At 44.1% G+C, this 72,089-nt stretch overlaps 1 pseudogene; it reads right to left on the bottom strand.

Annotated features, from left to right (window-relative positions):
• Positions 1-32,481: 32,481 nt before the first annotated feature.
• LOC123076304 (uncharacterized) lies at positions 32,482-47,481 on the bottom strand (annotated as a pseudogene).
• Between the last annotated feature and the right edge of the window lie 24,608 nt (positions 47,482-72,089).

Raw genomic sequence — 72,089 nt, 5'->3', positions numbered from 1 at the left:
AGGTTTCATTCATTACTAGTTTCAGCAAAGTGCTCATGTCATAGCCACTGAATACATCACGAGTGCTACATACACTGCAAATAAAGAGACAATCATCCTAGCTACAGAGCACATCGATTTTGCCCATTATCTTCACAAGCTCTTTCATCTCCTCATTGCTGTCAAGGCCGTTCAGGAGCTGTTGCTTGGCCATGATCAGAGGAACTGCATCTTTAACCTTCTGCTCTGCATCTTCCTCTTCTGCCGTTCCTTCAGTTACTTGTCCAACACCCCAACCTGCTGGTATTGGGATTCCTCAGCTAACCAAATAATCAGCGTAGTTGCACTCTCCCACATCAGCAACTTCCCAGAAATACAAATCACACGAATCTTCCCTTTTCTGGACGAATCAAATTGGAAGATCATCAACCAAACTATTAAAAAAATCAGCAACTGAAAGCAGCAAAACAACACTTAAACATATTATTACCCCATGATTCGGGCATTTGTAGAAGACTCGGCCAGGGTTGAGGATTCTGGTTGAGACGCGACGGATGACTCTGCGTGATTTGCAGCAGTGGCACCACACCAACGACAGCGGGTTGCGATGAGCAACCGGCTGCGATGCGCGTGCCGGCGGGGGTGTGATGAGACCCACAGGCGATGGTACGGGTGGCGACTTGGCGCATATTTGGTTGTTGCCTGCTGAAGAGCAGGTGGACGAGCAGCCAGCGGACATGGTTGCTGCGGCCAGAGCTTCTGATGCTAGGCAGAGTAAGTAGAGAAGAGGAGAAGCGAACGTTGGATATGTCAGTTTCATTACTTGCAGAGTAGCATAGCACCATATATAGTCATAGTCTAGGTTTGGATTCGAACCAGCTACAGGAGCACGTCTCTCTTTTTTCTAAAACTCAGCAACGTCTCTTTGCTGATACACTAGCTTGTTCTGTACGCCTTCTCAAGTCTTTGATTCCTCCACCTGACATCTGGGACCCACCGGAAGGGTCTCCGTATTTCGCGAAAAAAACGTGCCCCCCGCTGACAGGTCGGACCCACCAGCTATCTTCGCACGCAAGGAAGTGCCTCCTTATTACGCACAAAAAATGAATACTCCCCCTGCCTGCTGGAACCCAACATCGTGGGAGGCTGACTTGTGGGCCTACCAAGTTGACGGGGATGGAGGGCTTTGTCAACTTAGTCAGTATGAACAATTCTAGCTCTAGTTACCGTACGATGTTCATCCAACGGCAGTAGTGCTTCTTCAACCTCTGGTCTTCTTGCTCCAGCCGCCCAAACCAGCGCCAGTCGTGCCGCGTGCTCTTGCCTCCCGTGGCCGGCTGTGATGTCGCGGAGGCCTCACCGCCCCCTACTACTCCCACCGCTCGCCAGGCCATCCCTCTACTCACCCACACCCCCTGTTATTCTGCAGCGACGGCAGCCTCACACCGCAGCCGAACCAGTGAACCCTCGTACTCCTCTCCGCCTGGGCATCCACGCCGCATCTTCCCCGGCTCCGCATCGTCCCCTTCCTAGGCCTCGCCGTCGTCCACCGCCTTGGTGCTCTTGGTGCGGCGTGGTCAGTGTGGTCAACGACCGACTTCTATCAGAAGAGTACTGTACGTGGAGAGGCTGACAGCTGGGTCCACGGCCACAGCCCAGTCTTTTTGTGATTTGCCAAGTAAGTCGCTTTCTCAGGCCTGTTGGGCTACAAATCTTTCAAGACGAGGAGAGCTTCATTCGGCTGGCCGAGAAAATGGCCTATCAGTAATGAGAAATGGGCTGTACATTTTTAAAACACATCAAACCGGCAATTAGTTTCAAATTTCTTTTTTTCATTTCGAGATTTTAAATTGCATTAATTTTTATGCGTGGACAATTTGTTGGATTTTATATTGATATACATTTATTTTTAAAATCAGTTTGAATGTGACTCGAAATTTCGGGATTAAAAACAGTTCGGACCGCACCGAAATATGCAAAATTTCGTATAATTTTTTAACCGTGGCCACAATATGGGCTGTAATGCTAACAAAAAGAATATGGGCTCCAAAAAAAACCTTAGGAATTAGTAAATGGGCTGTAAATTATTAGAAATAATGGCAGATGGGTTGTATGCTGTTTTCCACAGATTTGAGGCTTTCCTAAAAAAAAGGTTGACGCACAAGCAGTGACTGTTGGATGTCCATCCAACGGCCGTCGTGCTTCTTCAATCTCTGCTCTTCCTGCTCCAGCCGCTCAAACAAGCGCCGGCGGGACTGCCTGCTCCCCCCTCCCCGTGGCCGGCTGTGCTGCCGCGCAGGCCTCACCGCCCCACCATACTCCCGTCGCTGGCCTAGCCATCCCTCTACTCACCCACACCTGCTGTTATTCTCCGGCGATGGCAGACAAACCAGTAAACCCTCGTACAGTCGTACTCCCCTCCGCGTGGTAAACAACTGCCGAGTCTTCCCTGCCTCCGTGTCATTCCCTTCCAAGGCCTCGCCGTCGTCCATCGCCCTGGTGCTCTCGGCGCGGCGTGGTCAAGGAACGCCTTCCATCGTAAGAGTACTGTACGTGGAGAGGCTGACAGCTGGGTCCACGGCAGCCGCAAGGAAGTGCCTCCTTATTACGCGGAAAATAATTATTCCTCCACCTGACAGCAGGGACCCACCGGACGGGCCACCGTATTTGGTGAAAAAAACGTTTTCCCCCTGACTGCTGGGACCCACCGGACGGGCCAACGTAGTTCGCGAAAAAACGTTCCCCCCGCTGTCAGCTCGGACCCACCGGAGGTGCCTCCTTATTACGCACAAAAAAATGAATACTCCCATTGCTAGTTGGGACCCACCTTGGTGGGAGGCTGACTTGTGGGCCTACTAAGTTGACGGGGACGGAGTGCTTTGTCAACTTAGTCAATATGAACGTTTCTAGCTCCAGTGACCGTACGATGTCCATCCAACGGCTGTAGTGCTTCTTCAACCTCTGGTCTTGTTGCTCCAGCCGCCCAAAGCAGCGCCGGTCGTGTCGCATGCTCCTGCCTCCCGTGGCCGGCTGTGCTGCCGCGGGGGCCTCACCGCCCCTACTATTCCCACCGCTGGCCAGGCCCTGCGGCGATGGCAGCCTCACACCGCAGCCGAACCAGTGAACCCTCGTACTCCTCTCCGCGCGGGCTTCCACTGCTGCGTCTTCCCCGGCTCCGCGTCGTCCCCTTCCTAGGCCTCGCCATCGTCCACCGCCCAGGCGTTCTCGGTGCAGCGTGGTCAACGCGGTCAATGAACGACTTCCATCGAAAGAGTACTGTACGTGGAGAGGCTGACAGCTGGGTCCACGGCAGCCGCAAGGAAGTGCCTCCTTATTACGCGGAAAATAATTATTCCTCCACCTGACAGGAGGGACCCACCGGATAGGCCACCGTATTTGGTGAAAAAACGTTTCCCCCCTGACTGCTGGGACCCACCGGACGGGCCAACGTAGTTCGCGAAAAAAACGTTCCCCCCGCTGTCAGCTCGGACCCACCGGAGGTGCCTCCTTATTACGCACAAAAAATGAATACTCCCATTGATAGTTGGGACCCACCTTGGTGGGAGGCTGACTTGTGGGCCTACTAAGTTGACGGGGACGGAGTGCTTTGTCAACTTAGTCAATATGAACGATTTTAGCTCCAGTGACTGTACGATGTCCATCCAACGGCCGTAGTGCTTCTTCAACCTCTGGTCTTGTTGCTCCAGCCGCCCAAAGCAGCGCCGGTCGTGTCGCATGCTCCTACCTCCCGTGGCCAGCTGTGCTGCCGCGGAGGCCTCACCGCCCCCTACTATTCCCACCGCTGGCCAGGCCCTGCGGCGATGGCAGCCTCACACTGCAGCCGAACCAGTGAACCCTCGTACTCCTCTCCGTGCGGGCTTCCACTGTTGCGTCTTCCCCGGCTCCGCGTCGTCCCCTTCCTAGGCCTCGCCATCGTCCACCGCCCAGGCGTTCTCAGCGCGGCGTGGTCAACGTGGTCAAGGAACGACTTCCATCGAAAGAGTACTGTACGTGGAGAGGCTGACAGCTGGGTCCACGGCAGCCGCAAGGAAGTGCCTCCTTATTACGCGCAAAATAATTATTCCTCCACCTGACAGCAGGGACCCACCGGACGTGCAACTGTATTTCACAAAAAAACATTTCCCCCTGACTGCTGGGACCTACCAGCTACATCTTCGCACGCAAGGAAGTGCGTCAGGGCAAAAAAACGAGTCAGGGACCCACCAGCTACATCTTCGCAGGCAAGGAAGTGCCTGACAGTCGGGACCCACCTGGTCGAAGCATACGTAGCGCTGTCATTCTGGTCGCGAACATGTACGTACATACTGGTCGATGTAGAGGCGCACGTGTCGTAGTAGAGGCGCGCACGTAGCATGTACACGTACGTACAGCGGCCAGTGTGCAAGAAAGAAAATACGGCCACGTACGTACATGCGGGCAGGGTCTCGAACGCCTACTCGCGCAAACGTACGGCCAAGGCTCGTGTACATGGTTGGGTCGGACGGAGAAACAACGTCGTCGACGTGTTGATGGGGAGCCAACCGACTGGGTCGGAACGGAATGCGTCGTCGTGTTCATCGGGAGGGCTTGGACGGAACAACCGATGGAAACGAGGCCTGGCGTACCGCAGAACAGAGGAAACGGCCTTGTGTTCGACCGGCCATGTTCAAAACAGGATCCTGTTCATCGGGAAGGATCTGGCGTACCGCAAAACGGAGGAAATGGACCTCCTACGATCGAAACAGGGGTCCTGTTGATCGGGAGGGGTGTGGCGTACCGCAAAACGGAGGAAACAGACTTGTGTTGGAGCGCTACGGTCGAAACGGGGGTCCTGTTCATCGGGAGGGGTGTGGCGTACCGCAAAACGAGACTCCACGGGATACTGTTCATCTCCACCGTCGACCCCCTCCAGCCTCCACGGGCTACTGTTCATCCACCGTCGACCTCCTCCAGCCTCCACCTGCGACTGTTCATCCACGGGCTCCTGTTCATCCAGCCTCCACCGCGCGCTACTCCACCGGCTACTGTTCAACCAGCCCTCTCCACGGGCTCCTGTTCAACCACCCCTCCATGGGCTACTGTTCATCCTGCCCTCCACCGTCTACTGTTCATCCTACCCTCCACGGGGTGGTCCTGTTCATCCTGCCCTCCATGGAGTCCTGTTCATCCAGCCCCAACCGGCTCGAACGATCGGGGTCCTGTTCATCCAGAGGCAACGCCACGGGGTCCTGTTCATCCACCCCCACCGGGAACTGTTCATCCAAACCCCCCAGCAACAATCACTGTTCATCCAGAGGCAGCATCGATCGACTTCAGTTAGCAGCAGTAGCGAAGGAATTGCTCGATCGGGCTCAGTTAGCAGCCATCGATCGATCGCTCAGGTTCAGTAACGCGTAGCCTGCAGTGCAATCGCTCGGGTTCAGTTAGAGCCCAACGCCTCACTCGGGTTCAGTTAGAGCCCAACGCCTCGCACACACGCGCGTACGTACGAGAGAAACGCGCATCGCTCGGCCCCCGACCACCCACCGTAACCGGGGACTCCTCGATATTTTTCGCGCCCTCGCTTCTACCACGGTTTTTTCCGTCATGGATGGCCCAAAGGATTTCATGCAACTGCGTCTCCGGCCCGCCCAGGACGAAAAGCCCATTTTCTGTGATGATTTTTTGTCATAGAAGTAGGACCCCACCACATCTATGATTATACCGGGTTTTGTCACAATTATCGTCATAGAAGTGTCATAAGTATGACAGAACAGATTTTCATTCGGCCCAAAATGTGACGGATGTGTCTTTTTTTTGTAGTGACCTCCGCGATCTGCACACGTTCAGCTCGGTGATGTCCCTTGAACTCTTGATCTAGCTGAGTGCCGAGGGAGAGTTTCGTCAGCACGACGGCATGATGACGGTGATGATGAAGTTACCGATGCAGGGCTTCGCCTAAGCACTACAACGATATGACCGAGGTGGAAATCTATGGAGGGGGGCACCGCACACGGCTAAACAATCAACTTGTGTGTCTATGGGGTGCCCCCCTCCCCCGTATATAAAGGAGTGGAGGAGGGGGGCGGCCGGCCTCATGGTGCGCCCCCAAGGGGGGAATCCTACTCCTACTAGGAGTAGGTTCCCCCCTTTCCTAGTCCTAATAGGAGGGGGAAGGAAGGGGAAGAAGAGAAGAAGGAAAGGGGGGCCGTCCCCCTCCCAATTCGGATTGGGCTTGGGGGGCGCCCCACCTCTTGGCCGCCTCTCCTCTCTTCCACTAAAGCCCATGTAGGCCCATTAAGCCCCTAGGGGGTTCCGATAACCTCCCGGTACTCCGGAAAATGCCCGAACTCATCCGAAACCTTTCCGGTGTCCAAACATAACCTTCCAATATATCAATCTTCATGTCTCGACCATTTCGAGACTTACCGTCATGTCCGAGATCACATCCGGGACTTCGATCAACCTTCGGTACAGCAAAACACATAAACTCGTAATACCGATCGTCACCAAACGTTAAGCATGCGGACCCTACGGGTTCGAGAACTATGTAGACATGACCGAGACTCATCTCCAGTCAAGAACCAATAGTGGAACCTGGATGGTCATATTGGTTCCCAAATATTCTACGAAGATCTTTATCGGTCAAACCGCATAACAACATACGTTGTTCCCTTTGTCATCGGTATGTTACTTGCCCGAGATTCAATCGTTGGTATCTCAATACCTAGTTCAATCTCGTTACCGGAAAGTCTCTTTACTCGTTCCATAATGCATTATCTCGTAACTAACTCATTAGTCACATTGCTCGCAAGCTTATAGTGATGTGCATTACCGAGAGGGCCCAGAGATACCTCTCCGACAATCGGAGTGACAAATCCTACTCTCGATCTATGCCAACTCAACAAATACCATTGGAGACACCTGTAGAGCATCTTTATAATCACCCAGTTACGTTGTGACGTTTGATAGCACACTAAGTGTTCCTCCGGCATTCGGGAGTTGCATAATCTCATATTCATAGGAACATGTATAAGTCATGAAGAAAGCAATAGCAACAAACTAAATAATCATCGTGCTAAGCTAACGGATGGGTCTTGTCAATCACATAATTCTGTAACCCATGGAGTCTTGGTGCTGATCATGTTTTGCTCGTGAGAGAGGTTTAGTTAACGGTCTGCAACATTCAGATCCGTATGTATCTTGAAAATCTCTATGTCTCCCTCCTTGACTTGATCGCGGATGGAATTGAAGCGTATCTTGATGTGCTTGGTTCTCTTGTGAAATCTGGATTCCTTTGCCAAGGAAATTGCACCAGTATTGTCACAAAAGATTTTTCATTGGACCCTATGCACTAGGTATGACACCTAGATCGGATATGAACTCCTTCATCCAGACTCCTTCATTTGCTGCTTCCGAAGCAGCTATGTACTCCGCTTCACACGTAGATCCCGCCACGACGCTTTGCTTAGAACTGCACCAACTGACAGCTCCACCGTTCAATATAAATATGTATCCGGTTTGTGACTTAGAGTCATCCGGATCAGTGACAAAGCTTGCATCGACGTAACCATTTACGACGAGCTCTTTGTCACCTCCATAAACGAGAAACATATCCTTAGTCCTTTTCAGGTATTGCAGGATGTTCTTGACCGCTGTCCAGTGATCCACTCCTAGATTACTTTGGTACCTCCCTGCTAAACTAATAGCAAGGCACACATCAGGTCTGGTACACAGCATTGCATACATGATAGAACCTATGGCTAAAGCATAGGGAATGACTTCCATTTTCTCTCTATCTTCTGTAGTGGTCGGGCATTGAGTCTAACTCAACTTCACACCTTGTAACACAGGCAAGAACCTTTTCTTTGCTTGATCCATTTTGAACTTCTTCAAAACTTTATCAAGGTATGTGCTTTGTGAAAGTCCAATTAAACGTCTTGATCTATATCTATAGATCTTGATGCCCAATATATAAGCAGCTTCACCGAGGTCTTTCATTGAAAAATTCTTGTTCAAGTATCCTTTTATGCTATCCAGAAATTCTATATCATTTCCAATCAACAATATGTCATCCACATATAATATTAGAGATGCTACAGAGCTCCCACTCACTTTCTTGTAAATACAGGCTTCTCCAAAAGTCTGTAACAAACCATATGCTTTGATCACACTATCAAAACGTTTTTTCCAACTCCGAGTTGCTTGCACCAGTCCATAAATGGATCGCTGGAGCTTGCACACTTTGTTAGCATCCTTTGGATCGATAAAACCTTTGGGTTGCATCATATACAACTCTTCTTCCAGAAATCCATTCAGTAATGCAGTTTTTACATCCATTTGCCAAATTTCATAATCATAAAATGCGGCAATTGCTAACATGATTCGGACGGACTTAAGCATCACTACGGGTGAGAAGGTCTCATCATAGTCAACTCCTTGAACTTGTCAAAAACCTTTCGCAACAAGTCGAGCTTTGTAGATAGTAACATTACCGTCAGCGTCAGTCTTCTTCTTGAAGATCCATTTATTCTCTATGGCTTGCCGATCATCGGGCAAGTCAACCAAAGTCCACACTTTGTTCAAATAAATGGATCCCATCTCAGATTTCATGGCCTCAAGCTATTTCGCGGAATCTGGGCTCATCATCGCTTCCTCATAGTTCGTAGGTTCGTCATGGTCAAGTAACATGACTTCCAGAACAGGATTACCATACCACTCTGGTGCGGATCTTACTCTGGTTAACCTACGAGGTTTGGTAGTAACTTGATCTGAAGTTACATGATCATCGTCATTAGCTTCCCCACTAATTGGTGTAGGAGTCACAGGAATTGATTTCTGTGATGAACTACTTCCAATAAGGGAGCAGGTTCAGTTACCTCATCAAGTTCTACTTTCCTCCCACTCACTTCTTTCAGAGAAACTCGTTCTCTAGAAAGGATCCATTCTTAGCAACGAATATCTTGCCTTCGGATCTGTGATAGAAGGTGTACCCAACAGTCTCTTTTGGGTATCCTATGAAGACACATTTCTTCGATTTGGGTTCGAGCTTATCAGGTTGAAGCTTTTTCACATAAGCATCGCAGCCCCAAACTTTAAGAAACGAAACCTTGTGTTTCTTGCCAAACCACAGTTCATAAGGTGTCGTCTCAACGGATTTAGATGGTGCCCTATTTAACGTGAATGCAGCCATCTCTAAAGCATAACCCCAAAACGATAGTGGTAAATCAGTAAGAGACATCATAGATCGCACCATATCTAATAAAGTGCGGTTACGACATTCGGATACACCATTACACTGTGGTGTTCCGGGTGGCGTGAGTTGCGAAACTATTCCGCATTGTTTCAAATGAAGACCAAACTCGTAACTCAAATATTCTCCTCCACGATCAGATCGCGGAAACTTTATTTTCTTGTTACGATGATTTTCCACTTCACTCTGAAAGTCTTTGAACTTTTCAAATGTTTCAGACTTATGTTTCATCAAGTAGATATACCCATATCTACTCAAATCATCTGTGAAGGTCAGAAAATAACGATACCCGCCGCGAGCCTCAACATTCATTGGACCGCATACATCAGTATGTATTATTTCCAATAAATCTGTTGCTCGCTCCATTGTTCCGGAGAACGGAGTTTTTGTCATCTTGCCCATGAGGCATGGTTCGCAAGTACCAAGTGATTCATAATCAAGTGATTCCAAAAGTCCATTAGTATGGAGTTTCTTCATGCGCTTTACACCAATATGACCCAAACGGCAGTGCCACAAATAAGTTGCACTATCATTATCAAGTTTGCATCTTTTGGCTTCAATATTATGAATATGTGTATCACTACTATCGAGATTAAACAAAAATAGACCACTCTTCAAGGGTGCATGACCATAAAAGATATTATTCATATAAATAGAACAGCCATTATTCTCAGACTTAAATGAATAACCGTCTCGCATCAAACAAGATCCAAATATAATGTTCATGCTTAACGTTGACACCAAATAACAATTATTTAGGTCTAAAACCTATCCCGAAGGTAGATGTAGAGGTAGCGTGGCGACGGCGATCACATCGACTTTGGAACCATTTCCCACGCGCATCGTCACCTCGTCCTTAGCCAATCTTCGCTTAATCCGTAGTCCCTGTTTCGAGTTGCAAATATTAGCAACAAAACCAGTATCAAATACCCCAGGTACTACTGCGAGCATTAATAAAGTGGAATTTGTCCATGTTATACAAGTAAATTAAGGTGATTGTTTATCATACGGGTAAGGTTGGACGAAGGGTGGTAGGAACAAATGCTCCGCCTAGAGCATGTGTTTGTGAGATGGAGTCTTAGTGTGTGTGTGTGTGTGTGTGGGTGGGTGCGTGCGTGCGTGCGTGCATGCATGTGTGTGTGTGACGCGGGGTCCTCGGTGGTGGATGTAATTTAAGTGTGCGTGGCTTCATCATAGAGAGGTGATGTGTATGGCAGAGGTCACCAACGAGGGGGTGCGAGAGAGAAAAGGCCCGTAGAGAGGGAAGAGAAGGCGTGTGCGCGTGAGAGGAGTCCACATCGAGAGAACGTGTTTGTTCGAGAGACACCGAAGAAGACTACTATATATCGATGGTGCATGTAGGCGGGAATGAAACGAAGGGATGTTCTTATTGGTTTCGGGGATATAGGGGAAGAGTGAGAGAGGGGGGTAGCTAGAAGGAGATTGTTAAGTGTGAGTGTGTGTTTTACCCATCCAGGTGGAAGTTATGTGCACACAAGAAGAGAACGATTCGATGTGGCATTAGGGTTGAGGGTAATTAACTACGTATGGAGACATAGGAGACCTTGGACGTGCATGTGCGAGAGGTATACATGTATACGTGGGATGTGTGTGTGTGCACGCGCATGATCGAGATAAAAAAAAGAAGACATAAGTCATAAGATCAACGACATGGGAGAGACGGATTGGTATGACAATATGCATGCATGTGAGAGTGCATGGAAGAAGGCCCGATAATTGATCATGTGTTTTTGTCTTTAAGAGATAGTGGCGTGGGCTGAAGCATGCATCTATGGCGAGCAGAGGGAGCGAGACACAACGATTGTGCAAAACAGATCAACCTATAAATGCATGTATGGAGAGACATATATAGTGTGGGTTATAGGAAGCAAGAGTGCGTGCGCGAAAGAAATGTTGAGGAGAAACTACAGATAGATACAAAGATAGAGATGCATGTTGGGGAACGTAGTAATTTCAAAAAAAATTCCTACGCAGACGCAAGATCATGGTGATGCATAGCAACGAGAGGGGAGAGTGTTGTCCACGTACCCTCGCAGACCGACAGCGGAAGCGTTATCACAACGCGGTTGATGTAGTCGTACGTCTTCATGATCCGACCGATCAAGTACCAAACGCACGGCACCTCCGAGTTCTACACACGTTCAGCTCGATGACGTCCCTCGAACTCCGATCCAGCCGAGTGTTGAGGGAGAGTTTCGTCAGCACGACGGCGTGGTGACGATGATGATGTTCCACCGACGCAGGGCTTCGCCTAAGCTCCGCAACGGTATTCTCGAGGTGTAATATGGTGGAGGGGGGCACCACACACGGCTAAGAGATCTCAAGGATCAATTGTTGTGTCTCTGGGGTGCCCCCTGCCCCCGTGTATAAAGGAGCAAGGGGGAGGCAGCCGGCCAAGGGGAGAGGCGCGCCATAGGGGGGAGTCCTAGTCCCGGTGGGAGTAGGACTCCTCCTTTCCTTGTGGGAGTAGGAGAAGGGAAGGGGAAGGAGAAAGAAGGAAGGGTGCGCCCCCCTTCCCTAGTCCAATTCGGACCAGACCATGGGGAGGGGTGCGGCCACCTTTAGAGGCCTTCCTCTCCTTTCCCGTATGGCCCATTAAGGCCCAATACGAATTCACGTAACTCTCCGGTACTCCGAAAAATACCCGAATAACTCGGAACCTTTCCGAAGTCCGAATATAGTCGTCCAATATATCGATTTTTACGTCTCGACCATTTCGAGACTCCTCGTCATATCCCCGATCTCATCCGGGACTCTGAACTCCTTTGGTACATCAAAACTCAATAAAACTATCATCGTAACATTAAGCGTGCAGACCCTACGGGTTCGAGAACTATGTAGACATGACCGAGACACGTCTCCGGTCAATAACCAATAGCGGGACCTGGATGCCCATATTGGCTCCCACATATTCTACGAAGATCTTTATCGGTCAGACCGCATAACAACATACGTTGTTCCCTTTGTCACCGGTATGTTACTTGCCCGAGATTTGATCGTCGGTATCTCGATACCTAGTTCAATCTCGTTACCGGCAAGTCTCTTTACTCGTTCCGTAACACATCATCCCGCAACTAACTCATTAGTCACAATGCTTGCAAGGCTTATAGTGATGTGCATTACCGAGTGGGCCCAGAGATACCTCACCGACAATTGGAGTGACAAATCCTAATCTCGAAATACGCCAACCCAACAAGTACCTTTGGAGACACCTGTAGAGCACCTTTATAATCACCCATTTACGTTGTGACGTTTGGTAGCACACAAAGTGTTCCTCCGGTAAACGGGAGTTGCATAATCTCATAGTCATAGGAACATGTATAAGTCATGAAGAAAGCAATAGCAACATACTAAACGATCGGGTGCTAGGCTAACGAAATGGGTCAAGTCAATCACGTCATTCTCCTAATGAGGTGATCCCGTTAATCAAATGACAACTCATATCTATGGCTAGGAAACATAACCATCTTTGATTAACGAGCTAGTCAAGTAGAGGCATACTAGTGACACTCTGTTTGTCTATGTATTCACACATGTATTATGTTTCCGGTTAATACAATTCTAGCATGAATAATAAACATTTATCATGATATAAGGAAATAAATAATAACTTTATTATTGTCTCTAGGGCATATTTCCTTCAGTCTCCCACTTGCACTAGAGTCAATAATCTAGTTCACATCGCCATGTGATTTAACATGAATAGTTCACATCACCATGTGATTAACACCCATAGTTCACATCGTCATGTGACCATCACCCAAAGGGTTTACTAGAGTCAGTAATCTAGTTCACATCGCTATGTGATTAACACCCAAAGAGTACTAAGGTGTGATCATGTTCTGCTTGTGAGATAATTTTAGTTAACGGGTCTATCACATTCAGATCCGTAAGTATTTTGCAAATTTCTATGTCTACAATGCTCTGCATGGAGCTACTCTAGCTAATTGCTCCCACTTTCAATATGTATCTAGACCGAGACTTAGAGTCATCTAGATTAGTGTCAAAACTTGCATCGACGTAACCTTTTACGACGAGCCTTTTGTCACTTCCATAATCGAGAAACATATCCTTATTCCAGTAAGGATAATTTTGACCGCTGTCTAGTGATCTACTCCTAGATCACTATTGTCCTCGTTTGCCAAAATCAGTGTAGGGTATACAATAGATCTGGTACACAGCATGGCATACTTTATAGAACCTATGGCCGAGGCATAGGGAATGACTTTCATTCTTTTTCTATCTTCTGCCGTGCTCGGGTTTTGAGTCTTACTCAATTTCACACCTTTTAACACAGGCAAGAAACCCTTTCTTTGACTGTTCCATTTTGAACCACTTCAAAATTTTGTTAAGGTATGTACTCATTGAAAAAACTTATCAAGCGTCTTGATCTATCTCTATAGATCTTGATGCTCAATATGTAAGCAGCTTCACCGAGGTCTTTCTTTGAAAAACTCCTTTATGCTTTGCAGAATAATTCTACATTATTTCCGATCAACAATATGTCACTTACATATACTTATCAGAAATGCTGTAGTGATCCCACTCACTTTCTTGTAAATACAGGCTTCACCGCAAGTCTGTATAAAACTATATCCTTTGATCAACTTATCAAAGCGTATATTCCTACTCCGAGATGCTTGCACCAGTCCATAGAGGGATCGCTGGAGCTTGCATATTTTGTTAGCACCTTTAGGATTGACAAAACCTTCTGGTTGCATCATATACAACTCTTCTTTAATAAATCCATTAAGGAATGTAGTTTTGTTTATCCATTTGCCAGATTTCATAAAATGCGACAATTGCTAACATGGTTCGGACAGACTTAAGCATCGCTGCGAGTGAGAAAATCTCATCGTAGTCAACACCTTGAACTTTGTCAAAAACCTTTTTCCGACAAGTCTAGCTTTGTAGATAGTAACACTACTATCAGCGTCCGTCTTCCTCTGGGCTCACCATCGCTTCTTCATAGTTCGTAGGTTCGTCATGGTCTAGTAACATAACCTCCAGAACAGGATTACCGTACCACTCTGGTGCGGACCTTACTCTGGTTTACCTACGAGGTTTGGTAGTAACTTGATCTGAAGTTACATGATCATCATCATTAACTTCCTCACTAATTGGTGTAGGAGTCACAGGAACAGATTTCTGTGATGAGCTACTTTCCAATAAGGGAGCAGGTACAGTTACATCATCAAGTTCTACTTTCCTCCCACTCACTTCTTTCGAGAGAAACTCATTCTCTAGAAAGGATCCATTCTTAGCAACGAATGTCTTGCCTTCGGATCTGTGATAGAAGGTGTACCCAACTGTCTCCTTTGGGTATCCTATGAAGACACATTTCTCCGATTTGGGTTTGAGCTTATCAGGATGAAACCTTTTCACATAAGCATCGCAACCCCAAACTTTTAAGAAACGACAACTTTGGTTTCTTGCTAAACCTCAGTTCATAAGATGTCGTCTCAACGGATTTAGATGGTACCCTATTTAACGTGAATGCAGCTGTCTCTAATGCATAACCCCAAAACAATAATGGTAGATCGGTAAGAGACATCATATATCGCACCATATCTAATAAAGTACGATTACGACGTTCGGACACACCATTACACCGTGGTGTTCCAGGTGGCGTGAGTAGTGAAACTATTTTACATTGTTTTAACTGAAGGCCAAACTCGTAATTCAAATACTCTTCTCTACGATCAGATCGTAGAAACTTTATTTTTCTTGTTACGATGATTTTCCACTTCACTCTGAAATTATATGAACTTTTCAAATGTTTCAGACTTATGTTTCATTAAGTAGATATACCCATATCTGCTCAAATCATCTGTGAATGTGAGAAAATAATGATATCCGCCACGAGCCTCAATATTCATTGGACCACATACATCTGTATGTATGACTTCCAACAAATCTGTTGCTCTCTCCATAGTTCCGGAGAATGGCGTTTTAGTCATCTTGCCCATGAGGCACGGTTCGCAAGCATCAAGTGATTCATAATCAAGTGATTCCAAAATCCCATCAGTATGGAGTTTCTTCATGCGCTTTACACCAATATGACCTAAACGGCAGTGCCACAAATAAGTTGCCTTATCATTATTAACTTTGCATCTTTTGGGTTCATTATTATGAATATGTGTATTACTATGATCGAGATCCAACAAACTATTTTATTGGGTGTATGACCATAGAAGGTTTTATTCATGTAAAAAGAATAACAATTATTCTCTAATTTAAATGAATAACCGTATTGCAACAAACATGATCTAATCATATACATGCTCAACGCAAACACCAAATAACTCTTATTTAGTTTCAACACTAATCCCGAAAGTATAGGGAGTGTGCGATGATGATCATATCAATCTTGGAACTACTTCCAACACACATCGTCACCTCGCCTTTTACTAGTCTCTATTTATTCTGCAACTCTCGTTTCGAGTTACTACTCTTAGCAACTGAACCAGTATCAAATACCGAGGGGTTGCTATAAACACTAGTAAAGTGCACATCAATAACATGTATATCCAATATACCTTTGTTCACTTTGCCATCCTTCTTATCCACCAAATAGTTGGGGTAGTTCCGCTTCTAGTTGACCAGTCCCTTTGCAGTAGAAGCACTTAGTCTCAGGCTTAGGTACAGACATTGGCTTCTTCACTTGAGTAGCAACTTGCTTGCCGTTCTTTTTGAAGTTCCCCTTCTTCCCTTTGCCCTTTTCTTGAAACTAGTGGTCTCGTCAACCATCAATACTTGATGTTTTTCTTGATTTCTACCTTCGTTGATTTCAGCATCACGAAGAGCTCGGGAATTACTTTCGTCATCCCTTGCATTCTATAGTTCATCACGAAGTTCTACTAACTTGGTGATGGTGACTAGAGAATTCTGTCAATCACTATTTTATTTGGAAGATTAACTCCCACTTGATTCAAGCGATTGTAGTACCCAGACAATCTGAGCACATGCTCACTATTTCAGCGATTCTCCTCCATCTTTTAGCTAGAGAACTTGTTGGAGACTTCATATCTCTCAACTCGGGTATTTGCTTGAAATATTAACTTCAACTCCTGGAACATCTCATATGGTCCATGACGTTCAAAACGTCTTTGAAGTCCCGATTCTAAGCCGTTAAGCATGGTGCACTAAACTATCAAGTAGTCATCATATTGAGCTAGCCAAACGTTCATAACGTCTGCATCTGCTCCTGCAATAGGTCTGTCACCTAGCGGTGCATCAAGGACATAATTTTTCTGTGCAGCAATGAGGATAATCCTCAGATCATGGATCCAATCCACATCATTGCTACTAATATCTTTCAACATATTTTTTCTCTAGGAACATATCAAAATAAACATAGGGAAGTAACAACGCGAGCTATTGATCTACAACATAATTTGCAAAATACTATCAGGACTAAGTTCATGATAAATTTAAGTTCAATTAATCAAATTACTTAAGAACTTCCACTTAGATAGACATCCCTCTAATCCTCTAAGTGATCACGTGATCCATATCAACTAAACCATGTCCGATCATCACGTGAGATGGAGTAGTTTCAACGGTGAACATCACTATGTTGATCATATCTACTATATGATTCACGCTCGACCTTTCGGTCTCCGTGTTCCGAGGCCATATCTGTTATATGCTAGGCTCGTCAAATTTAACCTGAGTATTCCATGTGTGCAACTGTTTTGCACCCGTTGTATTTGAACGTAGAGCATATCACACCCGATCATCACGTGGTGTCTCAGCACAAAGAACTTTCGCAACGGTGCATACTCAGGGAGAACACTTATACTTTGATAATTTAGTGAAGGATCATCTTATAATGCTACCGTCAAACATAGAAAGATAAGATGCATAAAGGATTAACATCACATGCAATCAATATAAGTGATATGATATGGCCATCATCATCTTGTGCTTGTGATCTCCATCTCCGAAGCACCGTGCTTGTGATCTCCATCTCCGAAGCACCATCATGATCACCATCGTCACCGGCGCGACACCTTGATCTCCATCGTAGTATCATTGTCATCTCGCCAACTTATTGCTTTTATGACTATCGTTACCGCTTAGTGATAAAGTAAAACAATTACATGGCGATTGCATTTCATACAATAAAGCGACAACCATATGGCTCCTGCCAGTTGCCGATAACTCGGTTAAAAAACATGATCATCTCATACAACAAAATATATCACATCATGTCTTGACCATATCACATCACAACATGCCCTGCAAAAACAAGTTAGACGTCCTCTACTTTGTTGTTGCAAGTTTTACGTGGCTGCTACGGGCTTAGCAAGAACCGTTCTTACCTACGCATCAAAACCACAACGATAGTTTGTCAAGTTGGTGTTGTTTTAACCTTCGCAAGGACCAGGCGTAGCCACACTCGGTTCAATTAAAGTGAGAGAGACAGACACCCGCCAGTCACCTTTAAGCAACGAGTGCTCGCAACGGTGAAACCAGTCTCGCGTAAGCGTACGCGTAATGTCGGTCCGGGCCGCTTCATCTCACAATACCGCTGAACCAAAGTATGACATGCTGGTAAGAAGTATGACTTATATCGCCCACAACTCACTTGGGTTCTACTCGTGCATAGCATCAACGCATAAAACCAGGCTCGGATGCCACTGTTGGGGAATGTAGTAATTTCAAAAAATTTCCTACGCACACGCAAGATCATGGTGATGCATAGCAACGAGAGGGGAGAGTGTTGTCCACGTACCCTCGCAGACCGACAGCGGAAGCGTTATCACAACGCGGTTGATGTAGTCGTACGTCTTCACGATCCGACCGATCAAGTACCAAACGCACGGCACCTCCGAGTTCTACACACGTTCAGCTCGATGACGTCCCTCGAACTCCGATCCAGCCGAGTGTTGAGGGAGAGTTTTGTCAGCACGACGGCGTGGTGACGATGATGATGTTCCACGGACGCAGGGCTTCGCCTAAGCTCCGCAACGGTATTCTCGAGGTGTAATATGGTGGAGGGGGCCACCGCACACGGCTAAGAGATCTCAAGGATCAATTGTTGTGTCTCTGGGGTGCCCCCCTACCCCGTATATAAAGGAGCAAGGGGGAGGCAGCCGGCCAAGGGGAGAGGCGCGCCATAGGGGGGAGTCCTACTCCCGGTGGGAGTAGGACTCCTCCTTTCCTTGTGGGAGTAGGAGAAGGGAAGGGGGAAGGAGAAATAAGGAAGGGTGCGCCCCCCTTCCCTAGTCCAATTCGGACCAGACCAAGGGGAGGGGTGCGGCCATCTTTTGAGGCCTTCCTCTCCTTTCCCGTATGGCCCATTAAGGCCCAATACGAATTCCCGTAACTCTCCGGTACTCCGAAAAATACCCGAATCACTCGGAACCTTTCTGAAGTCCGAATATAGTCGTCCAATATATCGATTTTTACGTCTCGACCATTTCGAGACTCCTCGTCATATCCCCGATCTCATCCGGGACTCCGAACTCCTTCGGTACATCAAAACTCAATAAAACTGTCATCGGAACGTTAAGCGTGCGGACCCTACGGGTTCGAGAACTATGTAGACATGACCGAGACACGTCTCCGGTCAATAACCAATAGAGGTACCTGGATGCCCATATTGGCTCCCACATATTCTACGAAGATCTTTATCGGTCAGACCGCATAACAACATACGTTGTTCCCTTTGTCACCGGTATGTTACTTGCCCGAGATTTGATCGTCGGTATCTCGATACCTAGTTCAATCTCGTTATCGGCAAGTCTCTTTACTCATTCCGTAACACATCATCCCGCAACTAACTCATTAGTCACAATGCTTGCAAGGCTTATAGTGATGTGCATTACCGAGTGGGCCCAGAGATACCTCTCCGACAATTGGAGTGACAAATCCTAATCTCGAAATACGCCAACCCAACAAGTACCTTTGGAGACACCTGTAGAGCACCTTTATAATCACCCATTTACGTTGTGACGTTTGGTAGCACACAAAGTGTTCCTCCGGTAAACGGGAGTTGCATAATCTCATAGTCATAGGAACATGTATAAGTCATGAAGAAAGCAATAGCAACATACTAAACGATCGGGTGCTAGGCTAACGGAATGTGTCAAGGTAATCACGTCATTCTCCTAATGAGGTGATCCCGTTAATCAAATGACAACTCATGTCTATGGCTAGGAAACATAACCATCTTTGATTAACGAGCTAGTCAAGTAGAGGCATACTAGTGACACTCTGTTTGTCTATGTATTCACACATGTATTATGTTTCCGGTTAATACAATTCTAGCATGAATAATAAACATTTATCATGATATAAGGAAATAAATAATAACTTTATTATTGTCTCTAGGGCATATTTCCTTCAGTCTCCCACTTGCACTAGAGTCAATAATCTAGTTCACATCGCCATGTGATTTAACATGAATAGTTCACATCACCATGTGATTAACACCCATAGTTCACATCATCATGTGAACATCACCCAAAGGGTTTACTAGAGTCAGTAATCTAGTTCACATCGCTATGTGATTAACACCCAAAGAGTACTAAGGTGTGATCATGTTCTGCTTGTGAGATAATTTTAGTCAACGGGTCTGTCACATTCACATCCGTAAGTATTTTGCAAATTTCTATGTCTACAATGCTCTGCATGGAGCTACTCTAGCTAATTGCTCCCACTTTCAATATGTATCTAGATCGAGACTTAGAGTCATCTAGATTAGTGTCAAAACTTGCATCGACGTAACCTTTTACGACGAGCCTTTTGTCACTTCCATAATCGAGAAACATATCCTTATTCCAGTAAGGATAATTTTGACCGCTGTCCAGTGATCTATTACTCCCTTGCCAAAATCAGTGTAGGGTATACAATAGATCTGGTACACAGCATGGCATACTTTATAGAAACTATGGCCGAGGCATAGGGAATGACTTTCATTCTTTTTCTATCTTCTGCCGTGCTCGGGTTTTGAGTCTTACTCAATTTCACACCTTGTAACACAGGCAAGAAACTCTTTCTTTGACTGTTCCATTTTGAACCACTTCATAATTTTGTTAAGGTATGTACTCATTGAAAAAACTTATCAAGCGTCTTGATCTATCTCTATAGATCTTGATGCTCAATATGTAAGCAGCTTCACCGAGGTCTTTCTTTGAAAAACTCCTTTATGCTTTGCAGAATAATTCTACATTATTTCCGATCAACAATATGTCACTTACATATACTTATCAGAAATGCTGTAGTGATCCCACTCACTTTCTTGTAAATACAGGCTTCACCGCAAGTCTGTATAAAACTATATCCTTTGATCAACTTATCAAAGCGTATATTCCTACTCCGAGATGCTTGCACCAGTCCATAGATGGATCGCTGGAGCTTGCATATTTTGTTAGCACCTTTAGGATTGACAAAACCTTCTGGTTGCATCATATACAACTCTTCTTTAATAAATCCATTAAGGAATGTAGTTTTGTTTATCCATTTGCCAGATTTCATAAAATGCGACAATTGCTAACATGGTTCGCACAGACTTAAGCATCGCTGCGAGTGAGAAAATCTCATCGTAGTCAACACCTTGAACTTTGTCAAAAACCTTTTTCCGACAAGTCTAGCTTTGTAGATAGTAACACTACTATCAGCGTCCGTCTTCCTCTGGGCTCACCATCGCTTCTTCATAGTTCGTAGGTTCGTCATGGTCTAGTAACATAACCTCCAGAACAGGATTACCGTACCACTCTGGTGCGGACCTTACTCTGGTTTACCTACGAGGTTTGGTAGTAACTTGATCTGAAGTTACATGATCATCATCATTAACTTCCTCACTAATTGGTGTAGGAGTCACAGGAACAGATTTCTGTGATGAGCTACTTTCCAATAAGGGAGCAGGTACAGTTACATCATCAAGTTCTACTTTCCTCCCACTCACTTCTTTCGAGAGAAACTCCTTCTCTAGAAAGGATCCATTCTTAGCAACGAATGTCTTGCCTTCGGATCTGTGATAGAAGGTGTACCCAACTGTCTCCTTTGGGTATCCTATGAAGACACATTTCTCCGATTTGGGTTTGAGCTTATCAGGATGAAACCTTTTCACATAAGCATCGCAACCCCAAACTTTTAAGAAACGACAACTTTGGTTTCTTGCTAAACCTCAGTTCATAAGATGTCGTCTCAACGGATTTAGATGGTACCCTATTTAACGTGAATGCAGCTGTCTCTAATGCATAACCCCAAAACGATAGTGGTAGATCGGTAAGAGACATCATATATCGCACCATATCGAATAAAGTACGATTATGTCCATCACTTACTTGTTAGTTGAAAGCAAACATTGGTTGCGAAGTTGCCTTTGTCCGGTTTGCACCTTCAGATCTGCCATGGCACGCTCAACACTATACTCGCAATGCTTATGGTTTTCCCCTTTTATATTCCCCACTAGTTAAATGACAGTAGACTAAATTTCAAAATTGGGTCAGTCGATTTTTGAGAGCTCGTCGGAGTTCGCCGCCGCGAAGGAAGGGGTTCGGGTGGGGATGGTGGTTGTGGGGGCGGTGGTGGGGCCTCGCCGAACGAAGAAAACTCGACGCGGGTGGGGCGGGGGTGGGGGTGGGGTGGCGGAGGAACACAGGCGGTGGGGGTGGTTTAGGGGAGGGCGGGGGGGTCGGGGCCGGTGGTTCGGCCGGCGGCCCGTGCGGTGTTCTGTATGGGAAGAATCAGAGACGAGGAAGAAGAAGGGTTAGGAGACGTAGGATCTTCATCCAACCGCCTGAAATGGTCGACTGACCCAAATGAAAAAAGTCATGCGACTTGCATGCAGACATGCCTTTATATTCAGTACCATCATCGTACATGCTTAGCACTGCTCCTGAATCCATCGAGCTAAACAACGTGCCACTCATAATTCCAAACTTGTTGCTCAAATACGAATCTGATATGATGCTGATATTACTAAAACAGATGAAGTTTAATTGGTCAGCTAATGTTCCTACTTTAGTTTCAAAAAGCACGTGCACCACATATAGAGAGACAACAGGGAGTTGCATTCTTAATGCGCTCTGGTTCATCATGTGTGGGCACTGCGCAACGAACATTTTATTATCCAAAATCTGATTGCTCTTCTTTAGGATGTTCCTCTCCCGTTCTTCTTTAATAAGTACTCTCTCCGTTCCTAAATACAAGTCTTTGTATAGATTCCAACATGGACTACATATGGAGCAAAATGAGTGAATCTACACTCTAAAATGTATCTGTATACATCTGTATGTGATCCATAGTGGAAATCTCTACAAAGACTTACATTTTGGAACGGAGGGAGTATGATAGTAGTACAATATGTTCCTTGTAGTGAAGATGAGCATGGACATTTGCAGTGTAGAGGTCTATACGGTCGGTTGTGATGGACACTTTGAACTCTTCGGGCCTCTTTGATTCGTAGGATTTTTTAAACATAGGAATAGGAATTGTAGTGGCCTGCCCACTTGAATCCAATAAGATTAGCAAGGAAATGCGGGGAGCTATGTCTCCTTTGAGAGTTACACTGATATTAACAGTACCGCACCTTCAGTTGAAGAGAGCTGGTATCCGAAGCCTTTCTAGCCGTACCGGCAATACTAGCACATATATTCCAGCAAGTTCCACTTTGCTGATTTTACTTCTGATGCTTACGGTTTTCCCATTATATCTACACTATGATCTGTGTAGCTGCTTTGTGTCGCACTAGCAGCAGTCCACTCTTGAAGCTAAACAACACACCAATCATAAGTCCAAAGCTTACTTCTTCAAATACGAATTGTGATATGATACTGACATTAGTTAACAGACACACATTTAATTGGTCGGGTAATGCTCCCACTTGATTTTCCAAATGCATGTGGCCACATATATGGAGACATCATGGAATTGCATTTCTTTGGGCACTCTGATTCATCATGGGTGGGCAACCAACATTGTATAGAAAGAAGGGGAATCTCAATAATAAGCTTCCTCTTCTGTTCTTTAACATGTTCCTCTTCTGTTCTTCTTTAGTAAGCACAGTATGTTCCTTGTCAGGAAGGGGAGCAGGGACATCTGCAGTCGACACCTCTATTGGCCGGTTCTGCTAAATGATTTCGCACTTCGAGTTGGTCTGCCATAATACCCCAAAAATGGTGGGAGTCGCGCGGTCTTTGATAGACTAAACTGATAGTAACAGTTGTGTGCCTTCAGATGAATAGAGCTGACCTGTAAGTGATCGATAGGCTGCATATTAGTAGCGGCAAAACCCTATGTTTTCCAGCCAGTTCCGCTTTCCCGATTTATTTATGGTGTTATGGTGTACCCCTATTATCTACACTACGATCTGCCTACTGGCTCTGCGCTCTCGTTATCATGGTTTGGCAATAAACTTTCTATATGGTATATTATGAACCTATCATCTGCCAACAATCCTTACATCTGGGGACCCCAACAGGGAGCCTATTTTTTTGTGTAGTTGTGCCAGATTATATTAATCTACTCACCATATTACAACACACATGGGCTCTCTCATCAGAATCCAGTGATAGCACACAAGGGTTTACAGGGAGCCTCTATTATATTACAATATCCTCTGCATTACAAAGATGATCTCACTACTATTTGTGTTTTCATGCTTTACAAATATTGTACGTAATCACAATGAATATAAGAATGCGCACATCAGAAGAATATTGCGGAACGGTTCAATGGGTAACAAACTTGGCATCAAGGGATTGAGGTCCATTGTGGATGCAATGAAACCCACATGCTCCTGACCTATAGATTCGTATTCAGAATATGATCCTAATGACTATTCTGAGCTCAAGGAGTCAAAGGCAGATGACCTATCCTGTTCACCTAATAAGGTGCATGTTCTAATTTGGCAAGGTTTTATTGGTTGCACATATCTTGCATAAGGTGTCTTGCATTTCTTTTGCTTCGTTGCACCGCCATCTGCTTAGTTTACTCATGATATATGTGAAGATGTCATGCCCATCCATTATCAACACCTATTCCATTTGTTGTCATACCATGTTTTTCCATTCAAATGTTGTTCTTGTGTTTCAGACATCCAAAAGGAAGAGCGTGATTGCAGAACCTGAAGGAGTACAAGCAAAGTCCTTGAAAAAGGTGGTGCTACCGGAGAAATCACATAGCACCCGACGTATATTGGCGATAGAACCAGTGCCACAAAATGTAGTATATCGCAACTATGCTGGTCGCTGCTTTGCTCTTGTGAGTACCTATTGTCCTATCGCTGTCCTTACATTCATACCTGGTGGATTATGTGGCATCATTGTGCATTATAGCTTGCTTATCCACTGTTCGCTCCAAATTATCAGATCTATATTAATGCTTAGATTAATGCAGAATAAACCCAATGCCTATGAAGAAATTTAGTTCTGCATTGTTCTTGTAAGTATCTGTTGTCCTTCATCACTGTACTTATATTTGTCAGCTAGTTCTTCATGTACACTTTGCAGCTTATTTTCCCTTGTCCTCCATTTTTCTACACATCAGATCTACATTTACTCTTGCCAAAATATTGAATAAAACCAATGTTACTGAAGAAGTTTAGCTCTGCATTGCTCTTGTCAGCGCCTTCTTCCTGTATGCTGTATTTACATTTGTACTCTGCATCTTAAGTTAAATAATCGCCATTTGTTCCTATATTTTCACATCTATATTTACTCTTAACAAAATGTAGAATAAAGGCAATACTCTTGAAGAAGAGTGTGCGGTAAATTTCCTGAATTGCCCCCCCCATCAATATGGACAAAGCCTTCATAGAGCCTGTCTTCACTACTAATGAAAGTTTGTCCTCCTCGAGCCTTCAAACTTTGTTGTTTATATTTGGATAGCTATGAGTGCAAATGCTGTTTATTTTTATCGTCTGCATCAAATTGCTTGTTCAAAGTTTATAAAGTAGAAGTACATAAACATAAGTTTGTCCTTCTCAATTTCAGTCTTTAGTTGTACAATCTAGTTCCTTATTCGTACCATGTAAATTAAACTCAACATAGCAAGTTATCTTCTTTAGCACTATGTGTATGGATGTGTTCTTGATCTGTAATCCAGAGGTGTGGTGAGACTACCAACAACAGCACAATGTCATATCTTGCTATGTCTCAACTATGAACAATGCCATATTATATTAATGTTATTTAAATCATGTCTCTTTATTTACCAATCTGAAATGGTATAAATTGGCAGTACACTCACCATTCATGCTTATATGTTGTTTAGAACTACATCTATGCTTGTGTTCTTGATCTGTAATCCAGTGGTCTGGTGAAGCTCCTGCACAATGCCATTTCTTGCCGTCTTAACTATGAACAATGCCTATTATGTTAATGCTATTTTAAACTGTGTCTCTTTATTTCTGACAAAGAAATGAGATGAATTGATAGCGCTAATGCTTATACGTGCAAAACCTGCTATCTACCTACTTGTTTCTCTTTCAGGGTGACAACACTGCTGCTAGGAAGAACTGCCACAATGATAGTGAGACGAACCCATTGTTTGTCCCTCTAACATATATTCCAGAGGAGAAGGCAACACATATTGAGGGTAGGGATACAACCAGGAAGTCACATCTTGATGTAGTGTCAAACTTACTCAGTGACACAAGCTCGATGAAGTCGCCGCCTGAATCTGTTCGACTTCTTCAGTCTGAAATTCAAGCAGAAATACATGCTTCCGCTCAAATGCGACTGGAACTCCAATCTCTATGCAAGATTAACCGTAAGTACAGGACGTTTATTGATGCTATGCAGCTTAAGTTGATGGATATGAGCGCCAAAGAAGCGCAGTCTCATCAGGTTGCTAAGTTGCTTGCGTTGCAGCTCCTGGGCCGGGCTAACCTTTCTTGAACTGTGTTGAAGTGCTATCGGTTCTGTCTATTATTTTGTCCGCCTGTTAACTTCCACTGGTGGCAACCTGCCCAGTTTATGTAATCTGCAGTCTGGTTGCCCTTTATTATCACTGGCGGCGAACTTTGATGCCGAGGGGATGTAATATGATGTAATTTCTTTGTTGTATAGTCTAGGTTTATTCTTGGTCGGTATGCTGTAATTTAGGCCGGAAGGTTCAGTGGATCTCAGTGTTGTCGGTCTTCAGGCCGGCCCGTTACTCATATGGGCCAAAACGTGGGCCTATAATCATCTTGGGCCATTAGCAGGTTTAAACCTATAGTTGTTTCCCGCCTTTAACAGGCCGAGTAAAGTTCTGGCCAGCTAGGCCAGAGAATACCATGGGCTTTTAACAGACTAAAACCTAGATTGGGCTAGCGTTGAGCCGAAAAATTCACGGGCCAATACAGGCCGAAACTGCCTAAGGCCCATGTTTGGCCCAAATAGGACGAGCAGTTAATAGGCCAAAATATATCTCGGGCCTGTTTGGCCCAATAAAATTATGGTCTTTAAGCAGGCCGGTATCTACGCGGGCCATAGGCCTAAAAGTGTCACGGGCCAAAACTATTATCGGGCCGAACTGGTAAACGGGCATTTAACAGGCTGAAATACAAACCTGTCTTAGAATGAGCCCAAAAGAACAGTGGCATGTTAACGGGCTTGATCCGATATGGGCTATAATTTGGCCCAAAACACGGCAGGCTATGAACGGGCCTGATCTGGTATGGGCCTCAATTTGACCCAAAACATGGCAGGCTGTTAACGGGCCAACCCACTAGTGTCTGAAAAATCATGGTGGGCCTTTAGCTGGGCCGGCCCTTTCACGGAATGGGCCTCTGTTGGGCCGTGCCACGTGTCGACGTATCATAGGCGCCTCCTGTCCAATGAGTGGATGACATCTATCCCAACGGTGAGCCAATACATGTTTCCTCCGGCCAATGAGAATTTTACATGTGGAAAATCCCCATTGGCCCGGGCTATTAACGGGTTATCGGATCCAAAACCGGACCCGATAGCCTAACGGCGACCCGTTACGGTCGATGCCACGTGTCGGTCACCCTTGACGAAAGCACTTCTATGACGCGTGATTTATCGTCATGGAAGTGGACTTCCGTGATGATAATTTTGGTAATGTCATGGAACACTTCTACGACATCACAGGTATGACTATCTTGATTCTGTCATAAAATCGTCATGGATGCACATGCATGACAGAAAACATGACCTACTGTGACAAACACGTATCATCACGGAAGTGTATTTTTTTTTGTAGTCATAGGAACTTTGGAGTGATTCTTCATCGCACTTTGAGGGGTGGTTATATGATCCAATTATATTAGCACTGTTGAGAGATTGCACTAGCGAAAGTACGGACCCTAGGCCTCATTTTCAAGCATTGCAATACGGTTTTTGTGCCCGTTTACTATTTGCTACCTTGCTGTTTTTATTTATTCAGATTATATAAATATATTTCTACCATCCATATTACACTTTTATCACCATCTCTTCGCCGAACTAGTGCACCTATACAATTTGCCATTGTATTAGGTGTGTTGGGGGCACAAGAGATTTCTTGTATTTGGTTGCAGGGTTGTTTGAGAGAGACCATCTTCATCCTACGCCTCCCACGGATTGATAAACCTTAGGTCATCCACTTGAGGCAAAATTGCTACTATCCTACAAAATTCTGCGCTTGGAGGCCCAACACAAGTCTACAAGAATAAAGTTGTGTAGTAGACATCAAGCTCTTTTCTGACGCCGTTGCCGGGGAGGTTAGGTAAGCGGCCCCGTCAACGAAGCTCTTTTCTGGCGCCGTTGCCGGGGAGGTGAGTGCATGAAGGTATATCTTTAGATCTTGCAATTGAATCTTTTAGTTTCTTGTTTTATCACTAGTTCGGTTTATAAAAGAAAACTACATAAAAATGGAATTGAGGTTGCATCATATTATTGATCATCTTTATAATATCTTTCTTGAAAATGGTGGATCGGAAAATTGTGCTCAATTGATAGAAGAAGAAGTCAATAAAATGTTTGGCACAAAATATTTGAATGATGAGCATGATTGCAATGTTGTTAGTGTGAATTCTTTGAATATCCAAAATGCGAATGATAATTGCACAAGTCATGACAAAAATGTTTCTTATAAGCATGTCAATTTTTGTGGAGTGCATAAAGTTTGTGAAGACGTGCCTTATAGGGAAGATAGATTTTGCAAGAAGCATAAACATGATAGAACCAATTCTTTTCTCAAAGGATAGATGAATTCACTACAAAATTATGTTCTCTTTGTCCTATTACTTGTGATCCTTGCAATAAAGTTAGTCACCTTAATTTCCAATGCATGCTTTATCATGATCGAATCATGTCCAAATATTGCAATAACTTGATCACCCTTGAACTTTATAATGAGCTTTGTCTATTTTTGGGGAGTGAAGAATTGAAACATAAAAATAGTTGGTTTGAAGTATTCATTCTCATGGATGACATTGAAACTAAACTAAAAAAATATCCATATGTTTTGCATGGTAAATTGCAATGAGAAAGCTTATATTGCCAACTATATAAAGATGGAAAAACCAATAGAATATAAAAGTAGTACTTATGAATGGGTAAAGATTTCCACTTTCCTTCCTATTGTCTCTTATGATGAAATAGGTGATGAGGAGGAGCTCCCTATTCAACCAATCTCATCAATAAGAAGCTTGAAAAAATTAATTAAACCCACACATGATGTGGTGAAGAAGAAGAAAAGGAGAAGAAAGAATAGAGGTAAAAAGGTATCTCTCGTAAATAGTGTTGCTCCTATTATTGTTGTGCCCCATGAAAATGAATCAAAAACAATTGTGGAAGATGATGCACTTGATGATGATATTGCTTCTATGTCTTATGGCACAATGTCCGAGAGCACTATTGATGATGATTTTGTTATGCGCATTGCTTGTTGTGATGATTATAATTGGGAAGATAATGATACTTCTTATAATCATGGAAATCTTTTTGGCACCAACTTGGGAAATTATGATGATAGCAATTGTTATACCGTTGATGCTATTCATACTATTAATGATGAGAGTGATTATGCTTATGATATGCCAAGCCACAAGCTTGGGGATGCTATGTTTGATGATAATGACATATTTGAGAATTTATTTGCTGCAATTAATGTTTGTCCCAAGCTTTGGGATGCTATGCTTAATGAAGATGATCATTTTAGTCCCCTTACTTTGAATGATTGAATTTGCTATGATGATTGCATACCTCCCACTTATGATGATTATTGTGATGATACTTATGTTATAAAAATTAGTGATAATTATTGTCATAATTTTGAATATCCTTCTACTGAACATTACTCTTTCAATGTGGGAACAATTTATAGTATTCGAGTTTCATATGATACTCCCACTATTATGAATGAGAATGAAATTGCTTATGTGGAGAGTAATAAAAATACTATGCTTGTGGATCATAAAAGGAATGCTTTTTGTGATAGTTATATTGATGAATCCATTCGTGGTGCTACTGAAAATTATTATGTGAGACGAACTTGTGATTCATGATGCTCTCTTTGTGTTTCAACTCTTTACTTTTATGGGAGCATCATTGAACTCATTATGCCTAGCTAAAAGGCACTAAAGAAAGGCGCTAGTTGGGAGAGAACCCAACACTTTTACCTACTATTTTTATGTGTTAACATGATTACGCTACTATAGTAACCATGTTTTATAGCTTTTGTTTCAATAAAGTGCCAAGTAAAGCCTTTGGGATAGTGTGGATGATAGTTGACTTGAATCCGTGCAAAAATAGAAACTTTTGCTTCCAGAAACAGAATTGTTTAAACTCACTGGAGCGCCTAAAAATTCTGAATGTTTTACATATGATTGATATACAAATTGAGTACGTGTTCCTAATTTTTCAGAATTTTTGGAGTTGCAGAAGTATGACTGATATTCAGATCTTTACAGACTGTTCTGTTTTTGACAGATTCTGTTTTCAATGCATAGTTTGCTTGTTTTCTAGTTTCTATGGCTTATATTACTCAATATAAATTGTGTAAATGATATTATACAGTAGGAATTGTGTGGAAACAATTATGAATCTTGTCTTTGATAGTACCAAAGTGAAATGGTTTGCTCTTTATCATACTAACCTATCTCACGAAGTTCCGTTAAGTTTTGTGTGGTTGAAGTTTTCAAGTTTTGGGTGAGATGTCGACTTGAGGAGAATAAGGAGTGTCAAGACCCTAATCTTGGGGATGCCCAAGGCACCCCAGGGTAATATTCAAGGAAGATCCAAGCAACTATGCTTGGGGATGCCCCGGAAGGCATCCCCTCTTTTGTCTCCAACATTATCGGTAACCTCACTTGGAGCTATGTTTTCATTTGACACATGATATGTGTTTTGCTTTGAGTGTCATTTTATTTTGTTAGAATTTGCTTAATGTTATTTAGAATAATGTTTTGCATCTTTTATTTCAATAAAAATGTCAAGTATAGCCTTTGCCATGCTTATCTTGCAAGTATATGAGTTGCTGTTTCAAAACAGAAAGTTTGTCGATGTTGCAAAATTTCCCTAGAAAAGTCAGAATGTGATAAAATACTGATTTTTTTTTGAAAACTAAGCTCTGATAAATTTTCTAAAGTTTGGTAGTTTATTAAGAATTTTTGGAGTTAGGGAAGTATGATGAATATTGCATTCTTTACAGATTGTACTGTTTTGGCAGATTGCTGTTATGTTTGAATTGTTTGCATATGTTGCTTGTTTAATGATCCTATTTGAGGATAGGAGTATTAAATATGCAGAGGCATTTAGTATGAAATTTTGATTAATAATTTTAGTGATTTTCTACAGTAGAGAATGATAAAGTTTTTGCATTGGTTTATACTAACTTATCTCATGAGTTCTTGTTGAGTTTTGTGTGGATGAAGCTTTTGAGATTTAGGAAACCCGTGATATGAGAGGAATTAAGGAGACACAAAAGCTCAAGCTTGGGGATGCCCAAGGCACCCCAAGATAATATTTCAAGAGGTCTCAAGCATCTAAGCTTGGGGATACCCAAGTAGGCATCCCACCTTCTTCTTCAACAATTATCGGTTAGTATAGGTTGAGCCTAAGTTTTTGCTTTATCACATGTTGTGTGCTATTCTTGGAATGTCATTTTTTTGCTTGTTGTTTTAATAAAATGCTTAGATCTGAAAGTTTTTGAATAAAATAGAGTCCTCAAATAGTTGCCAGGGAGGCTAGGTAAGCGACACTCGCATCCCGTCAACGAAGCTCTTTTCTATGGAATTGCTCTAGTGCTTCACTTATATCTTTTTGAGCATGGTGTGCTTTAGTATTTTTGAAGAAATTATCTCTTGCTTCACTTACATTAATTTGAGAGAAAGAAATATTATGCTCATGATCTTCACTTATATTTGTTTGAGCTTACCAAAACCAACACATGAAAATTAGTTCCAAAGTGATAGATATCCAAGAAGGATATGATAAAAACTTTCATGAAGATCATTGGACAAAATAAACTTGATTCCTTGTAATAGTTTTGAGATATGATTATGTGATATGTGAGTCATGTTGATGAGTAATTATGCTTTAGTAATAATATTGGTGTTAAGGTTTGTGATTCCCTATGCAAGCACGAAAGTCAATAGTTATGCAATGAAATTATATCCTACTTGTGGTGCATTATTCGGTGTTAATTATGCTTAATGCTCGCTTATGAGATTATTCGCTTCTTGGTTGGTCGCTTCTCAATCTTTTGCTGGCCTTCATTTTGCACTAAGTATGATCACTACTTGTGCATCCAAAATCCTGTAAACCCGTTTTGCCACATGAGTCCACCATACCTACCTATATGTGGTATTCTTTTGCCGTTCTAAGCAAATTTTTATGTGCCATCTCCAATTTTCAAAATAAATTTCTATTTTGTGTGCTCGTACCGCTCGCGAGGCGGTGAGGGGTTGTAACACCCCCAGTGTCATGCTACAGTAATCCCGTGTTAATGGTGCCATGTCATCATGTTACTATTGCTAATTTCACTTGATCCAAATCACAATTCAAATTCAAATCCAATATAAACTCAAAAATTCATATTTGTCAGACATGAAATCTAAAATGTTCATCTTGTGCCAAATAATTCATAACAAATATTGGTGGTGAACCAACATTTTGCAAAATGTCTAAGTGCCCTAAACTGGGTAAACAGTGGCTAAAACAAATAGATTAAATGCCTTTTTTTAATTTACAAAACTGGCAAACTATTTCAAAAGCCTCACAATCCTTTTTAGCAGTGCCAACTAGTGCAATGTAATTATGTGGCCAAGTCCCACATTTTACAAAATCCTTTTGGGCAGCTCAAATATTCAAAGACTTTTTCTGTGAAAAGAAAAGAGCAAAAGAAAGAAAGAAAAGAGAAGCCGCCACCTTTTCCCATCGGGCTGCAACCCCGCCGGCCCAGTCGGCCACCCCCACAGGCCGGCCCACCCCGTTGCCTCCTTATCCCCTCCCACTCCAGTAACCCTAGCCCGCTACACCCCACTCCCCCCGATCCACCTCTCCCTCTCGCTCTCTCGATCTGGATCTAGAGATCCCCCTCGCCTCCAGCCCCGCCCGAGTCGGCGCCCCCAACGCCACCCGACGCCCGACCCCGTCGCCCCTTGTTGCCGTTCGTCAGGTCGCCCGCACCTCGCAGAGGCCGCCTCGCCGTCCTCATCCTCCTCCACGTTCCTGGATCTGGAAGGGCCCCCGACGGCACCACTCGCCGCCCCGTCACCGGAACCGCACCTCCGGCCCCTCCCCGAGCATGCCTTTGCACATCTACAGGGCCGGTGAGTCCCGCCGTCCATTTCCCCTCGAACCCTCCTCTGCTCGCCGCCGTGTTCGCGTGACCACGTCCGAGCGTCGCGCTCCTCATGCCCCGGCCTCGCCCTGGCCTCACCCGCGTGCGCGCATGCTTGCCGCGCCCCGCTGCTGTCGCATGCTGCTGCTGCTGCTCGCCACCTTGCCACCACACTCCGCTCGCGACCGCCCTGACACCGCTACTGCTCCTGCTCGCTCGCCGTGCCTTAGTGCGCGTGCGGCCCTGTCGGCCTCACCCTGCGCCTTACCTCTCCTACCTCTTGAGCACTGCGTTGGTTTTCCCTTGAAGAGGAAAGGGTGATGCAGCAAAGTAGCGTAAGTATTTCCCTCAGTTTTTGAGAACCAATGTATCAATCCAGTAGGAGACCACGCACGAGTCCCTCGCACCTACACAAACAAATAAATCCTCGCAACCAACGCAATAAAGGGGTTGTCAATCCCTTCACAGTCACTTACGAGAGTGAGATCTGATAGATATGATAAGATAATATTTTTGGTATTTTTATGATAAAGATGCAAAGTAAAATAAAAGGAAATAAAAATAGCTAAGTGTTGGAAGATTAATATGATGGAAAATAGACCCCGGGGCCATAGGTTTCACTAGTGGCTTCTCTCAAGAGCATAAGTATTATGGTGGGTGAACAAATTACTGTTGAGCAATTGACAAAATTGAGCATAGTTATGAGAATATCTAGGTATGGTCATGTATATAGTAATCACGTCCGAGACAAGTAGACCGACTCCTGCCTGCATCTACTACTATTACACCACACATCGACCGCTATCCAGCATGCATCTAGAGTATTAAGTTCATAAGAACAGAGTAACGCTTTAAGCAAGATGACATGATGTAGAGGGATAAACTCATGCAATATGATATAAACCCCATCTTGTTATCCTCGATGGCAACAATACAATACGTGCCTTGCTGCCCCTACTGTCACTGGGAAAGGACACCGCAAGATTGAACCCAAAGCTAAGCACTTCTCCCATTGCAAGAAAGATCAATCTAGTAGGCCAAACCAAACTGATAATTCGAAGAGACCTGCAAAGATAACCAATCATACATAAAAGAATTCTGAGAAGATTCAAATATTGTTCATAGATAAACTTGATCATAAACCCACAATTCAACGGTCTCAACAAACACACCGCAAAAGAAGATTACATCGAATAGATCTCCACAACAGAGGGGGAGAACATTGTATTGAGATCCAAAAAGAGAGAAGAAGCCATCTAGCTAATAACTATGGATCCGAAGGTCTGAGGTAAACTACTCACACATCATCGGAGAGGCTATGGTGTTGATGTAGAAGCCCTCCGTGATCGATGCCCCCTCCGGCGGAGCTCCGGAAAAGGCCCCAAGATGGGATCTCACGGGTACAGAAGGTTGCGGTGGTGGAATTGGGTTTTTGGCTCCATATCTGGTAGTTTGGGGGTACGTAGGTATATATAGGAGGAAGAAGTACGTCGGTGGAGCAACGTGGGGCCCACGAGGGTGGAGGGCGCACCCAGGGGGGTAGGCGCGCCCCCCTACCTCGTTCCCTCCTGGTTGATGTCTTGATGTTGGGTACAAGTCCTCTGGATCACGTTCGTTTCGAAAATCACGTTCCCGAAGGTTTCATTCCGTTTGGACTCCGTTTGATATTCTTTTTCTGCGAAACTCTGAAATAGGCAAAAACAGCAATGCTGGGCTGGGCCTCCGGTTAATAGGTTAGTCCCAAAAATAATATAAAAGTGTATAATAAAGCCCATTAATGTCCAAAACAGAATATAATATAGCATGGAACAATAAAAAATTATAGATACGTTGGAGATGTATCAACCTCCAGTGTCGGTCGCCCGCCCCCATGCGAGCTGCTGGGCCTGGTCACCGGCACCTTGTGCCCGTGCGTGCCCAGTCGGCCCTCTCGTTAGCTTAGGGGATAATCCCCAATTAGTGATAACCCCCCTCTGACCTATGGGCCCTAGTAGTTTAATTAACCGATGAAACGTTTTAAGTAAGTCAACTAACCCCCCTGTGACAGTAACGGTCTGGCCACACTAGCTATTTAAGCTGGTTATTAAATCTGTTAAATAACCGAGCCTATGACATGTGGGTCCCTGGACACAGTTGACCAGTCAACTGTTGACTGGTCAACTGTTGACTCACTCCTGACTAAGCCCTCTAGACCCACCCGTAAGCCACATGTAAAATAGCTTTTTCCAATTAATTTTCAAGTTAATAAATAATTTCAGAAAATGTTTTAAACTTTAGAAATTCATAGAAAATAAACCGTAATTCGGAATGTTTTCTACATGAAAGTTGCTCAGAACGACGAGGCGAATCCGAATACGCAGTCCGTTTACCTGTCAGATGTCTCTAACTATCTGAACATGGAACATTCCCCCTCCGGTCATCTGTCTAACACAGGTCCGGAACCGGGAATACCTTCCCGGTTGAATTCCCCCTTCATGAAAGTGCGTTATATCGACTAGAGCGGGGTGAATAGGCGATTTTTATCGGTGAGGAAATTCCTTAGCGAAGAACAACTAGCAGCGGAATAAGTACTCAAAAGTAAACATAACAGAACACAAGCATAGTCATCATGATGAAATGAACACAAGCACAGAGTACAGAAAGCGTAATCACAGGATAACACAGGGTGAAGACAAACAGACTAAAGAAATTGAACTGAGGAAATTGAGAAAGTCTTCAGTCAAAGTCTTCAAAAAGATATGAACAAGCACACAACAACTGTAATGAGGAAATGGAAGGGTTGAGGAAATAGAACCAGTAAGCTTGGTGAAGACAATGATTTGGTAGACCAGTTCCAACTGTTGTCTCAGTTGTACATCTGGTTGGAGCGGCTAGGTATTTAAACCTGAGGACACACAGTCCTCACCATATTCTCCTTGAGCTAAGGTCACACAGACCTCGCCCAATCACTCGTGGTAAGTCTTCAGGTGACTTCCGAACCTTCACAAACTCGGTCACTCGGCGATCCACAATTCCTCTTGGATGCTCTAGACCATGACGCCTAACCGTCTGGAAGAAGCACAGTCTTCAAAGGTAACAAGCGTCAGATCCACGCAGGATCAATCTCTTTAGTGATGCTCAATCACTTTGGGTTTGTAGGTGTTTGGGTTTGGGTTTTCCTCACCCGATGATTTCACTCAAAGTCCTCGGAGGATGGGATGCTCTCAAATGACAAATGTCAGTTTCTCTCGGAGCAGCCAACCAGCTAGTGGTTGTAGGGGGCGGCTATTTATAGCCTAGGGAGTAGCCCGACATGATAAGACATAAATGCCCTTCAATGATATGACTGTTAGGTGGGTAGATATTTTGGGACAGTTGGCGCGTAGCACAGCAACGGTCGGAATTTTGAGTATCAAATTCCTCAGGGCTATCATGTTCCTCACTGTGTAGGCAATCCGCACTGGCGAATTCCTAACTCCGCAGTCAGAACAAATTCCTTAGAGACCAGAAGAACTTCGTCTCTGTCACTGAAGAATATGACTGAACTGTATGAGATTTCCAATGGCTTCACTCGAAGGGATTGGTAGGTGTAGGATTTTGAGTTGAGCATCACATGGAAATTTTTCCTTAGTATTTCCTCGACCCCCTTTAACAGTACGGTGTTTCCTATGACTCAAGAAAGAGAAAATGAAACTACGAAAACAAAAGTCTTCACGCTCCATGTTCCTCGGATGAATACCAAGTCTTCAAGGTCACACCAATTTCTTCACTTTCAAAGTCTTCAGAAAGCCAAAGTCTTCAGTCGAAGAACTTCATTTTTAGGGGTCGACTTTCTCTGTAAATATCAAACTCCTCATAGACTTATAGACTTGTGTACACTCATAAACACATTAGTCCCTTAACCTATAAGTCTTCAATACACCAAAATCACTAAGGGGCACTAGATGCACTTACAATCTCCCCCTTTTTGGTGATTGATGACAATATAGGTTAAGTTTTCAACGGGGATAAACATATGAAGTGTAAATACTGAGATTGAGGAATTTTATTGCAAGATATAGAAGAACTGCCCCTGAAGATGTGCATAGTGAGGAATTTGCTTTTGAAGCAATGCACACTTGAAGAGTAGAATCATGGAGATCTCCCCCTATATCTTGTAATTCATACACACATTTGATATATGATATGAAGAATTTGAAATGCATGATGAAATATGGTGACTGATGTAATTCAGCATGCGTGCATTAACATTAATGAGGAATAAGCATGTAGAAAATCATAGCAAAAGTATCAGGCCACCATAGAGTTTAAGTTTACAACTCGACCCAGCAAAGTCATCAGAAGAACGAGAGTTGTAACTTAGAAAAAAACGCCCATATAAGATAGACCCGCTTGAATACTAACTCAAATTTCTCCCCCTTTGTCATCGAATGACCAAAAGGGTTGAAAATGAGGACTAACGCCCCTGAAGAATATCAAGTTGATGAAGGAGCGCCAGCGTTGTTGGGGTCGTGTGTTGTTGTGGGGCCTGCCGCAGTGTCGTCCAAGTCTTCATGCTCGTCGTTGTCGCGCGATGAAGAATAGGAGCTGGCCACCAAGGAAGGAACCTTGACCTTCTTGTACTTCTTCGGTGGAGGAGCAGACCAGTCAAAATCTTCCTTGAGACCCATTTTCTTTAGATCTTCTTTGCTATAAATGTGAGACAGAATAGCCCAGGTACGGTTGAGGGTTTCATGAAGGTAGTAATGGTTTTTCTTCACTGCATTGTGGGTAGCAGTCATGTTGTGAAGAATTGAACCAAACTGACGCTTGACCCATTTGTGATTGCGATCAACCTTCTGGTGAAGACTGAGGAGAAGCTCACGATCGGTCATCACCCTGGGAGCTGTTCCTTGAGGATTTGGCTTGGTTGCGTTGGCGGCAGAGTCATGAGTGGCAGAGTCGTCATTGGTGGAGTAAGATGCAGCCTTGCGAAATTGACCATCAATGGACGAATGCCTTCATCGATAACAGCAGCGGCCTTGCCCTTGTCATCAGCTGAGGAGAATGTCCGTTTGAGGACTTCAATCGGGGGCAAGTAGCTGCAATGGTTCAGTGTATCAGCTTTGTAGTTGAGTGACGACCTTGTTCTGAGGAATCTCATAATCCAAAGTGCATGAGGCTTCAGCTCAAATGGTGACATTGTGACATTGGCCAGAGTCCTCATGAAGAAATCATGGAAGTTGACGGGAACGCCATGCATGATATTGAAAAGCAGATTCTTCATGATGCCAACGACTTCTTCTTCATTCGAGTCGTGGTCCTTGATAGGACTCAATGTCTTCGTCAGAATGCGATAGACAGTCCGAGGCACATATAGCAATTCCTTCACGAGGAATTTTGTTCGTGGGGCCTGACCTGGCTTCAATGGCTTCATCAGCACTTGCATATAGTAATCTGTAAGCTCAGGCTCTTGGTACATGCAATGAGCAGCTTCAAGGGGAGGACTGAGAGGCAAAGCACGAAGCAATTCAGTAGTTGGTGCCTTGTAGTGAGTGTTTTCAGTCATCCAGTCCAGCACCCATGAATTCAGATCTTCAGAGTCCCCGGTGATGTGCAGCGTTGCATAAAATTGAAGAATGAGTTCTTCATTCCAATCACATATATCAGTGCAAAAGTTTAACAGTCCAGCGTCGTGAAGAACACTGAGGACTGGCACGAAGCACGGCAGAGATTCCATGTCCACATGAGGAATGTGCTCATGATCGAAGACTTTGTCTTTGTTGAACAGCACTGAGGAATAAAAATTTGCCTGGCTGGCAGTCCAGAAATGCCTCTTCCTAATGCGAGCAGAGTCATAGGGGTTGTAATCTATGAAGAATACACGCTCGCTGAAGAAATCATCAGCCTTGAATTTTTGCTTCCTTGAGAATGGATCCTTTGGCTTGGGTTGAGGAGTGTCAGTCAGTTGCATCACAACCTCAGGAATCGCAATCTCTGGATCTTCAGGCTGAGGAATTTCTGGTTCCTCTTCAGTGGCAGTCTGTGTCTTCAGTGATTCAGCAACAGTAGTTTCTTCAGCACTTGCGGCTGGAATTTCTTCATGAACAGACGAAGTGGGGTGAGTTTCTTCAGAGCCCATTGGAACAGTGTGTGCTGGGGACTGAGGGATTTGCTGCAATGGCGTGAACAGAGGAGAGTTGGGATGCTGACTTTCCCAAAAATCATCATTCATCAATGGAGTAGTACTCCCAATGTCCACGTCAGAGTTGTGTTCATCCAATTCCTCAACGCCGGCCTCTTCAGCTGTGAACTGAGGCATGGGTGAGGAGACAATTGGAGTTGAAGGGATTGCATCCGCTTCAATTTCTTCATCCATCTGCTCTGAGGAAGCAGCAGAGGGAATGTCTTCATCTGATCCGCTAGGGATCACATATTCTTCATCGAAAGGTGCAAGTTCCTTTGATGGCATGCTGGAAACAGGAACAACATCAATAGGATTTGCAAATGAGCTTGACAATTTCTTCATCTTCTTCAGAGCTGAAGAATCTGATGAAGCTGATGCTTTCCTTTTCTTCACAGCTGCACGTTCTGCAGCCTTGGTCTTCTTCACATCTGATGCAGATGGAAGGATCGGAGTTGGGGTAGGCGCAGGAGGAGCAGAGGAATTTGGTTGAATTTCTTCAGTCACAACTGATGTAGTTGCCCTGACTTCTTCATTTTCTTCACGCGCACCACTAGTGGATGCCCTGGCAATTTCTTCAGCGGCTGGAATGCAGTCATCAGCCCTGGAACTCACATTTTTTTCAGCAGCCTGATTTTCATCAGCGGTGCTGGCGTGCTCTTCTGTTGGTTGAGCAGATGCTTCTGTTGGTTGAGGAATTTCTGGTTGCGATGGAGCTGCAACCTTTGAAGTGAATTTCTCAGTCAGTTTTACAAACCTGACCTTGGCTCCTTGCCAATCAGCATAGTAAGCATTGAAGTCATCGCTGAGGACTTTGATTTCAAACTGGATCTTCACAAGTTCATCAGTTGTCATAGAGACAACGTTTTTCTTCAGGAAGCGCTCATTTCTGTACTGAGCTTTCTTCAGCTGCCTTGCCTTCTCAAATTTCCATTTTTCTTCTTCAATGAAGGCAGTCAGAACATGACTTTGACCAGGAGTGAGGTTCATCTCCGACAAAGGAGTGTTGGGATCTTTGTGCCAGAGATCGATGTAGTCTAGGATCAGCTTCGGATCCAAAAGTAGCGGCACATTGCTTCCTTTGGCTCTAGCGGCCTTGACTTGTCTGTCTCTGATGATTTCGGCTAGTTCTTCATCATCAGCCTCATCATCATCAGAGGGCACTTGGAAGGCGACCTGCTTCTTGTGAGGACTTGGTGGAGGGCCTCGTCCAGCAGCAGACTTTTTCTTCAGCAGAGAGGGGCCAGCTGAGGAACTTGGAGCAGCTAAGGACTTTGGAGGAGTAGGAGCAGTTTGAGGAGTTGGCCGTGAGGGCTTTGAGGAATCTGGCCGTGAGGGCATTGCTGATGAACTTGGCCTTGAGGGCATTGAAGGTGAAGCACTTGGCTTATGCGCAGGCTTCTTTGCCATGGCCTTCTTAGGCTTGACAGCAGAGGCCTCAGCAGAGGCAGCAGCAGCAGAGTCCTCGTTGAATTTCCTCACTGCATCTTTTGCCTATTTGGCCAACTTGGCCTGGCGCTTGGCCCATTCTTCAGGATAGTCCTCACCGCGCTTGAGGCTGGTGGGATCTGCTACTTGGCCAGGTGCCAATGGAGGTCTTGAGCATGGAGGGGTAACAGCGAATTTCTTCATGTATTTTGGAGTAACATATCTGTACTCCCTCCACTCTCTTGCCCATCTCCTCTCAATCTTTTGAATGCACACCTTGCGCTGATTTTTATCTTCCTGAGGGGGTGTGCAGTACCCAGCATAGATGTCCTCAGGGATTTCAAAAGCAGTGTTGACCTCAGGCCTCTTTCCTCCTTTCTATGGCTTCTTTCCATCAGCCATTTTCTTCAGATGAGGAATTTGAACGATGGAATTCTCTGAAGATGTATGCAACTTTTCTTCAAGGAACGCTGCAAATGAGTTAAGTTGATGAGAACCTAGTGATTCAGCAGTGAACATGAGTACCTGTGAACAGAGTATAGTTGTGAGGAATTTGGAGAGGTCATATGCGTTCTTAGAAGGCTTTGTAAAAAGAACAAGTTTGAGGAATTTGACCAGATGAGTCTTGAAGAATTTCACTAAGCGTTCTTTGTCTTAGGTTCCAGAGTTGTACAGATCAGAAATCTACACAATTGAGGAATCTTGAAGAAAAATAGCTTAGAGAAATGAATCAAGAACAGGTGACATGTGAGGTGTTTAGTGTGTGAGGAATTTGAAGAATAAACACCTTTGAAGATTTTGTAGAAATTATTTGAATCAAAGAGGGTAGTAAAAGTAACTTTTAATTACCCTGGATGAAGAACACGACGAACTGGGAAGTGGAGATGTGAAGTTCGTCAGTGCAGATTTTCCATGCCCTAACTCGGCAGAGGAAGACAGCTACGACGGCGGCAGAGTGAAGAAATCCGCGGTCGGCGTGAGTACGACGGCGACGAGGTCAAGGCAGTGAAGCTCTTCCTCACCGACGACGATGAAGTAGCGGCGGCGCTAGGGTTTGAGAAGCTCGAGCTGGAGTGAGGTCGAGCGGAGTAAAAGAGAAGTGAGGAAGGGAAGGGGTATTTATAGCCACGGTGAAAAATTGTTCGCCCGAAGAAGTTGGACGAACGTGCCCCTGACCCTTCTCATTCGCTTCACATGTGTCACCCACGTACTAAGAAGTGGAGATCGTGTGAGATCGTGGGCGAATAGATAAGTGTTTTCGTGGGATGCGGAACGGTTTGAGCGGCAAAGCCAAAAATTTAGATAAGATAAGTGAAAAGTTTCATTCGCAAATTCTTCAGCTGACAAGGACATAGTGAAGATTTTGAACGAGTTTCAAATAGAACGCACATGAAGAATTTGTGAATAGATTGGGTTGAGTTTAGCATAGAGGGGGAAGGGTCCGATCACATTCACTTAGCAGAAATAGCAACTTGAAGAATTAGCAATAAGTGAATGCTGTAGAGGACATAAACTCATATATATATAGTCAATGAAGAAAAACGATGGAAATAGTGAAGACAATGCAAAGTTGAAGAACATGAACAACTGAGGAATTTCAAAACTGGGGAAAAACTCAAATTGAAGATTTTCAACTTTTGGTGGTGGCGTGACCCACCGTATAAGAATGATGATTTCAGACATCGTGTACAATTGTCGTAGGGCTTTGAGAATCAAATTCTTTGTTAATTTCTTCACACTTAGAGTGTTATTCTTCATTGATTGAAGAAAAACGTTTCTTCATGTGTTGCACATCTAAGTCATCAATTTTGCATAAAGTGTTAGGATGAGTGTCCTTTTCAAAGAACATTCGAAGATTCTAGGATATTTAGCTCACACCGCAACTTGCTAAATCTCTTCTCATCCAAGGGCTTTGTGAAGATATTGGCTAGCTGTTCTTCAGTCTTCACATGCTCAATAGAAATGTCGCCCTTCAACACATAATCACGAAGAAAATGATGACGAATCTGAATGTGCTTTGTCTTCGAGTGCTGAACTGGGTTGTGAGCAATCTTGATGGCACTCTCATTGTCACATAAGAGAGGCACATTCTTCACGTTGACGCCATAGTCCTTGAGAGTTTGCTTCATCCACAGCAATTGAGCACAGCAAGAACCAGCAGCAATGTACTCAGCTTCAGCAGTAGACAGTGATACACAGTTCTGTTTCTTCGAGGACCAACAGACCAAAGATCGTCCGAGGAAATGACATGTACCAGATGTTGACTTGCGGTCCACACGATCACCAGCATAGTCAGAGTCAGAATATCCAATGAGATCAAAAGCCGAGCCCTTGGGGTACCATAATCCAAGTGTTGGTGTGTGAGCTAGATATCGAAGAATATGCTTCACAGCCTTATGGTGTGATTCCTTCGGTGTAGCTTGAAATCGGGCACACATGCAAACACTAAGCATAATATCTGGCCTAGATGCACATAAATACAATAAAGAACCAATCATGGAGTGGTATACCTTTTGATCGAAGTCAATACCATTTTCATCAGTGCATAGATGGCCATTTGTGGGCATAGGAATTTTGACGCCTTTGCAATCTTGCATGCCGAATTTCCTCAGTACATCCTTGAGATATTTCTCCTGAGATATGAATATGCCATTGCGCTGTTGACGAATCTGAAGACCTAAGAAGAATTTCAACTCTCCCATCATAGACATTTCATATTCCTCTCTCATCATATAACCAAATTTGTCAGTGTAACATTGGTCAGTACAGCCAAAGATAATATCATCAACATATATTTGGCACACAAACAGTTCACCATCATAAGATTTAGTGAAAAGGGTATGGTCGAGTGAGCCGGGTTTGAAGCCTTTCTTCATGAGGAATTCCTTCAAAGTATCATACCACGCCCGAGGGGCCTGCTTGAGGCCATAGAGGGCCTTATTGAGTCTGAAGACTTTGTCAGGATGCTTTGGATCTTCAAAACCTGGGGGTTGAGCAACATATACTTCTTCCTCAAGCTTACCATTGAGGAATGCACTTTTCACATCCATTTGATATAAAGTGATATCATGATGGTTAGCATAAGCAAGTAATATGCGAATAGCCTCAAGTCTAGCAACAGGTGCAAAAGTTTCATCGAAATCAATTCCTTCAACCTGTGTGTAGCCTTGAGCTACAAGCCGTGCCTTATTCCTCACCACAAGGCCATTTTCATCTTGCTTGTTGCGGTAGATCCACTTTGTGCCAATGATATTGTGCTTGCGAGGATCTGGACGTTTGACCAGTTCCCAGACATTGTTGAGCTCGAACTGATGTAATTCTTCTTGCATGGCTTGAATCCACTCAGGCTCCAAAATGCTTCATCTACCTTAGCGGGCTCTGTGATAGAGACAAAAGCAAAGTGCCCACAAAAGTTAGATAAATGTGAAGCTCTTGATCGTGTGAGAGGACCTGGTGCTTCAATGTCATCGATGATCTTCTCAATTTGCACTTCTTTTGCAACGCGAGGATGAGCTGGTTGTCGTCGAGGAATTTGATCAACATTTTCTTCAGCACCATTTTCTTCAGGTGCCTCAGCTCGACATTCTTCATGTTCTGGAATGAATTCTTCAGCAGATTCTTCAGTAGGAATGACACCCTCGGTAGCCTTGAATTTGATAGATTCCTCAGGAGCTGGTTCATCTATCACAGAAGGTAGGTGCTCTCTTGCGAGCCATTAGTTTCATCGAACCGCACATCTACAGTTTCAACAACCTTGTGAAGAACGTTGTTGAAGACTCTGTAGGCGAGTCCTTTCCGTAACCAAGCATGAAACCTTCATGTGCTTTCGGTGCAAATTTAGAGTTGTGATGAGGATCTCTAATCCAGCATTTAGCACCGAATACTTTGAAATAACTCACATTGGGTTTCTTGTCAGTGAGGAGTTCATAGGTAGTCTTCTTGAAGAATTTGTGAAGATATACTCTGTTCATGATGTGGCACGCAGTATCAATTGCATCAATCCAGAAACGATGAGGCGTTTTGTATTCATCAAGCATAGTGCGAGCCATCTCAGCAAGAGTCTTGTTCTTGCGCTCCACGACACCATTCTGCTGAGGAGTATAAGGAGCAGATAACTCATGAGTAATACCAAGTTCATCAAGATAGTCATCAAGACCAGAATTCTTGAACTCAGTTCCATTGTCACTTCTGATGTGCTTGATCTTCACACCAAAGTTGGTTGAAGCCCTCGAGGAAAATCGTTTGAAGACTTCCTGCACTTCATGTTTGTAAGTAACAATGTGTACCCATGTGTAACGAGAGTAATCATCAACAATAACAAAGCCATATTGAGATGCATCATTTGAAACTGCAGAATAATGGTTAGGACCGAAGAGATCCATGTGAAGCAATTCAAATGGTCGAGTAGTGGTCATGATAGTCTTCGCTGGATGCTTGGCCTTGGTCATCTTTCCAGCTTCACAGGCTCCGCATAAGTGATCCTTGAGGAATTTGACATTCTCAATGCCAATGACATGCTTCTTCTTTGCAAGCGTGTGCAAATTCCTCATGCCTGCATGACCAAGTCGTCGATGCCATAGCCAGCCTTCTGAAGCTTTTGCAAGTAGGCACACGGCTGGTTGTGGTCCTGTAGAGAAATCAACAATATACAAGTCTCCTCTCCTAAAGCCTTCGAAGACTTTGGAATTGTCACCTTCCATGATCACAACACAACGATACTTGCCAAAGACAACAACCATATCAAGATCGCAAAGCATTGAGACAGACATGAGGTTGTATCCTAAGGACTCGACAAGCATGACTTTGTCCATGTGTCGATCCTTTGAGATCGCAACCTTACCTAGACCCAATACCTGACTTTTGCCTTTGTCAGCGAAGATGATATGCTTCAGATGCGATGGAGATAAGGGAGCATCCATCAATAGATTCTTGTCACCAGTCATGTGATTTGTACATCCACTATCGAGGACCCACTCAGTGGCTTTGGGTTGATCATCCTGCAGATGAATTAGTGCAGCTTACGAACTCATATACTTCATCAGTGAAGAATATGACATCAATTCATCAGATCAATTTCATCAAGCAATAGAACAGATAAAGCAGTATGAGGACGTGAGAAATGAAAGTTCATTTCTTCATGATTAGCCTGCGTCCTTTCAGGCACTTTCAGGTCTCCAGCAAATTCTTCAGACGTTTACGCACGTCTGGAGACCTGACCCTGCATAAGAGATTAGTTCTTTTTCTTCACCACCCACATCTGAAGGGGTGGCAAAGAGTTCATCACTCTGCGAGCTCCATACGAGAAAGGTGGCATAGAAGCCAGTCCATTTCGTTTCACATAAGAGGAGTTAGGATAAGCATATGAATAAGCAGAGAAATTCTTCGAGGACTTATGAACATAATGGTTAGAAGAATAATGCTCATATTCATAGCCCTTAGCTCTTCCCTGCGAAACAGAGTTGTTAGCACGATGATATTCATATGAGGACTTTGATCCTTTTGAGGAATTTGATCCACGTGAGGAATTTGGTCCGTATGAGGACTTGAGAATTGCCATATGAAGAATTTGATCTGGGGTTCCTATTCTTCACAGGTGGTGTCATGAGGACATTCACCTGAAGACTTTCAAGGCACCTTTTGGGAACCCAGATTTTCTTCATAGGGGAACCGTTCCTGCAGTTAGTGCCAACATATCTAGCAAATACTTCACCATTCTGATTTTTGAACAGTTTATAGTTGGAGTCAAATGACTCATCAGAAGAATGAGGAGATTCACATGTAAAGCCAGATAAATTAGATGGATCAACTGGAGGTCCCTTTGCAGCAACCCATGAGGTTTTGGGGTACTGCTCAGGCTTCCAATATGTACCATCAGCATTGAGTTTCCTCTCAAAGGCAATACCCTCTTTCCTAGGGTTCCTGTTGAGGATCTGCTTTTTAAGCACATCACAAAGAGTCTGATGCCCTTTGAGGCTTTTGTACATGCCTGTCATGTACAATTCCTTCAGCCCTGCATCATCAGTGATACTAGCAATGTCCTCAGATGAGGAATTAGTGATAGCAGAGACAGTTGAAGAATTTGTAGCATTAGAAGCATTTGAACATTCAGGTGAAGAATTAGCAGATTCACGTTCAATGCATTTCAAACATGGAGGAACAAATTCTTCCTGAGCAGCGCTGATTTGTTGAGCAAGTAATGAATCGCGCTCCTTCTGAAGATCTTCATAACTCACTCTTAGCTTTTCAAGATCTTGCTTTCTTTGAAGAAATTCATAAGAAAGCTTCTCATGATCAGATAAGAGAGTGTTATGATGACCTTGAAGGGTGTCAAACCTAGTCTGAAGTCTCTGAAGACTCTCAGCCAAAGCTTTCGACTGATCCATTTCTTCACCCAACATATCATCGCTCTTATTTAGCATGTATTGAACTTTTTCCAAAGCTCTTTGTTGTTTAGTGGCAAGGGAAGCAAGTTTGACATAACTGGGTCCAAATTCATCACCAGATTCATCATCACTAGACTCGGATAGGTAGCATTCAGTTACCTCAGCACTTTTGCCATAAGGCATGATGAAGAGGATGATGATTCCGGTTCAAATGCCATCGCTTTGAGAGATTCCTTGAAATCCTCAAACCAAGAATCATGACGAGTTCGATGACCTTCATAGACCTCAGAGAGACGGTCCCAGATAAGCTTCGCATGCTCGAGATGCATGATGTTCCTGAACTGATTTTGAGACAGACAGGAGCAGATGACGTCCTTCGCCATGAGATTGAGCATAGTGTACTTGCGAATGTCATCAGCTTCCGCCATCTTGCACAGATCGGTCAGACCAATCTCAATGACGGTGCACAGCTTGCTGTTCATCGCCATGAGGCGCTTCTTCATCATGGCCTTCCACTTGGGATACTCGTGACCGTTAAAGATGGGACATGACACAGTCTTCATTCTTGTGGTCGACATAACTAAAACTCCAGGTGGTTAAACCAAAATCACACAGAAAAAGGGAGTACCTTGCTCTGATACCAATTGAAAGTGCGTTATATCGACTAGAGGGGGGTGAATAGGCGGTTTGTATGAATTCTTCACTCAGGAATTTTTGGTGAGAAAATTCCTTAGCGAAGAACAACTAGCAGCGGAATAAGTACTCAAAAGTAAACATAACAGAACACAAGCATAGTCATCATGATGAAATGAAGACAAGCACAGAGTACAGAAAGCGTAATCACAGGATAACACAGGGTGAAGACAAACAGACTGAAGAAATTCAACTAAGGAAATTGAGAAAGTCTTCAGTCAAAGTCTTCAAAAAGATATGAACAAGCACACAACAACTGTAATGAGGAAATGGAAGGGTTGAGGAAATAGAACCAGTAAGCTTGGTGAAGACAATGATTTGGTAGACCAGTTCCAACTGCTGTCTCAGTTGTACATCTGGTTGGAGCGGCTAGGTATTTAAACCTGAGGACACACAGTCCCGGACACACAGTCCTCACCGTATTCTCCTTGAGCTAAGGTCACACAGACCTCGCCCAATCACTCGTGGTAAGTCTTCAGGTGACTTCCGAACCTTCACAAACTCGGTCACTCGGCGATCCACAATTCCTCTAGGATGCTCTAGACCATGACGCCTAACCGTCTGGAAGAAGCACAGTCTTCAAAGGTAACAAGCGTCGGATCCACGCAGGATCAATCTCTTCAGTGATGCTCAATCACTTTGGGTTTGTAGGTGTTTGGGTTTGGGTTTTCCTCACTCGATGATTTTCGCTCAAAGTCCTCGGAGGATGGGATGCTCTCAAATGACAAGTGTCAGTTTCTCTCGGAGCAGCCAACCAGCTAGTGGTTGTAGGGGGCGGCTATTTATAGCCTAGGGAGCAGCCCGACATGATAAGACATAAATGCCCTTCAATGATATGACCGTTAGGTGGGTAGATATTTTGGGACAGCTGGCGCGTAGCACAGCAACGGTCGGAAATTTGAGTATCAAATTCCTCAGGGCTATCATGTTCCTCACTGTGTAGGCAATCCGCACTGGCGAATTCCTAACTCCTCAGTCAGAACAAATTCCTCAGAGACCAGAAGAACTTCGTCTCTGTCACTGAAGAATATGACTGAACTGTATGAGATTTCCAATGGCTTCACTCGAAGGGATTGGTAGGTGTAGGATTTTGAGTTGAGCATCACATGGAAATTTTTCCTTAGTATTTCCTCGACCCCCTTTAACAGTACGGTGTTTCCTATGACTCAAGAAAGAGAAAATGAAACTACGAAAACAAAAGTCTTCACGCTTCATGTTCCTCGAATGAATACCAAGTCTTCAAGGTCACACCAATTTCTTCACTTTCAAAGTCTTCAGAAAGTCCAAAGTCTTCAGTCGAAGAACTTCATTTTTAGGGGTCGACTTTCTCTGTAAATATCAAACTCCTCATAGACTTATAGACCTGTGTACACTCATAAACACATTAGTCCCTTAACCTATAAGTCTTCAATACACCAAAATCACTAAGGGGCACTAGATGCACTTACACTTCACCTATATCATACAACACTACGTTAGAACACCCCTAGTTCTGCTTTTCATCATGACATGCTTAGTGGTACCTCTGTTTGCTCTGTATTTACTGTTTCTTCCCCCTCTTCTTCTCCGGTAGACCTCGAGACCGCTGTTGATGCCGTTGTGATCGACTACGTCGACGACTACCCTTCTTCCCTTTCAGCGGAGCTTCCAGGCAAGCCCCCCTTAGATCATCCCGATATCGCCCATTTCCTTTCTCTCATGCTTGCCTTAGATTTTGCTACTGTAATTGTTTGCTCCTATTCTGATGCATAGCCTGCTTTTGTAACCTGGTTATTGTTACCTACCTGCTTATCCTAAACTGCTTAGTATAGGTTGGTTAGTGATCCATCAATGACGCCCACCTTGTCCTTGTTGCCCCTGCTTCATCATCGAAGACCCGATCAGCGGGATCGAAAACCAGGCCCCGGCACCGCACATCACTTTCCCCTTAGTTGCTCGACACTACTGGGTTACTATCGAGTGCCGAGGGTGAGACCTCATCAGCACTTCTGATGTTAACCCTGTAGTGTATCTATTCGGTCGTGGTCATCGAGGGTGATTCCGCCTTAACCACTTCTGATACGACTCTATCGTGCAACCCCTCAAGTGTGAACCTCGAGGGTGGATCCTCTTACGTTCACCTTGATGATTACATCGAGTGGAATCCGTCAAGGGTGATCCTCAGGTTTTCCCCTTGGTGTTAGACACACGGTTACTATGGTTACTATGACTTTACACTGAACCCTGTTACTAAAGATGGCTCGGCCCTGAGGGGTACCCGCGCGAGCATATTTGCGAGTGATGAGGAGTCGGGTTGACTTGGAGGGTGCCCGCGAGATAATTACGAGGTGTGGCTGGGCATTGTTCGCCCTTGCCGCAAGTGCTCGAGACGGGGCGACGGGGTCACATCTTTCGTGAGTCTCTGCTTGTTACCGCGCGTTCCTAATCCACTACGATTTGGATATTTGATCCGAGGGGCCTCTGGCCTGATAGCACTAACCATCACGTCAAAGTATGGGCGTTCTGCGTCGTATGCATCAGCCGAAGCTTAATAGACGTCAGCGACTGAGCGGCGCGCGCCGGGTTGGACTGGTAAGCACTTGCCTTTTTGAAGGAGGTAGCTAGGTCTGCTCACCGGCCGCCCACGCAACATGCAGGAGTTCCCGGGGCGATGGCCCATGACCCCTGGGGGCATAGGTTTTGTCCGGCGTGCTGACCTCTCTATTAAGCCTAGGTCGGGTTGTGACGTATTGTTTGGCCGAGGCCGGGCATGACCCAGGAAAGTGTGTCCGGCCGGAGTTAATCGAGCGTGGTGGGTAAGTTGGTGCACCCCTGTAGGGAAGAAAACATCTATCGATAGCCTGTCCTATGGTAACGGACACTCGGAGTTGTATCCTGATCGATACAACTAGAACTGGATGCTGAGGCATGTTTTGGATATGTTGCTTCGGGAGTCGAGAAAGGATCCCGGAGCGTTGATACAACAACATAAATATGACTTATGTTATACTACTCTACTCCCTCCTATTGCTGCAAGATGATGGTTTCCAGAAGATGCTAGTCTTTGATAGGACTAGCTTCTCCCCCTCTTATTCTGGCATTTCTGCAGCCCAGTCCACATATACAGCCTTCCTTTGATAATGTTGCATAAGTAGTGTAGATCCTTGCTTGCGAGTACTTTGGATGAGTACTCACGGTTGCTTTGCTACCCCTTTCCCCCTTCTTTCTTCTTTCCGGTTGATGCAACCAGATGTCGGAGCCCAGGAGCCAGATGCCACCGTCGATGCCTACTACTACGTGACGGCCGCCGACGACCAGGAGCAGTTAGGAGGCTCCCAGGCAGGAGGCCTTGCCTTTTCGATTCTTGCTTTTGTGCTAGCCTTCTTAAGGCAAATTTGTTTAACTTATGTCTGTACTCAGATATGTTGCTTCCGCTGACTCGTTTGTATTCAAGCCCTCGAGGCCCCTGGCTTGTAATATAAAGCTTGCATTATTTTAATTTGTGTCTAGAGTTGTGTTGTGATATCTTCCAGTGAGTCCCTTATCTTGATTGTACACATTTGCATGTATGATTAGTGTACGATTGAATCGGGGGCGTCACAAGTTGGTATCAGAGCCGACTGCCTGTAGGTAGCCCCCTTTCCAACTCCTTGTCCGAAGTCGAGTCTAGTCACTACAAAAACTTTTACTAACATGGCTGTGTTTCTTACGGGCCCACGTCGTCGTTGGGTGATATTAGGATCTTTTATTCCTTGTCTATACTCTGGGACTATGATCTCTCTTCTATTTGGGTTAAATGATTTTGCTAAAATCTAACATTAGGATCTCATAACGACTTTCCCCGGAGAGCCCCTTCATTCCGGATGGTTGCCTGCTTCACGAGAAGACTTCGAAGATACTCTCCAATCTACTCCCAAGAACTTGTGTTCATTTCTTTTGCAATCCCTTAACACCCTTGAATCCTTATGGATAACTGCGTACCTCGCCGTTCATACTTCCATCCCTAGTTGTTCTTGTTATTACATGATACCCGAAAGTATTCTCTGACTTTCGAGAATCCTTTTTCCGACTGCCTTGCAGCTCTTTTTCGCCTGAATAACCCTACGAATAATTCCTCTCACTTACCGGGGATTCGTTCATCCCCAGTTGATCATATGTCTCACAAAATTCTTCGAAGGCAATTCGATCTCCCAAAGATCCTCTACAGCCTAGTGCTCCCGAAAGTCTTGTCTGCCTGCATTATGGTTAAATCCATATGTCCAGCAATGTTCATTAACATCCTTTGTCATTGTCATCATGTGCCTATTGATTCATTATCTTGCGATTGCTCGCAATCACCAGTCGAACCCTGAAATTTGACCTTCCTGTTCATACGTCATTCTGGACATGAGTTGGATCTCGGACAATCATGTTGTAATTGATTGTCCACCTAGTTCCCTTCAACTTGAACGTCGAATTATTCAACTGTTTCTATAACCTGATGCCTTTGAATTCTTTCCCTCTTCTGGTTGAGTACTGATACTCACATCAAATCCATTGAGGACCGCTGAATCCTTTGTTGGATTATTATCCGGCAATGTCCTTCATATTCAGAATCTCATGCGCTCTTCCCCTGATACATATTGCCTTTGGTAAATTGTATCCTCTGCTTATTGTCAACCATGCTCTGCTATTGAGCTGATGTTATATGCTCTGGAAGTCAGTGGTATATGTTCCTAAGATACCCCTATGGGTTGAACCTATGCCTTCCGTAATCTGTGTGAACTCGAAAGAGATGTGAGTCATACTCTTCTGGTGCTTCACCAGATAAATCTTTTGCACTGCAAATTCTTTGAAAACGAGGAGTGAATGAAAGGTTATGCATTGCAGAAGTGGGAGTTGACCTTGAACCTTTCTGTTCATGCCCATGGACCCGGTGTAGAACTTATCATGGAAGTTGCTTGTAAAAATAATTACCCCTTGTTATAAGTTCATCTTGTATCGGTGGTGTAACGCCCATGATGCGGCTATATCTCCCATGTGTCGAGGCACGACTTAGAGGCATAACCGCATAGTGGTTTTGTCGCAAGAAGGGTCATCTTCACACAATCCCATGTCATGAACAAGAATGGGATAAAGAGTTGGCTTACAATCGCCACTTCACACAATACATAAATATAATTCATACATCATCCAAAATACACACATATAGACCGACTACGGTCAAAATCCAGATGAAAATAAGACAACCCCAAATGCTAGATCCCCGATCGTCCCAACTGGGCTCCACTACTGATCATCAGGAAAAGACACATAGTAACGACGACGTTCCTCGTCGAACTCCCACTTGAGATCGATCCCATCATCTGCACTGGCATCGTCGGCACCTGCAATTGTTTTGGTAGAATCTGTGAGTCACGAGGACTCAGCAATCTCACACCCGCGAGATCAAGACTATTTAAGCTTATAGGGAAGGATGGAGTAATGAGGTGGAGCTGCAGCGGCAATAAGCATATATGGTGGCTAACATACGCAAAAGAGAGCGAGAAGAGAAGCAACGGAACGGTCGACATCTAGCAATGACCAAGAAGTGATCCTGAACTCCTACTTACGTCATTCATAACTCAAACCGTGTTCACTTCCCGGACTCCGCCGAGAAGAGACCATCACGGCTACACACACAGTTGATGTTTTTTAACTGGGTCAAGTGTCAAGTTCTCTACAACCGGACATTAACAAATTCCCATCTGCCTCATAACCGCGGGCACGGCTTTCGAAAGATAATACCCTGCAGGGGTGTCCCAACTTAGCCCATCATAAGCTCTCACGGTCAACGAAGGATAAACCTTCTCCCGGAAAGACCCGATCAGTCTCGGAATCCCGGTTTACAAGACATTTCGACAATGGTAAAACAAGACCAGCAAAGCCGCCCGAATGTGCCGACAAATCCCGATAGGAGCTGCACATATCTCGTTCTCAGGGCACACCGGATGAGCAGTCCGTACAACTAAAACCAATCCTCGAGTTTCCCCAAGGTGGCGCTGCAAAGGGCTCTAGTTTGGACCAGCACTCAGAGGAACACTGGCCCGGGGGTTTAAAATAAAGATGACCCTCGGGCTCTAGAAAACCCGGGGAAAAAGGCTTAGGTGGCAAATGGTAAAACCAAGGTTGGGCCTTGCTGGAGGAGTTTTATTCAAGGCGAACTGTCAAGGGGGTCCCATAAATCACCCGACCGCGTAAGGAACGCAAACTCAAGGAACATAATATCGGTATGACAGTAACTAGGGCGGCAAGAGTGGAACAAAACACCAGGCATAAGGCTGAGCCTTCCACCCTTTACCAAATATATATAGATGCATTAATTAATAAGAGATATTGTGATATCCCAACATATCCATGTTCCAACATGGAACAAACTTCAACTTCACCTGCAACTAGCAACGCTATAAGAGGGGCTGAGCAAAAGCGGTAACATAGACAAACAACGGTTTGCTAGGAAAGGATGGTTAGAGGCTGACATGGCAATATGGGAGGCATGATATAGCAAGTGATAGGTAGCGCAGCATGGCAATAGAGCGAACAACTAGCAAAGCAAAGATAGAAGTGATTTCGAGGGGTGGTCATCTTGCCTGCAAGGTTCTCAGAGTTGTCGAAAGCTTGATCCTCGTAAGCGTACTCAACAGGTTCCTTGTTCATGAACTCGTCTCCCGGCTCTACCCAAGACAAGAACACAAGCAACGAAACCACAATCAATCACGAGAAATGCACAAGCAATATGATGCAAAACATGTATGATATGCGAGATATGATATGCGATGCATATGCGTGCTCCGGAAGGAAAATGATGAACAGGGCAATAACTTGGCAAACCAAGCATGCCACTGGAAAGATGAGATGATTTCGGTCGAAATCGATATAAAGATCACCGGAAACGGATGCACGGTTTGCAAATGGCAAGCAAAACAAGAATGACACGAATCTGCGATTAACAGCACGATAGCACTTAAAATGCAACACGCAACAATGCTACAGCACTCAAACATAGCAACAAATCATATGGCAGTAATCTACAGGATATGCTTGACAAAAGATGAACACTGAGCTACGGCTAGTTCACAACATATCAAGTTCAAACAAGCATGGCAAAAGTGCAAAAGATAACAGGTTCGCAGACTTAGAGAAATTACTGGACATGGCAGAAAACAGCATCAGGTAGCAATGTTCAGAGCATGAAATCAACATGCTACAGGAACTTAACATAGCAAAACAAGGCATAGCAGTGTTCTAATAAATGCATATGACAAAAGTCCCTTACTGACCATAAGCCAAAAAGGATCAGAAGATATGATGGCAAGCATGTAAACATAGCAAGTTTCGTTATCAGGTTTCAGACTTAGCAGAAAACAGAGCATGGCAGAAACAATAATATGAGGACATGTTGGTGAGCTTGATGCACTCACTATAGAGCAATGAATGATAAAACAAGCATACCTACAGCAAGATGGCATGTTTATGAAGCTATCCATGGCAAGAACAAAAGCATAGCATGTATGGTTTAACTACAACAAGCTTGGCAAAAATGAATATCATGTTAAGAATCTGGCAGAAATATTTTATAGCAAAAGTAGAGCAAGATTGAGTCATGCTATGGCACTCCATAATTGCAAACAAGGGCAGGAATGGATCAATTACAACAATATCTACAAAACATCCTTACTGAACATCTCCGAAATATGCATGGATCTCTCTGTAGCATCAAGTTTACATGGCAACAAAATAACAGCAGACAGACTTGGAGAAATTACTAAGTCTCTGAAATCAGAAACATTACAGGGACTAGTTTGCATGCTTGTGCTAGTCACCACAGAGATCACAAAAATACATGGCATACTCCACTAGAAAGATAGCATGGCATACAACAAAACACATGTAGAGCTCATGCCCATAAGATGCACAAATTAAATGATACAAAAATGACAAATCTCCAAGTTCTGTTAAGAACCAGCAGATAACAGCAACTAACCCTCTTGCAACAGAGATTTGGGCATCAAGATGACCTCTAATGAACATGGTGCAATTGAACAAAATGTAGAGCATCACAAGACGAACAATTTGATATATTACACGCACGAAACGACGCTATATGCAGAGAGTTATGCAATGATGAACCTGGGCACTATACTGTGAAATATCAATGAAGGAGCTCGTCCGATCTTCTGGATCCAGATCGAGGAAGGAGCTCGGGCTCGGGCTCCGGCGACGGAGTGGAGGAAGAGGAGGCGCCGGACTCCGGCGGAGGAAGGAGGCGGCGGGGCCTCGGGCTGCGGCCGGAGGAGGAGGGGAGGCGCGCCGGCGGGCGGCGGTCGCCGGGCGAGGGCGCCGGCGGCGGCGTGAACGGCGGCGAGCGCGGCGGCGGGGCCGGCGGACGCGGGAGGCGGCGGCGCGGGGATCCGCAGGCGGGAGGCGGCTGGCGGCGAACGGGCCCGCGGGCTTCGCGGGCCGGTGGCGGTGGGAGATCCGGCGGGCGACGTGGCGGCTTCTGATTCGTCGGGGCGCGGCGGCGGACGCGTCCGGTCCGGTCCGGACGTGTCCGGTGGCGGAGAGGGAACGGAGCTAGGGTTGGACTGCGCGAAAAACTCGGGGGTCTCACATATTTATAGGTAGAGGGAGCTAGGAGAGTCCAAATGAGGTGCGGTTTTTGCCCACACGATCGTGATCGAACGAACTACAGCATGGAAGAGAGTTGGTGGGTTTTGGGCTGGTTTTTGAGGGGGTTTTGCTGCAACACACAGAAGGCATCTGCGGTTACCCGGTTAACCGTTGGAGTACCAAACGACCTCCAAATGGAACGAAACTTGACCGGTGGCCTACCGGTGGTATACTAAGGCCACTTGACAAGTCTCGGTCCATTCCGAGAACGTTTGACACCCGCACACGAAAAGAAACAAGAGGGGTGCACCGGAGGAGATAGGAGCGCCGGATTGCAAAATGGACAACGGGGAAAATGCTCGAATGCATGAGACGAACACGTATGCAAATGCAATGCACATGATGACATGATATGAAATGCATGACATGAACAAAATGAAAAAAGAAAGACAAAACCCGACCACGAAGGGAATATCATAACACGTCGCCGAAAATGGCAAGAGTCGGAGTTATGAATATGGAAAATTACATCCGGGGTGTTACAGGTGGTTTGATCATTCATAATCATGGTCTCCTTAATTCCATTTCCCGGACAAGTTAAAATACTTGTCTCCTGCAAGTCATTTCACCTGTCCAACCTCTAATTTGATCTACCTACAAGTATTGCCTCTTGTTATCTCGAGGATATTGTGTCATTGCACTACCTCTTGTAAATTCTTAATTGGAGTGATACTCCGTCACATCATTCCTAGCCTGATCGGCTATATCATTATCGTGCTAATTTTAACTGTGCTACCTGGTCCTTATTTCCGGAGCACAACTTTTCGACGATGAGCGAAGCTTACATCGATCTTCCTCATCTTATCTTTCCATCTTGAACAACCAGCTTGAATTCGAGCTTGTGTCGTATCCGTGGTTCCAATAGCCTTCGCTTCATCATTTCTTTTGCTTGATGTCGTTGCTACTCGATGACATCTTCATAAAGCCTCTCGACGAAATTTGTCGTGATCACCATCAATATACTGCCTTGTTCTAAGATATCAATCGAATTCTTAAGGAGAAATACCATCCTTGCCCGTCGATGATTCGTGTTGTCATCGACACCAACCTTGACTTCCTGCCAATGCAGACTTGGTCATGTTTTGGTTATATCTTACATTCCTTAACATTCTTGGAATTGTTCCTTTGTACTTCTTGTGACCATCAGATTCAATCTTGCTTGAAACACCATGTTAATGTTACCTCGAAGCATGACTGTGGTACGCTGAACAACAACAAGAACATTGGAAGTGCATTGCCAAATGTTTCTTGCTTTATTATCCAAACACCGTTGGATGGATAACATCATGAATTCCCTTGCCCCTTTATCCAAATGGTAATGTACTTGTTGATCTAACATGTATATCATGCTCTACTTTTCCTTGGGGAAAGTTACACTCCTAAATCTTGTGTATAAACACATTTCCTTTCCATTGGTTTGTTTAACCTTTCTTGTGATCTATATATGTTATAAGCAGAAATAATTCCCTGATCATGTAAACACCTCAGTGTACAAGCTCTGTCAGTAAGACCTTGTTGCTATTGTTGATGACATTCCGGTAACCACCGATGGATGAGAACTTTGCTTATTGGTCCGCCTCGTCTTAACGAGCAGGAAAATGGTTCTCTTCGTCCCTCGCCCTTGGTACCAACATTGTTGTCAACATAATTGACAGGCTATCCTCTGACCTGCCTTGCCATCATGACTGTGCAAAATGTTAGCGCCTTCTTGCTTTTAACCCACATGGTGGGCCCATAACCCACAGTTCCATAGGATCGAATCCTGACTCTCCTATACAACCTTGATTCTGAAATATTCTTTGCACTTGGCGAGCAAACTTCCTCATCATGTTTCATTCCGGTATCAGAGGCAACATTATTCTTCATTTCCTCTGAACCCCTTCATCACTTGTTTAGGCATCAGCTGGATGCCTGCCTGGTTGAAACCTGTTGAACCTCCTTATAGCACTCTTGATACGTTTCCTGGTGCTTCTAAAATCTCCTTCCTTGGGATAATTATCGGATGCCAATCCTTTCTAACATATGTCCTTATTTTTTTTGTTTATACCCTATTCGTAAGTACGGTGGAGTTTCTGAAGAAAGGTTGATGACTTCATCATGATGCACTGATGCAGTGAATTGAAGACATCAATGTTATGGATCAACCGCTTCGATGAGAGCAGCAAGAAAAGAAGATACATTAGAATTTTGTAACCAACCCTTTTCCCTTACTCCACCTCTTAAATCTCGGGACGAGATTTCTTGTAGTGGAGGAGATTTGTAACACCCCCAGTGTCATGCTACAGTAATCCCGTGTTAATGGTGCCATGTCATCATGTTACTATTGCTAATCTTCACTTGATCCAAATCACAATTCAAATTCAAATCCAATCTAAAGTCAAAAATTCATATTTGTCAGACATGAAATCTAAAATGTTCATCTTGTGCCAAATAATTCATAACAAATATTGGTGGTGAACCAACATTTTGCAAAATGTCTAAGTGCCTAAACTGGGTAAACAGTGGCTAAAACAAATAGATTAAATGCCTTTTTTAATTTATAAAACTGGCAAACTATTTCAAAAGCCTCACAATCCTTTTTAGCAGTGCCAACTAGTGCAATGTAATTATGTGGCCAAGTCCCACATTTTACAGAATACTTTTGGGCAGCTCAAATATTGCAAAACATTTTTCTGTGAAAAGAAAAGAGCAAAAGAAAAAAAAGAGAAGCCCCCATTTTTCTCATCGGGCTGCAACCCCGCCGGCCCAGTCGGCCACCCCCACAGGCCGGCCCACCCCGTTGCCTCCTTATCCCCTCCCACTCCTGTAACCCTAGCCCGCTACACCCCACTCCCTCCGATCCACCTCTCCCTCTCGCTCTCTCGATCTGGATCGAGAGATCCCCCTCGCCTCCAGCCCCGCCCGAGTCGGTGCTACCTCTTGAGCACTGCGTTGGTTTTCCCTTGAAGAGGAAAGGGTGATGCAGTAAAGTAGCGTAAGTATTTCCCTCAGTTTTTGAGAACCAAGGTATCAATCCTGTAGGAGACCACACTCAAGTCCCATGCACCTACACAAACAAATAAGAACCTTGCAACCAACGCAATAAAGGGGTTGTCAATCCCTTCATGGCCACTTGCAAAAGTGAGATCTGATAGAGATGATAAGATAATATTTTTGGTATTTTTATGATAAAGACTAAAAGTAAAGAAAGCAAAATAAACGGTAATAGAAATAGCTTGTTGACGGGAGATTAATATGATGGAAAATAGACCCGGGGGCCATAGGTTTCACTAGTGGCTTCTCAAGATCATAAGTATTACGGTGGGTGAACAAATTACTATCGAGCAATTGATAGAATTGAGCATAGTTATGAGAATATCTAGGTATGATCATGTATATATGCATCACGTCCGTGACAAGTAGACCAACTCTTGCCTACATCTACTACTATTACTCCACACATCGACCGCTATCCAGCATACATCTAGAGTATTAAGTTCATAAGAACGGAGTAACGCTTTAAGCAAGATGACATGATGTAGAGGGATAAACTCATGCAATATGATATAAACCCCATCTTTTTATCCTCGATGACAACAATACAATACGTGTCGTTTCCCCTACTGTCACTGGGATCGAGCACCGCAAGATTGAACCCAAAGCTAAGCACTTCTCCCATTGCAAGAAAGATCAATCTAGTAGGCCAAACCAAACTGATAATTCGAAGAGACTTTCAAAGATATCAAATCATACATAAAAGAATTCAGAGGAGATTCAAATATTGTTCATAGATAATCTTGATCATAAACCCACAATTCATCGAATCTCGTCAAACACACCGCAAAAAAGAGTTACATCGAATAGATCTCCAAGAGAATCGAGGAGAACTTTGTATTGAGATCCAAAGAGAGAGAAGAAGCCATCTAGCTAATAACTATGGACCCGAAGGTCTGAGGTAAACTACTCACACATCATAGGAGAGGCTATGGTGTTGATGTAGAAGCCCTCCGTGATCAATGCCCCCTCCGGCGGAGCGCCGGAAAAGGCCCCAAGATGGGATCTCACGGGTACAGAAGGTTGCGGTGGTGGAAATAGGGTTTTGGCTCCGTATATGATGTTTCCAGGGTATATGAGTATATATAGGCGAAAGAGGTCGGTCAGGAGAGCTACGAGGGGCCCACGAGGGTGGGGGGCGCAACCAGGGGGCAGGCGTGGCTCCCTGCCTTGTGGCCTCCTCGTTGATTGCTTCACGTCCACTCCAAGTCCTCTGGATCACGTTTGTTCCGAAAATCACGTTCCTGAAGGTTTCATTCCGTTTGGACTCCGTTTGATATCCTTTTCCTTCGAAACACTGAAATAGGCAAAAAAAACAGCAATTTGGGCTGGGCCTCCGGTTAATAGGTTAGTCCCAAAAATAATATAAAAGTTTATAATAAAGCCCATTAAACATCCAAAACAGAATATATAATAGCATGGAACAATCAAAAATTATAGATACGTTGGAGACGTATCAAGCATCCCCAAGCTTAATTCCTGCTCGTCCTCGAGTAGGTAAATGATAAAAACATAATTTTGATGTGGAATGCTTCATAGCATATTCTTCAATGTAATTCTCTTAATTGTGGTATGAATATTCAGATCCGAAAGATTCAAGATAAAAGTTTAATATTGACATAAAAGTAATAATACTTCAAGCATGCTAACTAAGCAATTATGTCTTCTCAAAATAACATGGCCAAAGAAATTTCATCCCTACAAAATCATATAGTTTGGTCATGCTCCATTTTCGTCACACAAGAATGCTCTCATCATGCACAACCCCGATGACAAGCCAAGCAATTGTTTCATACTTTAGTAATCTCAAACTTTTTCAACTTTCACGCAATATATGAGCGTGAGCCATGGATATAGCACTATGGGTGGAATAGAATATGATGATGGGGGTTATGTGGAGAAGACAAAAAAGGAGAAAGTCTCACATTGACGCGGCTAATCAACGGGCTAGGGAGATGCCCATCAATTGATGTCAATGCAAGGAGTAGGGGTTGCCATGCAACGGATGCACTAGAGCTATAAATGTATGAAAGCTCAACAAAAGAAACTAAGTGGGTGTGCATCGAACTTGCTTGCTCATGAAGACCTAGGGCATTTGAGGAAGCCCATTGTTGGAATATACAAGCCAAGTTCTATAATGAAAATTTCCCACTAGTATATGAAAGTGACAAAACAAGAGACTCTCTATCATAAAGATCATGGTGCTACTTTGAAGCACAAGTGTGGAAAAAGGATAGTAGCATTGCCCCTTTTATTTTCTTTTTCTTTTTTTCTTTTTTTGGGCCTTTCTCTTTTTTTATTTGGCCTTTCTCTTTTTTTTGGGACAATGCTCTATGAATGATGATCATCACACTTCTATTTATTTACAACTCAATGATTACAACTCGATACTAGAACAAAGTATGACTCTATATGAATGCCTCCGGCGGTGTACCGGGATGGGCAATGAATCAAGAGTGACATGTATGAAATAATATGCATGGTGGCTTTGCCACAAATACGATGTCAACTACATGATCATGCAAGGCAATATGACAATGATGAAGCGTGTCATGATAAACGGAACGGTGGAAAGTTGCATGTAAATATATCTCGGAATGGCTATGGAAATGCCATAATAGATAAGTATGGTGGCTGTTTTTAGGAAGATATAAGGAGGTTTATGTGTGATAGAGCATATCGTACCACGGGGTTTGGATGCACCGGCGAAGTTTGCACCAACTCTCAAGGCGAGAAAGGGCAATGCACGGTACCGAAGAGGCTAGCAATGATGGAAGGGTGAGAGTGCGTATAATCCATGGACTCAACATTAGTCATAAAGAACTCACATACTTCTTGCAAAAATCTACAAGTCATCAAAAACCAAGCACTACGCGCATGCTCCTAGGGGGATAGATTGGTAGGAAAAGACCATCGCTCGTCCCCGACCGCCACTCATAAGGAGGACAATCAAAGAACACCTCATGTTTCAAATTTCTACACAACGTTTACCATACGTGCATGCTACGGGACTTGCAAACTTCAACACAAGTATTTCTCAAATTCACAATTACTCAACTAGCACAACTTTAATATCACTACCTCCATATCTCAAAACAATCATCAAGCATCAAACTTCTCTTAGTATTCAACGCACTTATAAGAAAGTTTTTACTAATCTTGGATGCCTATCATATTAGGACTAATTTCAAAATTTAAGCAAATTACCATGCTGTTTTGTAGGACTCTCAAAATAATATAAGTGAAGCATGAGAGAACAATAATTTCTAAAAAACAAAACCACCACCGTGCTCTAAAAGATATAAGTGAAGCACTAGAGCAAAAAACTATATAGCTCAAAAGATATAAGTGAAGCACAAAGAGTATTCTAATAAATTCTGAATCATGTGTGTCTCTCTCAAAAGTGTATTCAGCGAGGATGATTGTGGTAAACTAAAAAGCAAAGACTCAAATCATACAAGATGCTCCAAGCAAAATGCATATCATGTGGTGAATAAAAATATAGCATCAAGTAAAGTTACTGATGGACGAAGACGAAAGAGGGGATGCCTTCCGGGGCATCCCCAAGCTTAGGCTTTTGGTTGTCCTTGAATTTTACCTTGGGGTGCCTTGGGCATCCCCAAGCTTAGTCTCTTGCCAATCCTTGTTTCATAATCCATCAAATCTTTACCCAAAACTTGAAAACTTCACAACACAAAACTCAACAGAAAATCTCATGAGCTCCGTTAGCAAAAGAAAACAAAACACCACTTCAAGGTACTGTAATGAACTCATTCTTTATTTGTATTGGTGTTAAACCCACTGTATTCCAACTTCTCTATGGTTTATAAACTCTTTTACTAACCATAGACTCACCAAAATAAGCAAACAACACACGAAAAACAGAATATGTCAAAAACAGAACAGTCTGTAGTAATCTGTATCTAACGCAAACTTCTGTAACTCAGAAAAATCTACCAAAATAGGACGACCTAGATAATTTGTTTATTGATCTAATGCAATTGAATCATTATTTTATCACGTTCTGGTGATTTTAAACAATTGTTTTCGTGAACAGAAAGTTTCTGGAATTTTCAGCAAGATCAAATAACTATTATCCAAGAAGATCCTATAGGTTTTACTTGGCACAAACACTAATTAAAACATAAAAAACAAATCTAACCAGAGGATAGATCAAAATTTATTCCTAAACAGGAGCAAAAAGCAAAAAAAAACTAAAATAAAATTGGGTTGCCTCCCAACAAACGCTATCGTTTAACGCCCCTAGCTAGGCATAAAAACAAGGATAGATCTAAGTATTACCATCTTTGGTAGGTAATCCGTAAGTGGCTCTCATACTTTGCACTCATCAATGGAAATTCTCATGGCTTTGAGACACTCATTTATATCATGCTTAGGTGGAATAGATCTAAGTTTCAAAGAATCAACATCAAGAGAAATTATATCCACGTTTCTAGCCAATTCGTCAACCTTAAGCAATTTTTCTTCAAACAAAGCATTGAAATTCTTTATGAATTCATAAACTCTTTAACACTAGTCTCAAAATCAGAGGGCAACTTATTAAAATTTCCATAACAATTGTTGTAGGAATTACCATAATTATTAGAGGAATTACTAGGGAACGACCTAGGATTAAAGTTTCCTCTATAAGCGTTATTACCAGAATTGTTCCTACCAACAAAATTCACATCCAAAGATTCATTATTATTCTCAATCAAAGTATACAAAGGCATATCATTGGGATCAGAAGAAACGCTCTTATTAGAAAACAATTTCATAAGTTCACCCATCTTTCCACTCAAAACATTAATTTCTTCAATCGCATGAACCTTTTTACTAGTAGATCTTTCAGTGTGCCATTGAGAATAATTAACCATAATATTATCTAGGAGTTTAGTAGCTTCTCCTAAAGTGATTTCCATAAAAGTGCCTCCCGCAGCCGAATCTAAAAGATTTCTAGAAGCAAAATTCAATCCGGCATAAAATTTTTGTATAATCATCCACAAATTCAAACCATGAGTAGGGCAATTACGTATCATTAATTTCATCATCTCCCAAGATTGTGCAACATGTTCATGATCAAGTTGCTTAAAATTTATAATATCATTTCTAAGAGAGATGATCTTAGCGGGAGGAAAATACTTAGATAAAAGCATCTTTGCAATTACTCCAAGAATCAATACTATTTTTAGGCAAAAACGAAAACCAAGTTTTAGCGCGATCTCTAAGCAAAAACGGAAATAGCTTCAATTTAACAATATCATTGTCCACATCTTTCTTCTTTTGCATATCACACAAATCAACAAAGCTATTTAGATGGGTAGCGGCATCTTCTCTAGGAAGGCCGGCGAATTGATCTTTCATGACAAGATTCAGCAAACCAGCATTAATTTCACAAGATTCAGCTTCGGTAAGAGGAGCAATCGGAGTGCTAAGAAAATCATTGTTGTTGGTATTGGTAAAGTCACACAATTTAGTATTGTCTTGAGCCATCGTGACAAGCAAGCAATCCAACACACAAGCAAACAAGAAGCAAGCGAAAAAGAGGCTAACGGAAAGAGAGGGCGGATAAAACGGCAAGGGTGAAGTGGGGAGAGGAAAACGAGAGGCAAATGGCAAATAATGTAATGCGAGGGATCAGAGTTTGTGATGGGTACTTGGTATGTCTTGACTTGTGCGTAGACTCCCCGGCAACGGCGCCAGAAATCCTTCTTGCTACCTCTTGAGCACTGCGTTGGTTTTCCCTTGAAGAGGAAAGGGTGATGCAGTAAAATAGCGTAAGTATTTCCCTCAGTTTTTGAGAACCAAGGTATCAATCCAGTAGGAGACTACGCTCAAGTCCCACGCACCTACACAAACAAATAAGAACCTTGCAACCAACGTGATAAAGGGGTTGTCAATCCCTTCACGGCCACTTGCAAAAGTGAGATCTGGTAGAGATGATAAGATAATATATTTGGTGTTTTTATGATAAAGACTAAAAGTAAAGAAAGCAAAATAAACGGTAATAGAAATAGCTTGTTGACGGGAGATTAATATGATGGAAAATAGACCCAGGGGCCATAGGTTTCACTAGTGGCTTCTCTCAAGAGCATAAGTATTACGGTGGGTGAACAAATTACTGTCAAGCAATTGATAGAATTGAGCATAGTTATGAGAATGTCTAGGTATGATCATGTATATAGGCATCACGTCCATGACAAGTAGACTGACTCCTGCCTGCATCTACTACTATTACTCCACACATCGACCGCTATCCAGCATGCATCTAGAGTATTAAGTTCATAAGAACGGAGTAACACTTTAAGCAAGATGACATGATGTAGAGGGATAAACTCATGCAATATGATATAAACCCCATCTTTTTATCCTCGATGGCAACAATACAATACGTGTCGTTTCCCCTACTGTCACTGGGATCGAGCACCGCAAGATTGAACCCAAAGCTAAGCACTTCTCCCATTGCAAGAAAGATCAATCTAGTAGGCCAAACCAAACTGATAATTCGAAGAGACTTTCAAAGATATCAAATCATACATAAAAGAATTCAGAGGAGATTCAAATATTGTTCATAGATAATCTTGATCATAAACCCACAATTCATCGGATCTCGTCAAACACACCGCAAAAAAGAGTTACATCGAATAGATCTCCAAGAGAATCGAGGAGAACTTTGTATTGAGATCCAAAGAGAGAGAAGAAGCCATCTAGCTAATAACTATGGACCCGAAGGTCTGAGGTAAACTACTCACACATCATCGGAGAGGCTATGGTGTTGATGTAGAAGCCCTCCGTGATCAATGCCCCCTCCAGCGGAGCGCCGGAAAAGGCCCCAAGATGGGATCTCACGGGTACAGAAGGTTGCGGCGGTGGAAATAGGGTTTTGGCTCCGTATATGATGTTTCTAGGGTATATGAGTATATATAGGCGAAAGAGGTCGGCCAGGAGAGCTACGAGGGGCCCACGAGGGTGGGGGCGCGCCCAGGGGGGCAGGCGCGCCTCCCTGCCTCGTGGCCTCCTCGTTGATTGCTTGACGTCCACTCCAAGTCCTCTAGATCACGTTTGTTCCAAAAATCACGTTCCCGAAGGTTTCATTCCGTTTGGACTCCGTTTGATATCCTTTTCCTTCGAAACACTGAAATAGGCAAAAAAACAGCAATTTGGGCTGGGCCTCCGGTTAATAGGTTGGTCCCAAAAATAATATAGAAGTGTATAATAAAGCCCATTAAACATCCAAAATAGAATATATAATAGCATGGAACAATAAAAAATTATAGATACGTTGGAGACGTATCAGTCGGCGCCCCCAACGCCACCCGACGCCCGACCCCGTCGCCCCTTGTTGTCGTTCGTCAGGTCGCCCTCACCTCGCAGAGGCCGCCTCACCGTCCTCGTCCTCCTCCATGTTCCTAGATCTGGAAGGGCCCCCGACGGCGCCACTCGCATCCCCGACGCCCGTCGCCCCGTCGCCGGAACCGCAACTCCGGCCCCTCCCCGAGCATGCCTTTGCACATCTACAGGGCTGGTGAGCCCCCCCCCCCCGCTCGTTTCCCCTCGAACCCTCCTCTGCTCGCCGCCGTGTTCGCGTGACCACGTCCGAGCATCGCGCTCCTCATGCCCCTACCGCGCCCTGGCCTCACCCGCGTGCGCGCGTGCTCGCCGCGCCCCGCTGCTGTCGCATGCTGCTGCTGCTGCTGCTCGCCGCCTTGCCACCACGCTCCGCCCGCGACCGCCCTGACACCGCTACTGCTCCTGCTCGCTCGCCGCGCCTTAGTGCGCGTGCGGCCCTGTCGGCCTCGCCCTGCGCCTTACCTCCAGTGTCGGTCGCCCGCCCCCATGCGAGCTGTTGGGCCTGGCCGCCGACGCCTTGTGCCTGTGCGTGCCCAGCCGGGCCTCTCGTTAGCTTAGGGGATAATCCCCAATTAGTGATAACCCCCCTCTGACCTATGCGCCCTACTAGTTTAATTAAGTGATGAAACATTTTAAGTAAGTCAACTAACCCCCCTGTGGCACTGACGGTCTGGCCCCACTAGCTATTTAAGTTGGTTATTAAATCTGTTAAATAACCGAGCCTATGACATGTGGGTCCCTGGACACAGTTGACCAGTCAACTGTTGACTGGTCAACTATTGACTCACTCCTGACTAAGCCCTCTGGACCCACCCGTAAGCCACATGTACATAGTGCTGGGTACACTTCTGTGTACCCATAGCTTTTTCCAATTAATTTTCGAATTAATAAATAATTTCAGAAAATGTTTTAAACTTTAGAAATTCATAGAAAATAAACCGTAATTCGGATGAAAATGTTTTCTACATGAAAGTTGCTCAGAACGACGAGACAAATCCGAAAGCGCGGTCCGTTTACTTGTCAGATGCTTCTAACTATCTGAACATGGAACATTCCCCCTCCGGTCATCTGTCTCACACAGGTCCGGAACCGGGAATACCTTCCCGGTTGAATTCCCCCTTCACCTATATCGTACAGCACTACGTTAGAACACCCCTAGTTCTGCTTTTCGTCATGACATGCTTAGTGGTACCTCCGTTTGCTCTGTATTTACTGTTTCTTCCCCCTCTTCTTCTCTGGTAGACCTCGAGACAGCTGTTGATGCCGTTGTGATCGACTACGTCGACGACGACCCTTCTTCCCTTTCAGCGGAGCTTCCAGGCAAGCCCCCCCTTTGATCATCCCGATATCGCCCATTTTCTTTCTCTCATGCTTGCATTAGATTTTGCTATTGTAATTGTTTGCTCCTATTCTGAGGCATAGCCTGCTTTTGTAACCTGCTTATTGTTACCTACATGCTTATCCTAATCTGCTTAGTATAGGTTGGTTAGTGATCCATCAGTGACCCCCACCTTGTTCTTGTTGCCCCTGCTTCATCATCGAAGACCCGATCAGCGGGATCGAAGACCAGGCCCCGGCACCGCACATCACTTTCCCCTTAGTTGCTCGACACTACTGGGTTACTATCGAGTGCCGAGGGTGAGACCTCATCAGCACTTCTGATGTTAACCCTGTAGTGTAGCTATTCGGTCGTGTTCATCGAGGGTGATTCCGCCTTAACCACTTCCGATACAACTCTGTCGTGCAACCCTCAAGTGTGAACCTCGAGGGTGGATCCTCTTACATTCACCTTGATGCTTACATTGAGTGGAATCCGTCAAGGGTGATTCCTCAGGTTTTCCCCTTGGTGTTAGACACACGGTTACTATGACTTTACACTAAACCCTGTTGCTAAAGACGGGTCGGCCCTGAGGGGTACCTGCGCGAGCATATTTGCGAGTGATGAGGAATCGGGTTGACCTGGAGGGTGCCCGCGAGATAATTACGAGGCGTGGCCGGGAATTCTTAGCCCTTGCCGCAAGTCCTCGAGACGGGGCGACGGGGTCACATCTTTCGTGAGTCTCTGTTTGTTACCGCGCATTCCTAATCCACTACGATTTGGATATTTGATCTGATGGGCCTCTGGCCTGATAGCACTAACCATCACATGGGCATAGTATGGGCGTTCTGCGTCGTATGCATCAGCCGAAGCTTATAGACGTTAGCGACTCAGCGGCGCGCGTCGGGTTGGACTGGTAAGCACCTGCCTTTTTGAAGGAGGTAGCTAGGTCTGCTCACCGGCCGCCCACGCAACGTGCGGGAGTTCCCGGGGCGATGGCCCATGACCCCTGGGGGCATAGGTTTAGTCCGGCGTGCTGACCTCTCTATTAAGCCTAGGTCAGGTTGCGGCGTATTGTTTGGCCCAGGCTGGGCATGACCCAGGAAAGTGTGTCCGGTCGGAGTTAATCGAGCGTGGTTGGTAAGTTGGTGCACCCCTGCAGGGAAGAAAACATCTATCGATAGCCTGTCCTACAGTAACGGACACTCGGAGTTGTATCTGATCGATACAACTAGAACTGGATGCTGAGGCATGTTTTGGATATGTTGCTTCGGGAGTCGAGAAAGGATCCCGGAGCGTTGATACAACAACATAAATATGACTTATGTTATACTACTCTACTCCCTCCTGTTGCTGCAAGATGATGGTTTCCAGAAGATGCTAGTCTTCGATAGGACTAGCTTCTCCCCCTCTTATTCTGGCATTTCTGCAGCCCAGTCCACATATACAGCCTTCCTTTGATAATGTTGCATAAGTAGTGTAGATCCTTGCTTGCGAGTACTTTGGATGAGTACTCACGGTTGCTTTGCTACCCCTTTTCCCCCTTCTTTCTTCTTTCCGGTTGATGCAACCAGATGTCGGAGCCTAGGAGCCAGATGCCACCATCGATGCCTACTACTACGTGACGGCCGCCGACGACCAGGAGTAGTTAGGAGGCTCCCAGGCAGGAGGCCTTGCCTTTTCGATTCTTGCTTTTGTGCTAGCCTTCTTAAGGCAAATTTGTTTAACTTATGTTTGTACTCAGATATTTGCTTCCGCTGACTCGTTTGTATTCGAGCTTATGTATTCAAGCCCTCGAGGCCCCTGGCTTGTAATATAAAGCTTGCATTATTTTAATTTGTGTCTAGAGTTGTGTTGTGATATCTTCCAGTGAGTCCCTGATCTTGATCGTACACATTTGCGTGTATGATTAGTGTACGATTGAATCAGGGGCGTCACAGGGGTGGCCAATATTTTCCATGCTAGATGTGTTATTCTCAAGATGAGTGTTTATGCACTTGTCATTGCATGAAGTAAGGCAAAGGTATTAGGGATGCCCAGTCCCGAAATGAAAAATGAATTTACTTTATGTTGGGAAATAATAAATTCCTTGGAAAGTGTTGGTATGGAGGGCACCCGTGGATACGGTTAGCCATGGAAAGTGGAAGTATGGTGGAAAAAGGAATAAACTTTATTTTCTGTTTGGGAACCGCCTATGATATATCTAGCATGGAAAGTGTTGGGAGCTCTAAGTCGTTTTCGTTGGTGGGAATAGTATGCCTCTCAAAATGTTTCTATCTCTCAATTTTCGCTTTGAGGTCTGGCACCTCTACAAATCCCTACCTCCCTCCACGAAGGGCATTTCTTTTACTTTATGCCATTTTTATTTTTAATTCGAGTCTCCATCTTCTCTTATAAAGCACCAACTAGGAGGCACTATGATCGTACTTGAGCATTGGGTGTAGCTAATATGCGAGTGTGTTTCATGAATGGATCAATGATTGAGCATGATGGGCTAGGGATAACTTATTTTAGCGTTGATATTTTGAAAGACATGGTTGCTTGTTGATATGCTTGAATATTTAAGTCTCATGTCAAAACTAGACTACTGCTTTGAACTATATAAAAGTCCAAATGTCCATGCTATAAAGAAAATAATATGAGATGACATGTTAGGCAGCATTCCACATCAAAAAATCTGCTTTATCATTTACCTACTCGAGGACGAGCTAGAATAATCTTGGGGGTGTTGATATGTCTCCAACGTATCTATAATTTTTTATTGTTCCATGCTGTTATATTATCATTCTTGGATGTTTTATAATCATTTTATAGTCATTTTATATCTTTTTTGGTACTAACCTATTGACATAGTGCCAAGTTCCAGTTGCTGTTTTTTGCATGTTTTTTACATTGCAGGAAATCAATATCAAACGAAGTCCAAACACCGGGAATCTTTTTGTGGATTTTTATGGACCAGAAGACCACCAATTGGCCATAGCAGCACCTGGGGGGTGCCCGAGGAGGGCACAACCCACCAGGGCGTGCCTGGGGGCCCAGGCGCGCCCAGGTGGGTTGTGCCCACCTCGGTGGCCTCCCGCACCCCCTCTTTACCCTATAAATTAATATTCCAAAAACCCTCGGGGTTAACCTAGATCAGAAGTTCCGCCGCCGCAAGGCTTTGTAGCCATCGAAAACCAATCTAGACCCCGTTTCGGCATCCTGCCGGAGGGGGAAATGATCACCGGTGGCCATCTTCGTCATCTCGGTGGCCACCACGATGAGGAGGGAGTAGTCCACCCTCACGGCTAAGGGTTTGTTCCAGTAGCTATGTGTTTAATCTCTCTCTCTCTCTCTCTCTCTCTCGTGTTCTTGAGATGTCACGATCTTGATGTATCGCGGGCTTTGTTAATTTAGTCGGATCATATGGTGTTTTCCCCTCTTTATCTTGTGATGAATTGAGTTTTCCCTTTGAGATTTTGTTTTATCGGATTGAATACTTTTATGTATTTGAGAGCACTTGATATATGTCTTGCAAATGAATACTCGTGGTGACAATGGGGTATTATTTTGATTCACTTGATATATGTTTTGGCACTCAACTCGCGGATTCCCGAGGTGACATTGGGGTAATCTACGCATAGGGGTTGATGCACGTTCTTGTCTTTGTTTCTCCGGTAGAAATCTTGGGGCACTCTTTGAATTTCTTTGTGTTGGATTGAGTATTATGAATCTGAAATTATTTGGTGTTATTTTAGTACGAACTCTTGGATAGATTGATCGGAAAGAATAGCTTCGAGGTGGTTTTGTACAAACGATTTCTTCGTATATTCTCCGCTAGATAGGAACTTTGGAGTGATTCTTCATCGCACTTTGAGGGGTGGTTATATGATCCAATTATATTAGCACTGTTGAGAGATTGCACTAGCGAAAGTACAGACCGTAGGCCTCATTTTCAAGCATTGCAATACCGTTTTTGTGCCCGTTTACTATTTGCTACCTTGCTGTTTTTATTTATTCATATTATAAAAATATATTTGTACCATCCATATTACACTTTTATCACCATCTCTTCGCCAAACTAGTGCACCTATACAATTTTCCATTGTATTAGGTGTGCTGGGGACACAA

Source organism: Triticum aestivum, chromosome 3D (assembly GCF_018294505.1).
Source record: "Triticum aestivum cultivar Chinese Spring chromosome 3D, IWGSC CS RefSeq v2.1, whole genome shotgun sequence".
In the NCBI taxonomy this organism is placed as follows: domain Eukaryota; kingdom Viridiplantae; phylum Streptophyta; class Magnoliopsida; order Poales; family Poaceae; genus Triticum; species Triticum aestivum.
The sequence above is the reverse complement of the archived record's forward strand: the minus strand, read 5'-3'. Positions and strand labels throughout refer to the sequence as shown.